At 39.5% G+C, this 71,739-nt stretch overlaps 1 protein-coding gene across 2 annotated transcripts; it reads right to left on the bottom strand.

Moving 5' to 3' along the window:
• Positions 1-29,379: 29,379 nt before the first annotated feature.
• ZC2HC1A (zinc finger C2HC-type containing 1A) lies at positions 29,380-64,084 on the bottom strand. Of its 2 annotated transcripts, XM_042869900.1 has the most exons (10): positions 64,022-64,084; positions 52,453-52,526; positions 51,633-51,749; positions 51,297-51,432; positions 47,932-48,080; positions 46,790-46,892; positions 45,798-45,906; positions 39,601-39,723; positions 35,611-35,718; positions 29,380-35,040 (listed from the first exon to the last, which is right to left on the bottom strand). In XM_042869900.1, exons 1-10 carry the CDS (start codon positions 64,035-64,037, stop codon positions 34,854-34,856), a joined length of 1,122 nt encoding a protein of 373 aa, XP_042725834.1. In that variant the 5' UTR covers positions 64,038-64,084; the 3' UTR covers positions 29,380-34,853. The 2 variants fall into 2 exon arrangements, with proteins under 2 accessions (XP_042725834.1, XP_042725835.1); XM_042869901.1 differs by lacking the exon at positions 39,601-39,723.
• Between the last annotated feature and the right edge of the window lie 7,655 nt (positions 64,085-71,739).

The raw sequence follows: 71,739 nt of genomic DNA, 5'->3' as shown, positions 1-71,739 counted from the left end.
TTTTTTTTTTTTTTTTTTTTTTTTTTTTTTTTTTAAGATACTGAAGTTCAGCTCTGTATTCAGACAATACGTTTTGCCTGTGGTCTAGTTCTTGAAGATGCTTCCCAGAGCTTCCTCCAATAACTACTACAATACTGCATGACCTAGTGCTACAAGAAAGCAAACCATTTTACAAATGTCTGAATAATGCTTGGCATATTAGGGAAGTCTGGTCCATTTGGAAGGACTTAGTAGATATCAAAGTACTACGAAAAGTCATCTAGTCCATTTAGGAAGCACACAATATTTCAGAATACAAGTTAAGAAGCTCCACGAAACAGGAAGCCACAGTGTTTTAATCTCAAATGAACATCATCTATAGAGATAATTAATAAAAATTCTGCAAGTACACAGTGCATGCTTTATAATGACCATATTAAGCTGAGCATCCATTAAAGATGGCTTCTGCCAATTACCTGCTATAGTGTGTAAATTTGAAGTGCAAACGTCAGCCATTTAAATTTTCAAATACAGTTGCTTTTATCAGAGCACATTACATTTGATGTAATCCCCTGAACCATGTTTTGTAGCTAACAAAAAGGTAAACATGTCCACACAGAATTTATCAACACTGCCTCCCCAGACTGCCAAGTTTCAGCTGGTATGTATTGATCAAAATCTGTTACACTAAGCAAGCATTATGTAACGTGGCTCTCTCAAACACTGAATGGACTCCTCCTACCTAAATTAGGAGATTGAAGATAAGGTCTGGCAGGCATTCAGAGTTTTAGAGATAGGAATGAGGATACAGCCTCATTTGTGCGAATTGCTCAATTTAGGTAGCTTTCTTGGTTAAAGACCTACTCAGAATTTTCATTAAATTGAAAGACATATTTAAGTCAGCCCATGCATGATTTTAGTTATGATCAAAACTGAATTCTGCAATGGAGTTGGTGGTCAAAAGCAAAAAGCTTAATATTGAGAAAATCTTTTTTCTTCTCAGTTCAGTTTTTTTCTATCAAAGCATCTGGAATAAGATGGGGTGTTGAGATGTACAATTATTCAATTCAAAAATAAGGATGCTCTACAACTCCCAGTATTAATCAATACCTATGATTCAGAGCCTGGAAATTTGTCTTACTGACCTATTTCACTTGAACATCCACCAGAAACAATGTACAAGTATCACAGATAATCCTTCTGGTTTCTAGTACGTCATATCCCATAATTACATCTTACTTTGTGAAACAGTGGAGTATTACTTCACAAAATTGTAAGCATTACTTTAGCATAAGAAGGAAATAATGTCATAGCAAAAAATAATTGTATCTGCAATGTTCTTTCTTTTGTGTCAGAGAGGGACTCTTAGTATAACTACATACATACCCACTACTGTATGGGTAGTCACCACGTGAATTGTAGTGACAGTACTGAGTGACCATGGCAAAGCTGCAGCATTTAACTGTTTAACTGCTGTGGTGCACGCCGTTTGATTCTATTAGCATCACACTTAGCAGTTTATCAGTCTGCAAAACAAATTAACAACCTTTCAACATCGGCCCTCCTAATGATCCTACCCTTTTTGCATACATTATTCAGAAGTACGTATCTCAAAAATAAATCTCTACTCATGCTCCTACAAGGACAAAAATTTGGCTGTATTCCAGATTGCGTAGAAAAACAAAATCCTCATCAACTATTGAAAAGGAGGAAAGGATCAGATTGCATGGACAAAATACCTATTACATGAGACAGTATGCAAGTATTTTCATCACATGCAACACCTTTCCTTAGGTTCTATCTCTGCAGAGTAATCAATTACCTGTCCATGATCTGTGACCATGTGCTTTTGATGCTGATTAAGAGCAGAGGTCTTTCTTTCCCATCCTAGAGCAAGCAGTTTCATACAGTGAGGGAAGGACACCCTTTGACATTCCACGCATAGGCAGGAAGTGTAAAAAATAGATAAATATCTACAAAAGTCAGCACTAACATATTCTACAGCTGACAGATCACATTAAGCTCTAACTGAAACACTAGAAACTCTTGGTGTGGAAAATGCCAGTTTTACTCCCACTCATGGGTAGATAGAGTGAACAAGTTGTATATGTCTTAACAAGTATTTGTCTTCAACACTCGTCTTCCTTTCAAAAGTCAACCAGCTTGTTTTTATTTTACTTTTCCTAAACTTTTCAACAATATTGTCATTCTAAGAACAGACATGCCTTTCATCAGTTTAACAGTTACTTGACAAAGAATGAAACAGAAGAAACACTTGGATCACCAGTTTTACATAACATTGAAACTAAGCATTACTGTTGCCCAGTCTAACATGCTCTAGCCCACTTCCTGCCCTCCAAATAACCTTGAACAGGAATCAAAGCCTCTTTATTTTTTTTAAGATTTTTTTTTTTTTTTACTAGAGAATGCTTTGCAAGATATACTGATGATAGAGCCTAGAGCCATCAGTCTTAATTAAACATGCTTTATTCACTATTCCAGTACGTGTAATATGCACAATCTGATTTATCTCCTCTAACTCTCCAGTGCTTATCACAGACATTTCCTTGAATAATAGAAGTTGCCTTGATTCCAAGTCCTCACTTCCAGGAGTATTTCCAAATTTTAAGAAATTGGCAATTTAGCACAAATGCTACTGGAAGAACCAGTAGCCAGTTTTCCCTTAGTGATCAAGGGATCCTATTAATTTGATTTTCTTTGAGCCAAAGTATCCTCCATTACTGACTGCACCTTTAGCTTTTCCAGACTGCCTAGCTATAGCCTTCTGGAAGACACTGTGTGATCCTTAAAAGAGTGCAAAAGAAGCACCTTCTCATGCTATACATGCCAGCAAACCATTCTCAGCCTGCCTCTTCTTCAGGTGCATCTCAAATTTGACTTACCATTTTGTTTACCTGTTATATAAGTACTGCCAGCAATAGGTGGCACTCACCTCACATAGCATGACCAAAGCTTCTCAAGAGCTATACACACAGAACTATCTGGTTGAGAGACAACAGTGACTGCCATCTTACTGCTCCTTTCCTCCTCCTCTGATTAGCAGACAAATATGGATTTACCAATTTACCAAGCAAAAACCTCTGCAGGAACTGGCTGGGGATGACATCCATGATGCCAAGCCAACGCTTCATATTTATATCATTTTATTCTTAAACAGCTGCTTTATGTGTTTTTTTTCCAAATGCAGCAATCCCAATGAGCAACAGAAGGACTAAGTGCTAAGCAGTGACTCCATCTGATCTTTCAGACACGCAGTCCCAGCTGTTACACCTGGGGCTGACCAGCCCAGGTCATGAACTGACCCCACCTCTCTCCCACCCAGCCAGCAGCCCGTCTCCAGCCTGGCTCTCATCTGTGTCTCATTCTTCCTCTGCAAAAGTATTTTAATCATGAGGCTACTTATGGAGAGCTGGATAGAGCAAAGGAAAAGTCCATTCAAAGATGATCTCCAACCTCTTCTTAATTGATGCTGTACAGGGATAGTAAGGCCTGCTTCACTCTTTTGCTATTTGTTGGTGTTTTTTGGTTTTTGGATTTTTGTTGTTGTTGTTGTTGGTTTTTTTGGGTTTTTTTTTTGTTTGTTTGTTTGTTTGTTGGTTTGGGTTTTGGGTTTTTTTGGTTGGTTGGTTTCCTGGAAATATAAATCAGACCTATTTATTATTTTCAGTGTTGTATCTCTGTGCCCAGAGATCCTGAAAGCTGGGATGGGAAGGCTGTCACACCCCAGTTTCCTGTGAACACCAGCCACCTGTGAGACTGCTTTATTCTCAGCACTCTCAGGCTGGCATATCAGGACATGCATCCCCAGTGCACGCCCTGGGTGCAGGGCTGAGGAGGGATGGAAGGAATCCCTGATTAACTAATAAGTTTGTTTTCCAATTGCTCCAGTCCTCTCCTGTCTTTGCATAAGCCATGGTTTTTCCTAAGGCATTCATCCAAGCCTTGCTCTAGCAACTCCAACCTTGAAAGCTTGAAGCTTTTTGAAGTGGCTCTAGAAAAGGCAGAACAGATTTCCTCAGCACCTGGAGAATCTGGGAGATAGGTATCCCACTGAAGGCATCTCATTTGCTTCTTTATTTGATGTCCCAAGGAAAACACTTTGATCGCTTTCTGAAGCTTGTATTGGAAATATCTCCTGGGCAGGGATCAGAAGAAGGTTGTTTCCCCTCTATTTCTGGACTGCCTGAGTATTAGACCTCCATCTTGGTTTTAGGTGAGCTTGAAAGTTCACTGGAGGATGTAGAGTTCACTGGCAATGGATGGAATCTTTGCAGATCAATGGCTAGTAAGACAACTTATGACAGAGTTAGAGAGGCAGGTTTCCAGCAATGTAAACTTGATTCCAGCATCTGCTTTCAAATCATTTCAGGACCTTTCTCAGGTGGCTTTTAGATGATTATAGGAAGCTTGTTACATGAGGAATGTGTACTTCAACCAGCGTGAATACAAAGGACAGAACAGGAAGAGACTAATAATCTTTCAACAAATGATGTGAAGCTGAAAATCTGTCAGCTGAAAAGCACTTCCTACATAGTAGACTGCTAGTACACTCACATGCCAAAGTCCACGAAGAATCTAATCCAAGAGAGACTAGTCCTTGAGAGACAGAGTCCAGCTGGTCATGATGACAGCAGCACTCATACACCATTATATCTTCATGTTGTTCTTTATGTAGTTCACTTTCAAGAGAAAAAACACTCCTGATATTTCAGACCAAACTTCATACACAGTGTTAGATGTGCAGTCATACAGGTACTGTTCTATCAGCTAAAATGCTGCTCTGTGCAACACACTTGGCTTTTAAACTATTTTCTAACTTGGTCATGTAGCACAGGGCTTGTTTCTGCTGTTTTACTCAGCTTTGAGGAAGCAGTGGGAGAGGCGTACTGCATACAAGATGTTTCAAGTCGCAGACTGCTGTGGATCAGTGGAGTTTTTCATACCACACTGAGATGCTGAGCGCTACTTTTATGGGTACGTTCTCTGTTTACCATTTCCAAGTGCTAAGAGACAAGGCAGCTGGTTTATTCAGCTTGAATCAGTAAAGAGTTCTCTTTTGCCAGAGTAGAACACATGGTACTTTCTTTGTATCATGTCTTCTGACTCACTTCCCCACAGCCTCTTTTCTTGAAAACACAAACCCAGGAAGGTCCCATATCTTCTGATTGCCAAACTAATAATAGTGGTGAGATCTGATTATAGCCTACAGGCTCTTCCTAGAGAGGAGGAGAGGTTTACATGCCAGGGAAATGGAAGAGACTGAAGTTCAAGCTTCTGCTCGACTGAATGCTCCACTCCAAATCCCTGAAAGCAGATGCTTGAGGTTTTGATCTGCCAACATATACCCATAAAGAACTGGGGAAAAGTTTTTGCCCAGGTTCACATGCTGTGTTATGAGCAACACTGTGTAATGTTTACATTCAGACAAGACCCTTTTAAGTAGATCAGGGGACAAGGAATCCTGAGTTGCAGCAGAATAATTACAAGAAGGTTGCAATATAGATTTGAGACTGGTGTTTTGTCAGAATACCTCAAGTATGGGAGCTCTAGAAGTAAAAGCAATGCCTTAATGGCTCTTATCAGAAATATGAAAACACTGGGAAACTGGGATTGCTTTTAGGGTGCTCCTCAGAAGCAACTGAAGATGTTGCATATGATGTCATGATATCTACAGGACTCTGCCTCCATGGAATAAGATGCATTAGCACTACAGCCTTCTAAAGCCACTCCTGATTTAGGAGCACAGGTTGCTAGCAAGGGAAAAAAACTCCCAGAGGCCCACATTCACCTCACTGCAACCCTCACTTATCCCTTTTAAGTGTCACAGTCACGTGGTCTTACCTAGACACATTTTTGCTGGCTTGCCCACTGTCATGCCCTAATCTTAGCCATACACAGGAAAAGGCACCGAATTGCATCATCTGCTTCAGACAAGATAAGAGACAACACTGGGTGTGACACACATTGAAAATGCCACAACTTCTCATGACCCATATAAAAATGCATCAAACAAAACCAGCAGCAAAATGGAACTTTTTTTTTCTTCTGAGAAATGGATGTGAATTAATAGCAAGATACTTTTCCTCCCAAAACTGTACAGCCCAAGAATCAAACAAATAAACCAAAGATTAGAGATAAGAAGTGCAGAGTATACATACTTCTTCAATATTTCCAGAAAAGATGAGTCTAAAAACTGCTGATTCAGGAGACCTGTTTTATAGGACTCTACCTTCAAAGTGACACAAATGTTCAAAGAAAAGTGGTGCATTCTAGAATGTTTTCAAAATCACAATATCTTATTAAAAGCGGAGTAATTGTGATGTGAGGAAAAGAGAGAGAGTTTGGGAGATTATGTTCAGCTTTGGTCATTCACCATTATTTCAATAAATGTAACTGTTGAATATTTTGAGAAAAATTTCTGAATGTCATATAAAAGAATTAAAAAGCTACTATTGATCAATATTTTCTTCCTTTTAGTTTTAGAGTTTAGATCAGAATTTGGTCCATTTTTGTAGGTTAGAACATAAAGCTCTTTACGTATTTTCATTTCAGGTCAACTGATATCTTTGAACCTGTGGTGTTGTCGCCTTTGCTGAAGAAAAGAAGATAAATCAGACACTGAAGGTCTCAAACACCAGGGAACAAGCACGCACTTACCAATTTGCTGTTTCAGAGTGAGCCCTTTAAAATGCTACAAATGAAGCAAAACCTGAAGTATCTGTATACTGTTCTTACTACAAGATACATTTGGTACATCTTCAGGTGATATTTAGATACACATTCTCTCATAAAAAAGATACTCAAGTCTCAGCATGACCCACTGGCTTTGACTTCCAAAGTGGTGTTTGTTGGATATATTCCATTAGCACACCATATTTTGACTGTAATTTTGTGTCCTCCTTTATACTCCTCTCCCATTCTAAGCACATATCTACCTATCGTTCACTTCAAATGATGAAGAAAGGCACATTTGTAAACAGGATCTTGAAAAAAGATACATGTTTGCAAGTATTTTAGGGTAATTGCAAACATATGTAAAAAAGTCAGAAATACCCTAAGCTTCAAAAAGCAGATGCTTCATTTTCATCTAAGTTTCAAACCTCCAAACAAAACTTTTGCTTAGGAGTAAGCACATAAGTTAGGCGTGCTGAAATGGGAGCTAATCAGGCACTTGTCTGTAGGGTTAGGCCCACAAAGTCCACAATTACAATAAGTAATCTCTCTTTGTAAAACTGTATTTTTATCAACTGATTTTTTTATATCAATGTGCTGAACAGACTTCCTCTTCAAGATCATTTGCTATCATGCAATAACTGAAAGTGCTTGGTAGAAAAGAAAGCATTTTGTAAGAATTTTTTAAAGTATATGGATTTAAGCAGGTTTAAGTAATGATGTTTGAATTTATTTTCACCTTCGGGGAAGCTGGTAAGAAGTTAGAAGTTAGCTTTTTGTTATGTGTTAAAGACACCAAATATTCTTTCATAAAATTAGCATTATTCTGAGAAGGGATTGTAGATAATAATGATAATAATAATAATAGTAGTAGTAATAGTAGTAGCAGTAGTAATAAACCTTTCCACTGGAAAAAGAATTTACCAGAATGCTTGTAATGGGACACATACATGCATTCATTAATTTACATCAAAAGCAAGAAAATAATCATGAGTGTCTTGCAATATATTCCCAACAGTTCATGTCTGAAATTATTTCCTAGGGAAGGGACTTGCTCTAGAAAATTGAAGATATATAATTTGACCCCCTTGCAGTGGCTCCACTAAAATTGCTGTCCTGTCCCAGGGTGAAGCTCTCGACTCCAGAAGAAAGAAATAATAAAAAATAATATAGAAAAAAAAAAAAAAAAAAAAAGAAAGAAAGAAAAAAAAGAAAAAAAAGAAAAGAAGAAGAGGAAAGAAAAAGAAAAAAAAATGAGGGGACAGGTTATTGTGGCTACTACTCACTGAAACGCATTTTCTAAAGAAGGGAAGGGAAGGGAAGGGAAGGGAAGGGAAGGGAAGGGAAGGGAAGGGAAGGGAAGGGAAGGGAAGGGAAATAAATGCCCTTTCGTATGCATATATGTAACACTGTAAAAAAAGAGAACTCACTAGAAGAAATGTGAGTTTTCAAAAACAGCAAAGTATAATTGATTATAATTTTAGGAAAACATTCCTAAAACCATGTACCCAAAACCACATGAACTCCCATGACTGTAAAATGCAATGAAATTTTTGTAATTACAGTATGGGTGTATGTCTGTAAAGACAGTGCTAGTATCAAAAAGAAACATAAAGGAAAAAAAAAAGTTAAAAAAAATAAATAAAAAGACAAAACATACTACAAAGCTGTATTTTTTAAGTAGGAAAAACAAAAGAAAATGCATTAAAACAGAACCCTTACCCCAATTCCTTCTTTCTTTTATGGCTTGTTGAAGCAGAAAGCAGGCTTTCCATCACTTATCTTGGCTGTGGTATTTTTTTCTCCCATTCACAGCACTCTTCTGTAAGGCACCAAGCAGCCATTAAGCAGCTCAGACACTTCCACACAATTATCAGGACAGCTACACCAAAGTCCTTCATAGCAGTAACGTGGAGAGTAAGCTGCTTCTCACCCACAGGCAAAGCCAGTGCAGATTGCTGTCATACCCAAGTGTCGACGTGCAGAAGCCCCAGTGGCTGGGAGTAGATCTGTATCTTGCCCTGGAGAACAGGTCTGTATCTTGCCATGGGGAGTAGGTCTGCATCCTGTCTAGGGATCAGGTCCACATCCTTTCCCAGGGAGCAGGCCCGCATCCTGCCCCAGTACCAGCCACCACTGCTGAGTGTGTTGCACAACTGGATGAACAGGGAATGGGAGCTAAGAACGGGGAACTAAGAGAAAGTCTTGATGGTCCATTTAAAGTTCTGTAGTGTATTTCTGAGCGCATTTCTGAGGATAATGCCCTCAATAGCATGCATTAGATTTCAGCAAGCCTTGAATTGGTCAGGAGCTGAACTTGATCACCTCCTGTAGGGATTCTGCTCTAGCAGGATGGAACTAGCTGATCACCAGAGATCCCTTCCGACGCCTATGATTCTGTGATTCTCTGGTCTTTGTAGCATCCTTCCAACCGAACTATCATAAAAAACATAAAAGCAGGATGTTAGGTCATCAGTTCCTTCTTCCTACTGTATCTCTTCCTACCTGCCTTCAAATAACATCTGCGGTAACTCAAGAGCAAAGGGAAGAGCATTAGCAGAGAGGCCAAGAGAGCCCAAAACCCAGCACCGACTTGAAGCCATTGACTCTAGCCCTGGCAGGCAAACGGGCCTGGGATTTCAGGGCATCTCTTGCGTGTGGGGTGAGGATACCAACAGCCTGGCTTGCAGTGTGCAGGGACACGAGTAACCCCTTCGCCTGCCTGATGCCCAGATGGGTTCAGCTGTGGTTCTGCAGCTGGGTGGCAGTACCTAGGCAGACAGCAGCTAGCAGCCTCTTCCCACTGGCACTGCCCTGAACATACAGTCTCTTGAGCCTTTGCAGTGACGTGCTCAGGAAACTTCCCCACCCCACTGAAGGTTTATCAACACCCCCTCAGTTATCACCTTGTCCTTGGTGCTATAAGTTTCTCTAGTCATCCACTTGTCCCACGCAATAAAAAAGATAAATAAATAAATTACTGCTTTCTATTGAAGAAATAAGGTTTTTCACAGTTTAACAAAAAATTCCCATAACTTTCCCAATCCCTATCTTAAGGTTTCCAGGAATATTTTCTTTTCTTTTCTAGCTTCCATTGATAAAATTACTTTAAATTCTCATCCCCTAAAAAAATGAACTAACAAAAAAAAAAAAACAACAACCAAAGAGGCAGACACCTTGCAGCTGAACAAATGTATGATACAACTCTGCATTAAAGCAGCATGTCAGCCATTTCAGTTGTTCTTCCAGCACAGACTCCTATGACAGTGATCTGTGCAGAAACAGCAGCAACTCTAATTCAACGAAATGCGTGTTCTAGTGCAACAAAGTTAGATTGCTTCTTCTTGCCTAAGTATAACAGAAGATAAGAGCTTCCCAAACCTGAAAACCAGGGAAAGCTTTGTGTGTACAACAAACTTAACCCCAAATGGCAGTTCGGCTGGGATCCTTTTGTGGTTTGGGGTTGTTTGGAGAGTGTGAGTAGGACGGAACATGTCTCTGCTTGTCCTCATCCTCCTCAATTAGATGAGGACAATTTAGGTACCAGGAAGATTCATTCTTAAAATAAACTTTCACAAAAGTGACCGTGCTTTCCTGAATTGCACCATGCGTGACAACTACAGCATTTACCTTTTGTTCTAAAATAAAATCTCTTTTTTTTTTTTTTTTAAATTTTTCAATTAACTTTATTCAGTAATAAAATAATTCACTAATGGTTATGAGGGTCTGCAAGCAACCTGATGTGAAATCTGAAGTCATGAGCAAAAGATCTCAAACCGACAAACAACGGCTGCAGCAAGACAGCAAGATTCCCAGAAATATGCCTATTTATTTTTCTGACAATTGTATCTTAACAAGAAATCATGTACTTCGCAATCATGGCAAAGGAATATTGGCATATTGGCATTCTGGTGGATATTAATGTGTGAAATAGCTGTTCTTCCAAGAAGCAGATTTTAACAAGTCAGGAGGCAATTAGATCATTAAATTAAACGCTTAGAGAAACTGCTGCACAGTTCTGCTTAGTACACAGAGTGTGTTCATTCTTGGACAGATAAAATCACCAATGCCTTTCAGGTCTCAGCTGTGCAATTTCGAGTGTTTTCTTTTATGGTTTTAAAAGTTATTCCTGAATACTGAGTAAAAGGAAAACCTGCATACATCTGTGCTAATGCCCTGCATAAGGCTGCTTCTTTCCAGAAGTCACTTGCTTGTAATCTTACTCAGTCAAATTATTTATGGAGCAAAGGCAGCAAATCTGTATCAAGACAGCTCCATGAATGGCTCTGTTAAAAAGAGGTGGGACATTTAACACCTGAGAAATCCAACAGGAGGCTTTCAGTGCCGCTGCCCTTCCCAAGCCTCAGCCACAGCCACAGCTCCGTTCTGCCGCACAGGGGCTGCTCACTACAGCCTGGCACAGTGCAGGATGGGCAGGCTGGTGTCAGTCATATAGACTGGGTTTCAGGGCAGGGAAACTTTTATAGCAGACCTTCAAGAATCTTTGCATGAGTTCTTGATTAAAACTGGCTAATAAGACAATATTAATATAGTCAATATCAAATGCTTTGCTTGAATTGCAACTGGGAGGTATCTGTTCATTCTTAAAAAGAAAAAGCAACTGTGGGACATATTCTTCTGAAGGTTTGCATTCGATCTTTTTAAAGATGATCTTTTTTTGAGAAAAATCTTTATCACAAATGGAAACAAAAGGTACGGAACAATTCAAAATATTTTTTTAAAAAGGCATAAAAGTTACAGTCCAACATAAAATATTTAAGCACTCCCTGCAGATGAATACATCAAATAACATCTATATCATAAGTGTATGCGCCAGTCCAAGTTTAGGTCAGAGAACAGGGATTCATTTGGAACTAAAGATGTGATTAGGACCAAAGAACAGATCACATTGCTCAAAATTTGTCACTTTGACTAAACGAAAAGTTCCACATCTGTTCAGTGCGCAGACTCTCAATCTCCTTACACAACAGCAAGGATTCTGTCCCTACCACAGAACAGAACCGATTCCACACTCCCGCATCAACTCTCAGAGCCTTGATCTTAGTGATCCCACTAAGATGCAGTGCTGCCACGCTGACTTGTTCCATGAATCACAACCAGGTTTTTTGAAAATTGACATGGGAACAATGATCAGACTGCCTGGCATTTCAGACAGCTGGAAAATCAATGTAACCAAACCAACTCAGTGTTCAACCTAAGCTAAGGATGTCTTTCCATGTGTTTTCCAACCTGACGATTTACTGTGCATCTGCACAAAAGACTTCATTTTGTGAGCACACGTGTATTGCCATAAGAAAACAGGACTATGTGCTTGGAAGGAAAGCTGATCTTGTGTTCTTGTGTGATTCGGGCTTTATACTCCACAGCAAGTTTTAAATGTGCACAGAGAGATATCTTCATACAGCATTTGGTAGAAGAGGGAAGACAATAAATAATAATAATAATAAAAAAGGTACAGCTGAAGAAACATTTAAGAATTCGATCAGGTACTTATTAGAGTGACAAAATCCTCTTTCAAATTGAAAATCCAAGCCACCTGCCAAATACAGTCTGGCATATATGAAGGGAACAAGCAATGACAGGATCTGGCAGTGTCTGTCTGGAGCTCTGTTGGTATTGATCACTGCACACAAACAGTGCCTTAGTAATGAGCCACTGTTACTAAAGTCAAATTGCTCAAAGCTGAACAGGAGGAAAAACATCCTCATTCTTTGTTCTTGTTATAATACAAGAATTAAAATGCTTTCCAAAGAAATCCCAGTGAGAAATGTACACCCAAACCAAAGCAGAGACAAGTCCCCTGCAGGTAAAGCGCCAAGTACCACCGAGGCACGGGTGCCTGAATAAAGTGGCACAGTTCCAGAGAGACTCGGTGGAAACCATTCTGAGCAGTGCACAACTTAGCCAAGTCCTCCTTGTTGTTCCTTGTGGTCACACCCTGGCAGCTCCTGCCTTACTCAGGTGAGCAGTCGTGTGAGAAGGGAGAGGGCTCTGGGAGTTGGAAAATGTATGCGGGGTGGGAGGAAGTGGGGAGAGGACTCGACAAAGACATTTCACGTCCTATTTTATTCCAAGCCTTTCCACTTGCAGTGAAGCATCAATTTTTGCATTCTGAATTTACCGAGGAAAAACCCAAGCTACAGCCGTGCCTGTTAGAACTCGAACTGCTTCTACTCTACGCTTTCCTCTGCCATTCAGAGCTTCCACTCAACCCTTCCGGATTTCTCACACGTCGTGTGGAACAACAGTTCGGGCAGTTCGGGTGAAGCCATCGCTTCGTTCCTCTCCTCCGACAGCGGCCGCCCTGCCTGCCCGGACCTGGGCCGGAGCGCCGGGGCAGCCCCGCCTCTTCGCCGCACCCGTGGACAGCGCTCTGCAGCCCCACCACGCATCAGCCACTCCGCGACATCGCTGTTTGCCTTTTTTTTTTTTTTTTTTTTTTTTTTTTTTTTTCACCCCCTCCAGGATTTCCTCCCCGCGAATGAGCGTCTCTTTCCACACGCACTGCCAAGGTCCATCCTTCCTTCCCTGGCCGCGCACCCGGCGCTGGGCGTGTAACCGAGGCCCTATGTAACCCCCGCTCCAGTGAGCCTCGACGGGCCGCTGTCCGCCCGCTCCGTCCTTCCGCGGCTCTCCGTTCTGCTCCCGGCCCCGTGGAGGACCGGGGATGCCTCCTCCCCTGGCGGCCCGCCAGCCGCCCGCCTCGCCGCGCTGAGGCCGCGGAGCCCAGCGGCTCTGCGGGGAACCCGGCGGCGGCCGCGGAGCAGAAAGCGAAAGTACCTGGCGGCCGGCGGAAGCCCCATGGGCACGGCGGAGCGGGGCCGCGCCGCAGCCGGCTCTGACAGCGCCGCGCCCAACCCCTGCAGGCGGGCGTCGGGGGCCCGCTGAGCCCGTCCGGCCGCCGCTCCGCTCGCCCCAGCTCCGCGGGCTCCGCGCACCATGGGCGAGACGGAGCCGCCACCATGACCGCCGGGCCGCCGCCGCTCCCTGCCACCCCCCCCCTCGGACAATGTCCCATGGTAAGGAGCGCGCCGCACAGCACCGCAACGCAACGCAACGCACCGCACAGCACCGCACCGCACCACCTGCGCCCGGCCGGGCTCCGCCGCTCCGCTTCACGCTGCCGTTCCCGTCGTTTCTCTTCCTGCGGTGCCGCCCGGTGCCCTTTTATCCCCGCGGTGGCGGGCGGGGGAATTCCCACTTTTGCTTTTTCTTTCTTTTCTATTTTCCCCTTAACCCGAAAATAAAAGCTCCCGCTTTCCCACAGCGGCCGCTACCGGGAAGCGGCGGGGCGGGCGGCGGGAGGGCAGAGCCGCGCGGAGCGGAGCGGGCACCTGCGATCCGCCCCGCCCGAGCAGCCACCGAGCAATGCAGCCGGGGTCGCGCCGCGGAGGGTGGCAGAGGGGCAGAGCGGAGCCGGGGGGCCCCGCGGGAGGGAGCCGCGGACGCGCCTGGTAGGACGCTGCCCTGCTGCGTGCACTGAGGGGGTTTTGGAAGAAAAGAAAAAGAGAGGGGCTTTTTGACATTTCGAAATGCTGGAATGCTGGCTTTTCCTGGCTTGCCTCGGAGAATTTCGTGGGGTTTTCCGACTAAGGAGCTTTTGGGAAGTTTACTGAAGGGATGGTTATTCCCAGCAATGCAAGCTTCCCCTCTTCTGAAATACTGTAATTGTAGGGCTACTGCCATTTCTGCTCCTTGGCAAGTCACCTAACAGTCCAAAGCCCCCGGGATATTTTAAGACACTTGTGTAGCAGCTTCCAGAGGACTCGTGTAGGAATGGCTGAACTGTTTGCATTGGGGTCCTGCTGTCCAGGGACCTTGCAGCTGTGCAGCATCCATTTCAGCATTACCTGCTGCGATTTCAGTACCCTTTCAGTATCTAAAGGGGTACTATAGGAAATAAGGGGACAGACTCTTAAGCAGGGTCCGTGGTGTCAGGAGAAGAGGAAATGGTTTCAAACAAAAAGAAGGGAGATTTAGGTTGGATATAAGGAAGGATATAAGGTTATATTTACAATCAGGGTCGTGAGGCACTAGAACAGTTTGCCCAGAGAGGTGGTGTGTGCCCCATCCCTGGTGATGTTCAGTGGTAGTCTGGACGGGGTTCTGAGCATCCTGTTCAAGCTGTAGATGTCCCTGTCCACTGTAGGGGAGTTGGACCAGATGACATTAAGGGTCCTTCCAATTTTGTGATTCTGTGAATCTCATTTAAGTGGTTCACCATCTGTCCAACACAGAAAAAATTAAAGCCAAAGGAATAAAGTGACTTTGCAGTTTTCACCTGAATCTCCACTTGCTGCTGGACAAACCAAGTTTTAGAAGTATTGGAATCAGTTACTTTGTTGGTTTTTTTTTAAAAAAAATATTATTATTATCGTTATTCAGAAGGTTTTTTGTGTCCTTTGAAAAGTATTTTTGAAGTAACATAACCAAGTTCTTTGCACCTGCTATTTGTAAGTATTACAGGTGCTTTTTTTTTTGGTGCTGGAATCATGAGGTATGCTGAAACAACACTGTCCTATAATTGACTTTTAGCATGTTTGTGCAAACATATTTTTAATATAAAAGTCCTAGAAATCCCAGACATAAACAATGATAGTTCTCTAAGATTAGTTAGCATATATACATATGCAAAGATTGAGCCCTGTGGAAGTCAGATGTCCGTCTGGAGACATATCTGCCTTGCACAATCAATTTTTTATATTTCCTGCTTGTAGGATCCATTAGGATCAGAACTCTTCAGCCTAGATCTTTCTTAAATACTCATTGACCATTGCAGATCATTATGAAAAGGTTAAATAATTTGGTTTTCCCTTGCAAAATTGGCAGGCAGATTTCCACTAGAGCAAAAATTTGAATTCACTTTGTAGAGGTGAAAATGTTTCTCTTTGGTTTCTAGAACAGAGGTGTACACATGCTGTGGCATGTTCACAAATAACAAATCAGAAGAAAAGACTTTGGTAGGCAGGAAGAGTGACATACATTTTGGTTTGAAGCAGCAGCGTGTTGTGGGGATGGAATGAACTGTGAGGGAGTTTGTATCTTTGAACAGCAGGCATGACTGGTGGAGCACTGGCACAGGCTGCCCAGAGAAGATGTGGATGCTTCATCCCTGGAGGGGTTCAAGGCCAGGTTGGATGGGGCCTTGGGTAGCCTGATCTGGTGGGTGACAATCCTGCCCACAGCACACGGTTGGAATTGGATGATCTTAAAGGTACCTTCTAACCCAAGCCATACCATGATTCCACAATTCTGTGATTCTATGACTCTGGTTCTTGCATGATAGAAGTTAGGTGTCTCTGTAAAGATTATGATCATATTTAATTGCTTTCTACTTTGAAGAGATACAACCAGAATCTGTATTTTAAAAAAATATTCGGTGTTTTACTTTCATCTCTAGTGTTCTACAGTTATTCAGTATTTCTCTCTGGGATTCACTGGCGATGCCCAAGTCTGGAGACTTTGAGTGTTGCACTTGGTGCTGCTGGTGTTCCCATCCTTGCCAGGGAGGAAGAAAGCAGAGAAGCAGTCAGGTCAGGGCATCCCTACTGCTGTGCTATCTGCCAGTTGCTCAGTGTTGGCTGTTGTTTTTACCAAGTAGGAGAGATGGATACAAGCAGCTCGTATTACTGTGAGGGTATGCTGTGATCTTTGATAATCCCCCAACCTAAATTTCTAGTTCTGTTTTATTCATTTATTCTTTCTTTTTTTACAACCTCCCTTGTAAGTACTATCCTATTCAGTCTAGCTGTAGGCAGTGCCCAGCTATTAGCTAGCTTCCTAATCCTGTGTTGTCCTGTATGCATTTTTCCTCCTTCCCAGGATCAAGCTGCTCCCCTGCAGCCTCCAGTTGCCCTGGAGCCTTTTTGGGTGGACCAAATGGGTTTTGGTCCATTGGAGCTGACCAGGTGTTTTGGTCCTTTCTCTCACTGCCTATTCTTGCAGAGTTCAAATTTCCTGGATATCACCCAAGGCCAGAGACCCAGTGGTATGTTGAGGGGAGAAAATGAGGAGCAGTGAGACTTAGTCCAAAAGACTGCAAAAAACTTGCAGAGAAGGATACACTGCTACCTTACCTCACACTGTGGCCACTAGGATGGATTTCTATCTGGGCAGCCTGAAAATGTGCTTAGACATACAATGACAGATGTTGAGTGCTTGTGGAATTCATCATATGAAAAAATCAGTAATTAAGCTATACTTGGACATGTACACCTATTTGACCAGCCTACATTTGTGCTGGATGGTTAAGGTCCATGTTGTGGTCAGTGATGTGACCTCATCAGAGCTTTCAGTGAAGACCGGAGAGAAGTTTAACCCAAGCAGATATGACGCGGTTGGCCAGCCACATAGCTGAAGGATCTCAAACCACACTGCCTAAATCACTTCAGTGGGAGGGAATTTAGACATCCAGGCAGAATCTGGAGCAGAATCTTTCCCTCAGGGTATAAGCCATTTGCTTGTATAAACGTCCCCTTTAAACTGTTATAAGAGATTACGGAATTTATTTGTTAACACAGCACTTAATTTACTAATGTTATTGTAATCCAGTCTTTTTTAGATCTATCCTTCGGGTTCTGCCACTACTCCTCGTTCTGTCACCAGTGAATTCATCTAGCTGTACAATGGGAAATAAAACAACTGAGATCCGTGTCAAGTATGAGAACATACTCAGCCATGACATCGAAGAGCTGGTAGGTAATAGCTTTCCCAAAATGTTAACTATTTTTAGATTATGGCAAATAATATTAAGGAAACAGATCTCATATTAACAAATTTAAAACAGTGTGTTGTATTGGGATCCTGGCTTTGTTTGGTACATGAGTTTGTGCCTGCACGCCAAGCAGTTGGTAGACACACATACCAGCTGGACTAAGTAGCATCATATATTTAAAAAGTATATTTTTCTGAAGCAATTTCATGAATACATGTGTTTATATCTTCTAGTCAAGAGAAGAAAGCATTCTACAGCCTGCAATTTGCTCTATTAATTTTAGGCTTCTTGACTTTATTTTTTTTGTTGTCCACTGAAGATGAATAACAGAGGCACAGAATTTGAGTAATTGATTTTCAGACTGGTTTCTATGTTCTGTTCCAGCCACTGAACCCATTCAGCCATTTTACAGTTGAAACCCTGCTATTAAACCTTTAGATTTGTTTGGATATTTCTGAATACTGAAACATTTCTTATGGAGAATGATTGAAATCTTTCACTCTCCAACTAAGATTTTTACTTAATTAACCAGCTAACAGATGCTATTATCATTTTAATAGTCCTAGGTGTCACTCATATCACTCTCATCATAATCATCTAGAATTACAAGGCACCTTCTTTAACACTAGCCAACAAACCAATGTTTCCATACAAATGATTTAAAACACATGTAACAATAAAAGTTAACTTGTATTTTACTGCTAATATATCTTATTTAACCAACGAAGAATCAAGTTTTCTAGATAGCAGCAGATAAAACCTTAAATTTCTCAGTTACAAACAGCAGCCTCTTCTCTATCATGGCTTTATCAGAGATATTTATTACAGCTTTGTAAACAAAGTACTGTAACAGTTTACTGATCCGTGTTCTATACCCACCTTGTGACTTTTCATCGAGAATTATTAACAGATTCATCTATCAAGAACATTTGCATAGGAGAAAGCACTTTCTACTGTTGGATTTTGTTTTTTATCAGAGAGTGGTGAGGCACCGGCACAGCTGCCCAGAGAAGCCCCATCCCTGGAGGCATTAAAGGCCAGATTGGATGGGGTCCTGCACAGCCTGAGCTGGTGGGAGGCATCCCTGCCCACAGCACAGGGTTGGAGCTAGATGATCTTACAAGACCCTCCCAACCCCAGCATTTTCATAATTCTATGGTTAGCAGAGGCATTTCTGTGAAAATCTGTCAGACCAAAGGAAAACTCATCATTCTGTTGCAGTCTTAAATTGAGCTCTGTTTGCATGAAATGCAGGTAATATATGATGCTTTTCCAAAGGTTAAATAAGGATTGTATTTCTATTTGTATCGGCTGTTGTATTTTTTCACACTTACCATCCACCACCATGTTTATCATTCAGAGCATTACATCAGTGGTTCCCAGCCTTTATCTACCAAAGCACATGGAGAGAGAAAGGCACTGCTTTTCTATGTTCTTCATAGAAAAATCTCATTATCCTCAGTATGGCACCAGAAAATGAGGGAAAAAAAATATAACCATATTGGAACAAATAAGTAGCTCCTTTAGTTTGTCATTTTATTTCTAACAAAGATGGATGTTTCCTGGATAACAAAAATGAAACCACTTGAGCAGTCATAGAGCAGCTGGCCTGTAGGAGTACAACAGGAAGAACGACGTCTGGGAGCCAGACCTCGCTGCCTTCCAGTGGGGGAGAGTCCTGGATGCATCCCAGCTCTGCAGGAATGCAGGGTTCAGGGGAGCCAGACGGTAGCATGGGCTGTGGGCAATGGTACATTGTCCACACCAGTTCTTCCTGGCTCATTTTGAAAGGTGATTTTTTTTTTTTTTTTTTTTTTTTTTTTTTTTTTCCCCCAAATAACAGTATTGCCATCCATAGAGATTTTTTTTAGGAGATTTGTGAGAACTGAAACTGTTTTCTATTTAAATAAAAATAAAAATATCTTCAAGAGTTAATAACTGTGAAAGGTGGTGGAAACGTATTGAACTCAAGTTCTTCTTAGAATGGGCATGCACAAGCAACTGCAGTGAAGCTGTTTCATTCTCCAGTCTATATTTTCCCTTATTCAAGAGAGATTTATTTATCCTTTCTGTAAAATCAGTGTATAGCCTTCTCACTGCAGCTTAGTAGCAAATCCTAAGGATATTGCCCTTTGGGTAACAGCAGCTGTCCACTAGAAACTGCATAGCCAAAATCAGTAACTTTCAGTCCCTCAACCTGACATTTGGAAGTAGTCATGGAGATGACTGGTGGGATCCATGCTAGACCTGGATGGGCATCTGAAATACAGATGTTATACAAAAATCTGCAGAAAAACACTGAGAATGAGGCTGACCAATATGTTCCTATGCACATTTCAGTGAAGAGAGCTAATAAAAAATTGACATAAACTGTCTTCTTTTTTAAAGCTTTTCTGGTTACATTAAGTTATCTGGATACAGGCTGAAGAAGAAACGGAAGTATTTTTGTTGAGCTAGACTCAATTGTCATATGGATGACAACTATGGAAACAAAAGAGGGGAAAAAACGTTGATGGAAGATACACAAAGGGAGCAAGTGGTCTGGCTTTGGATACGTTGAGATACATTTTCTCTTAATCCACATGCTAAGTGAATACATGATGGCTGGGGCTTATATTTATTGAGATAAACATGGACAAATGTGTTTGGTGTCTGTATTATTTCAAAAGTTAAAAGACCAGATATTCAATAGAATGTGAGCATGTATTTAAGGATATATATATGAGGATTCAAGAGAAATAGACTTATGTCCAGTTCTGGTTGCTGCATTACAAGAGAGAGATGGAGATCCTGGAGAGAGTCCAGTGAGGAGAGATGGACAAAGGACCAGAGCCCTCTCCTGTGAGGGCCTGTTCAGACTGGAGGGGGCTCAAGGGGATCTCATCAATGTCTACAAATACCTGAAGGGAGGGTGCAAGAGGATGAGCCAGGCTGTTTCCAGGGGTGCCTAGGAGCAACAGGCACAAACTGGAACACGGAAGGTTCCTCTGAAGGTAGATGTGCAATATGCAATAAAGGTAGCAATTCTTTACTGAGCATCCTCCTTGGAGATTTCAGAAGCCGCCTGGACTGGTTCTGAGCACCCTGTTCTGGGTGCCCCTGCTGGAGCAGGGGTCAGGTCAGAGGGCTCTGGAGGTCCCTTCTGACCTCAGCCATGCTGTGATTCTGTGCAATTCTGTGAACGCCCTTGCAAATGGTAGTTGGATTGAGGTTCTCTTTGTTTGTTCTCGAAGGAAAAGCTCAGAACTCTACACTGACACTGCTACACCCGAGCAGATCCTATGGAACAAATTAGTGTTGAGTGTAACCAGCTGTTAATGGGAAACTTGGCTCACTTGATTAAAAGTACTCTCACGATTCAATAAATATTATATTTTACAGGTAAATATGTCCACAGAGTATCGTGACAGATGCTGCAAGAATAAAAGGCATGAGCATAACAAAGTGTTCTTCTGCAATGATACTCAGGTAAAATTTAACTTCTCAGAATTTGCTTTGAAGAATATAAACTGCAGTAAATTCTACGTATAATCCACTACCTGAATAACATATTTTGATAGTGAGTAGTCTAGTCTTCTAATAGTCAAATCGTGGTGTTCAGGGATGTTCCTTCTTGGAATATGGAATAATAGAATCTGTCCAGCAGATAGATATTCTTTTCAATTAAAATATTAAGCAGTACCGTATCCAAAATTTTTTTCCTACTGCATGAGTTGCTTTAAATTTTAATACAAACCAGTACAGAAAACTGGTTATAATTTGTAAACAAAAAGTAAGCAAAAAAAATCCCAGTTCCTTGTTTTCATTTTTCTACAGAAATCGTATTACTGTGTTATAATCGTATCCTGCAGCATAGGAAGTTCCGCACAAATGTGCACAAGAACTTCTTTACAGTGAGGTGACGGAGCACTGGAACAGGCTGCCCAGGGAGGTGGTGGAGTCTCCTTCTCTGGAGATGTTCAAGACCTGCCTGGATGCCGACCTGTGCGACCTGGTGTAGGGAACCTGCTTTGGCAGGGGGGTTGGACTCGATGATCTCTGGAGGTCCCTTCCAACCCCTACAGTTCTGTGATTCTGTGATTAGCTAAGCTTTTCACTTCAGATCACAAAGCTCTAAAGTAATAGTTTGGGCAGATCTTAAATGCAGAAAGTAAAATCATTAGCTGTAGCTGCAGATTTTATCTTGACTTGATAAAAGGACTGACTCCAGAAACCAGGACATTTTTTTCTTGCTCTCTTTACAGGAAATAGGATCACTACAGAGTATGGCATGTAATATGCTCAAATTCTTTAATAAGCAAAAAATCAACAAAGAATTTAGGAGGAAAGCAGCATTAGTCTCATGTGGAACATTACAGGTTCTACACTGCAAATGTGGAAGACATAAAAAAGAAAAGGTAAGTGGCAGTGGTGGTCTTCAGCTTATTGGAAATACATGGCTTACTCTTCAGAGCTCTTCAACACAAACTATCGTATCTACCTCTCAAAGGTACATCTATCACACACATTTTACATGTGTGATGAATTTTGCTCTGTATAGCACATCTTATAACAAACATTAAGCCCAGTGCAAAGACTAGTTAAGTCAGGGACCTGGAAATCCGTAATCAAGATAGGTACCCTGGTTCAATAGTAAAAGGATTCAATTAATTCTCCAGTAAGTATAAAGGTCACGCTTATGCAAGGAACACCTTTGTGTATGTAAAAACATATTTGTAGTTAGCATTGAGGTTTTACCCTAAAATTAATGTTTAGGTTATTTCAATAAGTAATTTGTAGGAGTTTCTCTCTTTTCCATAATCCCTTTGATTACTGATTTTTATTTTTATCACAACATCTCAAACTTAACCAGAGTAATTAGCTCACAGTTATCTATGGAGCACAACAGCACAGGTCAACATTAAAAAGCTTCTATAATAGGCACCAAACTGTGTAATTCTTTATGGTTGTCTTACATAGCTAGATTGAAGGCTGCGTTTAACTCACTCTTTAACTCCCTTAAAAGGGAGAAACATAAAACCTTTACAACCCAAGATTAGTTCTACAAAGTAACATTTGTATCTGTATTTGGCTTAGACTTTGGCTCTGGTGAATCCCAGTTTAGTCGCAGAAGTTGGAGCATCACCTTGTCTCAGGGATGCCCAATTTTATTTAAGGACAAATTGCATTAAAGTCATTTTGTAAAACTCTGTGGTAGTCTATAAATGTCTATGGTGTCTTGTCAAAGATTATGCAGTGAAGATAAAGCCAGTATCTGTTCAGTGGTTTCCAGTGACAGAACAGGAAGCACACAGGCTGGAACACAGGAGGCACCCTACAGACATAAGGAGGCACTTCTGTGCTGTGCAGGAGATGGAGCACTGGCACAGGTTGCCCAGGGGCTCTGGTGTCTCTTCCTTGTAAAGTTTCAGAAGCTGCCTGGACCTGGTCTTGGGCCTTCTACTCTGAGTGTCCCTACTGGAGCAGGGAATGGGCCAGATGGACCCAGAGGTCCCTGCCAACCTATCTGTCCTGTGGTTCTGTTAAGTCACAGCCATCGAGTGTGGACAGGAGCAATCTCAGTATCTTTGTGAGAGACCCTAGACATTAGGCCATAGCATCAGCCCTGTGGAACAGGACTGTTTGGTTCTGTCTTCTCAGTGTAGCTTTGGATGTTTGGCTCAAAGTTTAATTGGCTTTGTTCTTCCAGTCCTTCAAACAATTGAGGGTAATTTTCAAACCAGACAGAGGGTGTAGATGCTCTCAGTTACACATGCTGGTTTCCGCTGTACTTGCAGAGCATTAATGCTCCCAGACCAGCGGAAAGGAGCAATAGGGCTGTGCCAACAGGAGAACTGAGGCAGGCTGTGTCCACAACGTCACCTTTTTTGAGGTGCCCAAAACAGTGGCTAAATTACTGTGTAGAGATATCCTGCAATACTTAGTGAGATGTAATGAAATTTGTTTCAAAAAATGCGTATATAAAAAGAATAAGAAATTTTTAATTAACAGTGTGTTATTTTTCAGGTTTGCATGCAGGTAAATGCACCTAATAATGAAGATACAGAAACAGCTGAACAACTGAAAAAGAAATGCAACCAAGAATTTTGTGAACTGAAAGAAAATATATCTAGCCTTCGATCCTGCTGGAATAAATTTGAAAAAATAATTTCAAGGTGATTACAAGTGAATCCTATTCTTTCAAAGTGACATTACTTGGTACCTTGGCATTTTGTATGCATTCTTCAAGTTACTCTGCTTATACGAACACCTTACGCCGGATTTGGATGGAAAGCTACTGTACTTTGTTACTAGGGATGGAATAAACAGAAATGGCTTAACCAAGCTACTGATGCCCATGAAAGGGAAATAAGAACCGGTGTTTGAAACAAAGAACTCCAGAGAAGGCTGTGTCCCACCTTCAGGTTCTGAAAAGTAGTCTGCATTTTTTTTGATCTTTTGAGTGACTTCATACAACAGAGATCTACTTAAATGTCTACTGCAATTTATAAAAAAAATAGAAGCTGCAGGCCCCAAACCAGCTGACTTCCATCAGAATGAACGATTTATCAAACAAGCAGCAGCTCTTGAGTCTGTTCTGCTGATGTCATAATGTTTTTAGTGTGAGCATCCAATCCAAACGATTTAAGTTTGAAAAATAGGAAAAGTTAACTTTTTCAAAAGCCTTTGAAGGGTGCTGATTTTTGAGAGATGTAGCATGCTTCTGCTAGGTGAGGCAGAGACAAGACAGTGAGGCATATGGTAGATGAGGAAACGGGCTGCCCAACTGTAGGTCTACTCAGCTGACTGCAAACAGCAATAACCTTGTGTTTGGTTATCCTAGAGATAGTTGACAGAGGACCTAGAATTTCTTACCTTTGGATCGTGATTTCTTATATTCAATTATTTTATATTATGTGTTTAACATGTTAGATGAACGTGACTTAAAACGTGTGAATATTTTCAGAGAATAATATATTGGCATTTAACTAATGAAGTGTTCATATTTAATTTTGGATAAATAGAGGTATTTTTATAGTTGTTTTTAACTCTTTTGCATTTTCTTACTTTGATATAATTCGTGGTAATAAAATATTTACCTTCTTTGGAATTGGGCTGCTAGTTTTTTAGCTGTTAGTCTTCTTTTTCACTTTTTTCCCCCACAATTAATCACTGAAGGAATAGTTACTTTTATAACTTCTAACTGCTTGGGAATTCCCATTATAAGATGTCATTTTTTTAAATTGCTTATAACTTGGCAAATTTAAGCAGACTTCCAGACCAGGTATTCACCATGGACTAAATATTCTGGGACATCTTCAAATAAGTTTGCTGTTTCCTGAAAGAGAGCGAATGTTTTCTGTGGAACTACACTCTATGCTGGGTAAAGAGCTGGCTGGATGACCACGCCCAGAAGGTGGTGGTAAATGGAGTTAAATCCAGCTGGCAACTGGTCATGAGTGGTGTTCCCAGGGATTGGTACTGGGGCCTGTCCAATATCTACCTGGTGTAGGGAACCTGCTTTGGCAGGGAGGTTGGACTCGATGATCTCTGGAGGTCCCTTCCAACCCCTACAATTCTGTGATTCTGTGATCTTTTTGGATGACCTGGATGATGGGTTTAAGCACACCTTTGCTAAGTTTGAAGATGAAAACAAGTTATGAGGAAGAATCTATCTACTTGGGGGTAGGAAGGCCCTACAGAGGTTGGATAGCTGGACTAAGGCCAACGGGATGAAGTTCAACAAGAACAAGCCCCAGGCAATGCTATAGGTTTGGGGCAGAGTGGTTGGAAAACTATGTGGAAGAAATGGATCTGGAGGTGTAGGTCATCACTCAGCTGAATGTGAACCACCAGTGTGCCCAGGTAGCCAAGAAGGCCAACAGCATCCTAACTTGTATCAGAAATAGTGCTGCCAGCTGGAGCAAGGAAATGATCTGTACTCTGTACTCCACCCTGGTGAGGCAGCATCTTGAGTAGTGTGTTCAGTTTTGGGCCTCTCTCTACAAGAAGGACATTAAGACCCTAGAGCACGTTCAGAGAAGGGTAATGAAGCTGGTGTGGGGTCTGAAGCATGAGTCTTAAGACCAGAAGCTGAAGGAACTGGGATCATTTATTCTGGAGAAAAGGAAGCTCAGGTGAGACCTCTGCCTGAAAAGACATTGTAGGAGGGTGGCAGTTTGTCTCTTCTAGGTAACTAGCGATAGGACAAGAGGGAATGGCTTCAGGTTGTGCCAGGAGAGACTCAGGTTGGATGTTAGGAATTTTTTTTTTGCTGAAAGCATAGTTAGATGCTGTAAAAGGCTGCCTAGGGAGGTGGTGGAGTCATTATCCCTCAGATGTGCAAGTAAAATTCAGATGTTGTACCAAGGAACATAGTTTAGTGGGGAAATTTTGGTGGTAGGTATACAGTTGGACAGGATGATCTTAGATGTATTTTTCAACCTTGATGATTTGAAGATTCTATGAAATCTTTGGTATCCCCCAAATGATGGGATATCTTTCAAACAACTGTAGGGATCTCTTCTGATTGGACTAAGGTCTGTTCTACTGAATCCATGGAACTGAGTGTGCTCTACTTCTAACAGTAATGGAAGAAGTTAAGGGCAAATTAAACACACTGTGGTGCTTCTCCTTCCTCAACCCCACATCTATTTATAGTTAGGGAACTTCTTGAGTTAGAAGCACCTTTGTAAAAACTGTGACTGAGGCTTTCAACTATTCTTCTCAGCTCTTGATCTAAGGGAGTCAAAGTGGGGGAGAGAAGTGCACCCATTAAACAAGAGCAAAACAAACAAACAAACAAATAAAGAAAAACAAATCAAATGAAAAAACAATTCAAAATCCATAACCCTTCCATTAAACAGAAAAGAGACTTTCTGGTGTTGTACTGCAAGTGAGAGTACCAAAACTACAATTAAACTTCTACTGAAAAAGTCCCACTTGGCACTGACTAAATTTCCCTGAAGAATAGCAGCTATTTTTTTGAAACTTAGGAACAGTTGGAAGCCAAGACTTATTTTCTAGTAACCATTATCACTTCGCAAGGTAAAGTCAGTGTGAAATACAAGAATACACAGATGAAATATTACTATTGAAATCATAACATTCAGTTATTTTAAATAATTTAAGCAGCATTCCAGAAGTCAGAGTTTGAGGCCAATCAAGCAGTTTTTGGCCTATTTTGGCCTTTCCTTTTGGGGAAAGATCATACTAAGGTCCAGAAAATAATTTTAGATTGTGTGGTTATGAAATTGTGGTTTTCCTGGTTGCTTCTCTTAATAAATATGCTGCTTGCATAATTCTTACTGCCACTTTGCTTACATGCACAGTCATACTGCCAAACAGCGATTTCTGCTTCTTGATTTCTTTCTTCTCAGAACCTTCTCCAGCCTTCTCTGAAATTATAAATGTGCTTAAACCAAACTGCTTTGCAGGAAATGGGCTAAGGGACCATGGTTGCAAGGAATCATGTGAATTGAACAGAAAGAGATTAACTCCTTTAAGTAAGATATTAAGTAATTTAAGTAATTTCTAACAGTAAAGAGCCAGTTATGCATTCTTCTGAGAGGAAAGAATTTCTGGTGTTTAGAAAATCAAATAAAGAAAAGTCCCTGGGTTTATATTTCACTTTACACCATTTAACTGCCAAAGTTGCTCAGCTAAATCTCACTCCTGATTTTTTCTTTAGTTTCCTTCCTCTTAGGAGTTACTACGCGATCTTAGTACTGACAAGATTTTGCAGCTTTTTAGCAAAAGTTTCATCCAGAATGAAGGAAAAATATGTCTGCTTTCCTCTGGAGATTGTGGTGAAATAAATGAAAGCCATCAGGAGGAACTTTCCCCTGAAAAGAAGAAAGAAAAAGAAGAACTGGTCTCCACTGAGCCCTTTTAAAAAAAAAAAATCATGAGCCCAATCCTTTTTATAATTTCTGGTCACATAATAGAACTTCTCTGGAAGAATATAACTTCTGTTTCATTTTGTCAGCAAAACATGCTTTGACTTTATACAAAGCAGAAAGAATCCAGATCAAGTTTAGTTACAGGTTATATTTTATAGATTAAAAGAAATAATACTGCAGGTATCACAGTGACACACTCTACATCTGTATATTAACTAAGTATCCCAAATGGCTGGGAAAGGCATACAGAATTAAGTTAACAGAATCACAGAATTGTAGGGGTTGGAAGTGACCTCTAGAGACAATCGAGTCCAACCCCCGCCAAAGGAGGCCCCCTACAGCAGGCTGCACAGGTAGGTGTCCAGGCAGGTCTTGAATGTCTCCAAAAAAGGACAGTCCACAGCCTCTCTCTGGGCAGCCTGTGCCATTGCTCTGTCACTTACTGTGAAGAAGTTCTTGAGCACAATTTTGTGGAACTTCCTATGCTTCAGTTTGTGGCCATTTCCCCTTGTCCGGTTGCCACACACCACCGAAGAGAGTCTGGCCTCATCCCTATGCCTCCCATACTTCAAATATTTATAGACATTGATCAGATTCCCTCTCAGTCTTCTTTTCTCAAGGCTGAACAGACCCAGGTCACTGTGTCTTTCCTTGTAAGAAAGCTGAACCAGGCCCTTTATTATCTTTGCAGCCCTCCACTGGACTCTCTTCAGGAGATCCTTGTCTTTCTAGTACCAGGGAGATCAGAACTGGAGACAATACTCCATATGAGGCCTCACCAAGGCAGAGTAGAGAGGGAGGATCACCTCTGTTGACCTGCTGGCCACACTCTTTAATGCATCCCAGGATGCCATTGGCTTTCTTGACCACCAGGACACACTGCTGGCTCATGGCCAACCTGTTGTCCACCAGGACCCCATGGTCCCTCTCTGCAGAGCTCCTCTCCAGCAGGTCATCCCCCAGCTTTTACTGGTACATGCAGTTATTCCTTTCTAGGTGCAAAACACTACAACTGCTTTTGTTAAATCTCATCTGATTTCTCCCTGCCCAAGTCTCCAGCCTGTCCAGTGACTTGCTGACTGGCAGCATAGCCTTCTGCTGGGGCAGCCATTCCTCCCAGCTTCATATCATCAGGAAACTTGCTGAGGGTGTACACTATCCCCTCCTCAGAGTTATTGATGAAGATGTTGAACAATATCAGACCCAGCACCAACCCCTGAGGAACACCACTAAATACAAGCCTCCAACTGGACTCTAAGCCAGATCACAACATTCTGAGCTTAGTCAGTCAGCCAGTTCTCACCATCCACTCACCTATTCCACACTTCCTCAGCTTTGTTATAAGGATGTTGTGGGAGACAGTATCAAACGCCTTGCTGAAATCAAGGAGACTATATCCACTGATCTCCCCCCATCCAGTGATGAGATCATAGAAGGCTACCAGGTTGGTCAAGCATGACTGCCTCCCGAGTGAACCCTCACTGACTATTCCTGCTAACCTCCTTCTCTTCCAATTGCTTGGAGATGGCATCCAGAACAAGCTGTTCCATCACCTTTCTAGGGATGGAGGCGAGGCTGACTGGCCTGTAGTTTCCTGGATCCTCCTTCTCGCCCTTTCTGAGCACCGGAATGACAGTGGCTATCTTCCAGTCTTCAGGCAAAGAGGAGTTTGATGAGGCCTTCTACAAGCAGCTGGAAGTAGCCTTGTGATGCCAGATGTTGGTTCTTATGGGGGATTTTAATTATCCAGATATTTGTTGGGTAAGCAACATGGCCAGGTACGCATACTGCAGATGATTCCTGCAACGTGTTAAATTCATATGAGCAAATACTACTAATTTAAGTATTTGGTATAGATTATTCTTCAAGGCAACAGATATATACAAATCTTATCCCGCAAGTCAATTGAAAAAAAAAAAATCTATCCTTCTAGGAAAAGACAGTGGGTGTGTCCTCCCAATAGGTATGGTTTCCCAGAGATGAAATACATTACAATATTTTAAATCTGAAATGATATTACCTATCCTTATGGTATTTTATTTAAGGTGATTTCACATACAATTACAAAAAATAAACATGCATTTCAAGAAGTTTTATTGGCATATTCACTTTATTGTTAACAAGTGGCAAATTAGCATCAGGGGGTGATTTACATTTATTGATGAAAACAGAATTGAAGGTCTAAAATAATAATAATATATCAAATAAAACACAAACCTAAGCATTCTGCAAAAACAAACAAAAAAACCCCACAAAACACTGGATGGTCACAAACACATATTAAGTATACTGAAGGGCAAGGCAAACATAATAAATGCAGTGCTGACAAAATTAAATACATGAATGAACACTTAAAAACATGGAACATCAATAAATAAACTTATGGAGATACATATTAAGTATCATATGAAGGACGAAGACCAAGAGAGTTAAAGCAGTCATATAAAGTAGGTTTTCTAACAGCCATGGAATACTTAGCATTTTACCAGAACAGATCCAAATCAATTTGCATTTCTGCCAGAAATTCAAATACAAGAACAATGAAAAACAACATTTAGACCTTATGCTCACTGTTCAACAATATTAAAACGAGTATTTGATTTGCTGTCTCACAAGTTGCTGCTTGTATTGGAAGAAAATGATTTATAAAACAAAAAACAACAATAATTATTTAAAAGAAAATATAAGTGGGCTGTTTTCTGCCAACACGAAATGGGACTAAGCAGAATAGGGTATTCTGGAACAACACACATTAAAAAAATAAAAAGATAATGAACAAAACAAAATCCACTAATATGCAAGACTAATCCTTTATATCATGAATGCTTGAAAGACAGCATCAACCAAGTAAATGCTGAATACAGCCAAGAATCTCTTACTGAACATTTTTTTCAGTGACACAACAAAGTAACTCAAAGTTTTACTCTGCAACACAACCATCACAAGTTGGAATGAGCTGTGCTTTTTCAAAGTCAATGAAAATATTTTCACCAGTCACCAAAAACAACTTCAAAGACGATATTTCCACTGTCTCATACAACCCAAACAATTACTGATAGCTTTGTCAAACTGAAAGAAATGCAGTTGCAACAAATGCTCTTACAAAACACACATTTTTTAGTCAAGCTTTCAGAAAACTTATAAAAAGTTTGTTCATTGCACAGATACAAAAGCTACGTGTTGAAAACCAGTACTTCTTGAGAACTTAGTAAGACACTGACAATGCCATTTCATTTTAGACTCTAATTACATAGCCTCCATCAGTGCGCACTGCTAAATGCTGTGTTTGTTAGCATTTCAATTACTGCAATCATACCTTCCCCCTCATAGACTTGATAAGCATGCATCACGGAACCATTCTCCTTATACACCACGTTTCAGACACTAACTCTTAACTGCAACTGTGAATTAGGACCTAGTCTCACTCAAATGACAGAAGTTCCACAATGGGTGAAGTTCACCTCAGGTCTTAAAGGACATTTTGGAGTTACCACCCTGTGCACCTTGCTACCTGCTGCATGGAAGAGCTCAGACACAGCCAGGCACACTGCAGGGAAAGGATTGGTGCCAGGAGCACCATGGAGAGCTCCCTGGTCATGCAATCCTTCAGGCTGAGCTTTTCAAATCCACCTGAGGGAGGCTGGTGGCTGTTCAAACCTCTTTGGCAAGTAAGGAAATTTCTGCCTAGATGTCCATAGTTACTATTTGAAAGGGTGCTAAAGCTTGCTCTGCCTCCTACTGCACAGTTTCCTGTAGAGGTGTACACTGAGGATATAACTATTTATAACTATCTAACCATACATTTAAGTTGCTGTGAGTAGATACAACCTAGACAATTTCTTTCAGAACTGGAATCAGTTAAATATAAACTTGTGATATCATATAAAGGTTAGGCCTTATGCTGTCCTGCTTTCACCTCTGAAGCCAGTATATTTCAAAATTCCATTGCACTTGCATCAGTACAGTTTCAGTTCTTACAGCTCCTTTCTGTTGCACAGACATCCTTTATAAATCAAATAAAATACTCACAAAACCAAAATGTGAATGTAAACATGCTTAGTTGTGCATGCTGTGCACCTCAGCAACAACATTCTTGTTTCTCTACATGGGATTTTACCATTAGCCTTTCTTTATTTCCTTCTTTTCTCATTAGTTGAATTTTATTCATGTCTTAGCAAGCACTTCAGGAACATACAGTGGCAGATGCTAAAAGAAAGTCTGTTATAGGCTCAGAAATAGACACAGGTAACATTAAAATCACATCAATAAATTCCTGAATACAGCAAGTGTATCAATTATCTGTATGGGGCTTCACAATCCCCCAGTAGTGTTCAGCATTGTTGTGTATCAACTCTGCTTCAGTGAAACAACTTTTTACACTTGCAAGACTAGAGTTCTTACGCAATATATATGTGCATTCACAAATACATAACTGAAAAGACAGATGAAGTAATCATATCATCCCAAATTTACACATTTAGTCTAAGGAATTTATGCTTCTAAGTTAAGTATCTGTCAACAAGTCATCCAGAGGATAACACTAGCTAAGTTATTCTTAGCAGTGCAGTGCATCTGGGTGCACAGATCATCTACATGTGTTATGTTTACAATTATAAAACTTTCGATTCTCGATGCATTCAGGAACTCTGCCCTTTTAGAATATGTACCGATGTTTTCTCCTCCCAGGAAGAACCAAGACACAAAAGCAGGGGAAGGAGTAGGGCAAAGGGGGTGTGAACCCAGGTCTTGTTAAACTGAATTCAGATCCTTCTTGGCAGATGCAATACACCTGAAGATCAGAGTCTTAACTTATCTCCCTTACAGTTTGTTTTTTTTCTTTAAATACTATAATAGATTCATTTCCATATTCAGTTCTGTAGAGCTAATCTATTTGCAAGCATTTAGATGGAGTTACAGTGATCTGTTCTGATCATGCATGTAATACTGTCTACTGTCAGCAACACCAAAGACTTCAGAAACATGTCACTCAGTGAAAAAAAACAAACAGCTCATAAAGTAGATACATACTAGGTTTCCGATAGTCTCACTGTAACATAATAAGCAGCACAGTCATTTACATTTTCATTGTTACTATTGATAGTCATTTATACTTCAGTAGACATTCTTTTAAGGCCAAATTAAAAGTTCAGGAAATCTCTAAAACTTTCCTTTTGGTTCAGGTTAATTCCATTTCTAATTTTTGCTATACATCACAGAATCGTAAATAAACCGTGTCTCTCTCACTTTACTGTACGCAGCTCTGGAAGCAGAGTTACACAACTCAAAAAGCAGAAATTATCATTATTTTATATGAATTGATTTTAAAATTAGGAAATGTACCACTTGCAATTCAAAGGAGAAAACATCAATATATTTCTCAACAGTGTCACTGGTCCTTGAAAACCTAGAATATATTTATTTCCTTACAAAATGTTCTCCTTGTAGAATGTATTTTCATTAAGTGGTAAAATGCATACTTCTGGCAGAAACAAGAAACGGGAATTCATCAAGTCAGATAAAGGAATTGATTATTTTATAGATTCACTAACCAATCAAACCTATTTTGGATTTGCACCTTTTCTGATGGATGCTCCTAACCTCCATCAAATGTAGACCTGCAAGGCCCAAGTCCTGGAGAAATTCTGTAAAGCAGACTTATCTGTGCAGGATTCCAATTTTTTCTAAGTACAGATAGGGACATGCCAAAATATCCTCTGACCTAAACTAACTAGAATACAATTCGGCTAAAACTTGTCAGGTCTCTCATTAATGGTTATCCAACCTATCATGCTCTGTAGCCAGCTTATATCAACTATTTACAAGACTACACTAGGTAAAAGAATAATTTCTAGAAATAACTTTTTATACAAAGTGTAAGACAATTTCATATCATTGAAGTAATTCTAAAATACCAATAGTTTCTGGCCTGGAAGATGACTACATCAAGCCTCTTAAATCTCTTATCCTCCAAGAATAGAACCTGATTTGGAGATTAATTTCTTCATTCATGTTTACTCACAATTGGCACCACTGATGTTAATTACATGTTTTGAAAATGCGTCCAACGATTAAGTTACACTATAGTGCAACACTGCAGTATATTTTACACAAGCTAAAAAAGAAACTATATAAATTGCTTCTGATAATGTTTGTGAGCTGAAAGTAACCATTTTTGACAAAAAAAAAAAAGTGTACTGTGGTAAAGGCACAATTAAGTCCTTCCAGATTGTTCTTCCAATAAGACAGTAGCAGTACTTCAAAATAAAACTTTACAAAACAAATCACTACGTTCAGACACAAGTGATACAGCTTGTGAATGGTTTTAGTAGATTGCATTGTTTAAAAAAATAAACAAAAACCAAAACAACCACCAAAAAAGGAACAGCTTACAGGTCCTGACACTTCATACCAATGAACTCACATGAAGACTGTCACAAACTTTATGAGGTTACTGTTCAGAGCCCATGAATACCAGGAACTGGGAAGGGGAGGAAAAAAAAACAGAAGAAAATCCACCACAAAAAACACATGTGGAGCTGTAAACATACAAACTCTGAACCTGCTATTTACACAAGATTAAGTATAAAAAACTTAATTTAAGTAACTACTTAATTTCTACTTTTCTAATAGTATACATTTTTATGGAACTCTTTTTGTATTGGATACAATAAGAAGGTTGTTTTTTAAAAATAAGTTCAACAGTTCTAGGTACAGTTACAATAGAGTCCCCTTCAGGAGACAAGGAAAGAGAAAAATAGGACCTTTGCAAGCCTTAAGGACAAAAGTAAAGAGCTTTTACATATGCTAGCCATGGTGGAGAGCACAGGGAGAGGAAGAAAAGTATTTATGAATAAAAGTAATTAAAATATCACATTTGTCCTTATAAATACATAAAATATTAACAAGTTCTTATTCAAAAACAAAATGGGCAGAGCAACAACCACAACTTTTGATTTTCTTAGATGCGAATGGAATTTTCAGACTTTTTCCTATTTGAATCATTAAAAAAAATCCTGCAAGTAACTGGAAAGTTCAGTTAGGGTATTACAGTGAAGAGGTTGATGCACTCCAGTTTTTGCACTTATAACAAGGAATTTATAGGGAGTTGCTCGTGTTGTTTTCACTTACAACACAGATAGCATCTAATTACTATCACTTAAGAAAGAAATGCCTCCACAGAGAAACTTTTGATGCAGAAATTCTTCATGGCTAGTTCCCTATGGGTGAGTGACTTAAATTCTATAGAATTATATAAGAAAAGTAACACTGAACCACTTCCACCACTTAAATTACTTAACACATTTTTACCCTAATTTAAAATATTTCCAACTGAGATTAAAGAGTATTTCCTTGAATGGCACAGTTTTAGGTACCTGTTACTTTTATATACAGTATACATATTTATATATAAATTACTATGTAACCAGCAGATTGCACTCAGAAAATTATAATGCTTCAACATGTTTGCAGCATGAAGCCTAACTTGGAGTGTTTTCGCTTTCCATGCAGCAGCACGTAGCAGATGCTTTCAGGATCTCCCTTTCTCTTTGATTTTAAGAATGCATTTACACAACCATTCTTCGAATTCCACACTCACAGCAGAACTTTGCCCATTCCACTGGATACCTTGTTCCACATTCATGGCAAAATTTAGGTAACTGTACAGATGAATTTCCTTCATTGCTTTTTGAACTTCCTCCGTTGACTGACGATAGGTAGCCAGCAGTGTCATTCCCAGTTTTACCATCAGACCTGAAAAAGCAGATATAAAGAACTCCAACTAACTCACTTCAATATATTTTGATCCAAAATTATTTAAATCCTTGCAGTGAATTACTGCCGTTATTTTCATGCTTACCTTCCTTGTAAATTTATTGAAATTCCCCTACTTATCTCCAGATACAAGGCAACAAAAAGTGCCAAAATTTTTAGAAGCTGGATCAAGTAAGTTCTTGAGTCTTTGTGTTAAACAGACCATTTGGAAACTTACAAAAATTAGCTTATCAAAATAAGAAAGTCTAAAAGGAAGTCTAAAAGAATATTTTTTTCCCCTTTAATAGGCACACACCAGACAAGTTCTGTACGTACTGTGCATGTAACTTTCATTTAACTTCTGTTGAGCCACATGTGATTCAAAAGAGCATTCACCCAAATGTACAACTATTCCTAAGAGATTTTTGACATTTCTAACACTATCTCCTGCACATCTTAGACACCAGATGACAATGCTGATGTATTAGAGTAAGGAAAATATATTCTGCAATGAGTACTCTTCTTAAGTGAAGATTCTATTGCTGATAAAATAACAAAACTAAAAGCTACCTTGAGTAACTGTCTGAATTACTAGTTTTTCTTTTGTTTGATAGAGCACCCGTGCTCATAGTCCTTGCCACACTAGGAGGGGTTGACATCCGTGTTTTTGTCGCACCTCTAAAACAGAAAAAAATATTGATCAATTATATACACACAAGAATATTTATGCTACATACAAAAATTACAAACATACAAAAATACAAAAATTCAATAATCCACCCATCTGTCGCTTTACTGCATTAATAGCTTATTTCCTATGAACACCAGATAGAAAATCTTTGCTTGCTTTGGACTGCACATAAATTTAATCTTGCACTGCAAGCTCAATGATGGCACAAGTCCTGTCCTGTTCACATATTTTGTTTGTTATCATAACAAAATACAAGCAGAACCCACACTACTGATTGTTTAGTATATTCTAAGGTCTTCTTTGACAGATTGTAAGTCACTTTATAGTATTGGCAGGGATTTCAGAGAAATAGAAAGCAGCAGACTGCAGGTCACAATGAACTGGTGGGTCTTGTCAGCACCAGTATATAATTTCTAAACTCCAGTGCACATCCTAAACACACTGAACATCTCTGTGCTTGCTTTAGTGAGTGATAAAAACTTCAGAATTCTTTGGAAAATCTCCGCAGCACAAAGGAAAAGAAAGATAAGAGTGGGCATCCTTTTTTCCATCTGTAATCAAGAACAGAATTTTTCTTCATTGCTCAAGAGACTTACTATTCATCAGGATTTCTTCCTTGCAAGGCTTCAGTGACTATGACATCTTGTGCATGACCAACCAAGTTTTTTGGTTCTCATTCTTGCACACTGATGAATACATTAAAGTTGGGACGGGCTCACGGGTAAGAAGAAATATTAAAACAGGATCTCACATAAAATTTAGTCACTAAGAGACCGGTCAGTAAGAAAAACCTCAACAATGATTTTTTCCAGATGAGCCTATCTGCTCTTTTAGAATCACAGACAACATACTCTTGGTTTGTTTTTTCAAGTGTAAATGAAGAAAAAACTTCAAATGCTTCACTGACACAAGTAAGTATCAGTGTACCAACTCCTGAATTTCAGGCAACTTTTTCTTCCATATCAGTAATATAGGCTAAGAAGGGCTTTTCAGTTCCTTCTGTTTAAAACCAGTGACTTAAAATAATTCAATGGAAAAGTGATCAAATGATTAAGCACGAAAATGGAATCCAGGAACAAAATTTAAGATTGAATCAAGTAAAGGTACATTTGAATAGAATATTCAGATTTAACAGGAATGGCTTCTGCATTCAACAGGCATATCGGAATTATCAGAGATTCTGGCTCACTGGGAAGAATACCAGCTTCTTCTCCTTTAGTTTTCCTATCTGCTCTCTTACTCAGCAAAGAGATTCTAAACATGATTCCATTAAAAAAAAAAACAACGTGGATTGAAAAGCACTACATAATTTTATATCAGAACTAACACCTAAGTTATATCAGTTTTTCAGGAGATACAGACCTTCAGGATAAAAAAGTTTTAACCAATTCAAATTATGCTGTCACAAGTATGCACAACTGTACAGATCATAAAAACTAGCATGTGTTATCTTCTCTATCTCTTTTTACATTGGAGACAGACCTTTCCTTAAATGCAAGTAAAATTCAGTAAAGCTCAGTAATGCAGGAACACGTACTGGACTTTCACTTGCTCTGAAAGCTAGAAGAGCATGTTAAGAATAATTCAGATGAAGAAATAGAAACAGTGGATCATGGTTCAGTGACGACAGGAAAGAATGAATAGAACTGAGTCCCAGTTCCTGTTTAGGCAATGCCAGATAATTTAAACCAAATTCTTCTGATCTATTAATAAGTCAGTTTGTTTTTTTTTCCCACATTTTCAGCATCTTAAAACCATCATTTAAATGATGTCCAGTATGACACACAAGTTATTGATGAAACCAGGAAAAAAAAACACCAAAAAAACAAAGTACTGAAAAACATGGCCAAAAATATTCTTAGACTGATATACTAGCCCTATAAGCAATTACATTGATTTCTATCTTTTTACAAGTAAATCAATAGCAGAAGTAGCAGGCTGCCACTGTCTGTAGCTTCATGCATCCCAGATCAGGACGCTAAAATTAGCATCAGATTTAACATACATATGATAACCAGTTTTGAAACTGAATCTGCAGGATGTAATCTGATCTATGGAGACAGATGTCTTCCAACATGGCCAAAGATTCTTCATCATCTCCACTTCAGTCATACAGCTTGGTCTCTTCCAACTTGTCTAACCTCTGCTATTACTGCCATTTGTCTAGTATAATTACAGACATATGCCTCCCTATATGTAATTATAAACAACATACATATAATACCTGTTCTAAGCTGTATAACATGAAGTACTGATGGAGCCTGACAGCAGATGAGATTGTCAGTGTCATCTTTAATTCTTAACATTTAGATGTGCCTTTACAAATGTTTATTATTATGCCTCTATTTCAAAAGAATTAGGACTGAAGGTGACCTCTGCTCCTAAGCAGTTCATGTTGTACATCTAGTCGAATTACCACTGCTTGCAAAATCAAAACCTGAAACAAATTTGCATGAGAAGCTTGCCTTTTTTTGTCTAGGCATTTGCAATTTGGTCATATTTTACTTTATATGACTGAAACACCAAGTTTACTTCCTAAACAGGGAGTATTCAGATGTTCTTGACAGGTATCACTGTCACCCACCACAGCTCATGCTTCAGGGCAAAATCATAAATAATTTTCAGCTGGAACACCGAAATCCAGGAGTCTTTGCCCTAAACTGTGATTACCCACATCACTATGTGGAATTTAACACTGGCTAATAGTTATTCACATTCTCCAGTGCCATATGAATGCAATGTATTCAATAACCTCCTGCAAGGAAGACAGGTTTAATCCACAATTCCAGTGAACATTTGAGTAAGTACAACTCAAACAGTAAGGTTATGAAGACCACAGTAAGTGCCTAAATTCTTTAGAGAATTTTTTTTAAAGAAGTCCCTTCTCTACAGACAAAGGCTACTGTAAGCATGCTTAGGAACTACTGAGATACTGAAAATAAGTCTTAGTGAATGCATATAAAATTTATATTGACCTAATTTTCAAAAGTTCACAGGATTCATGCCTCCAATTAGGTGTGCAAAGGAAGACACGTACAGACACACACACTCTGTACCTCTCTTGGAGGCATCCCCTCCCTTTTCTCCTTTTGCTTCTTAATAGGAACCAAAGTTGAAATATTTTTAGGATAAGGCCAGAATATTTCAGCTTTGGTTACAACACTAAAACAGCATTGCAAGATTTAAATACGTTTCTGCTATGTATATCAGTATATTCCAAATATGGGCTACATAATTCATTACTAATTACTCTTTTGCAATACGCTTTGAGGTATTTAGGAAGAAACAGTCAACTGTAATTTGAAAGATGTCAAATTCAATTATATTATGTTAACATTTTAATAATTTCCTTTTTAAAAGATAGAACACCATTTCTTCCAAAGCAGCCTTGATTTTAATCTTTCATAATCAAGCTTACCTTACCTACACTCTTGGACAATCACAGCTATCTTATAGAAGAAGAAGGAAATATTTGATTTCAAGAGCAAAATAAAATTCCTTTGCCATAAAGTATTAGCATGTAAAGCAATCATTTATAAAGCTATCAGCCGTTCTACAGGTTTAAATGCTTGCTTAAGTTTTGCATCATATCGCTTCAGTTTTATCTCAGCTTTACAGAGCACATTACTCTGAGTGCAGAATCAGTGACAAAAGAAATCAAACCTGAAGAACGTTTTCATCCCCTTTCCATTCCTACCATGAGGCAATTTGCCTGATGTGAAATAAATACACTAATTATATTCCCACAACATTTATAGCGAAAACGTACTAGGAAGCAGATATCTATCAAGGCCACACTTCTAATATTCCAATGCTTTTGAGGAACAGTTCTGTATAACTGATAAATCAAGCTCATTTGTGATACTTACTTCTTTATAGGCAACAATTCATTTGGTCTTTTGATGGTACTGTCTGTTTTTCTATCAGTGTCATAAAACCTTTGCACATCTCTTCCAGTTCGCAGTGGTGGGCCTAACTTGTCCATCTTACTACTAAAATATATAAAGGGGTACTCATAAGGAGATTGTCAAATTGCTGTTTAAGTTATTGCAAAAAAGTACTTACAATTACATCTATATTCCCAAAGAATTCTTATTTACCAAAAAGACATTTATCCAGCAAACGAGAGGGAAGTTCTTACTTTAAAAAGGGGATAATTTTGTAGGCTTATAATTGGATTAAGTTTCCAATGCATATGTTTATTAAAAAAAGGATAAAATTATTGCTAGTTATATTCATAGTTCACACAATACACTCACATTTAGGCTTTTTTTGTCTTAAGAATCTTTTTCATAACATTAAATTCATCCCCATCTAGAAAACGAGGTTCCTATTTACAACCCATGCCAACTGTATTAAGATGTTAGAAAGTAAAAGATGCAAGTACGAGCCTCTTTGACTTCAGGATTAGCAGGAAAGAAAAACTGTTTTCCCCCACGCAATTTTTTTTCTTAAATTAAAGCGTTGAAGGTTATCTGAGAAGAAATAAGGAAAAAAACCCAGAAGAAAGCCTGAAAGAAGAATAAGTTTGTTTTAATCATTAAAACACCCACTCACAGCATGTACGTAGCACTATGTACAGGCGGTACTTTTGTAATAATTTTTTTCCCCAACTATTAGGGATAACAATTCTGAACCAAAAAGATTATTAAAAAAAAAATCCACAAAACACTACCTCTCTCCCTTCAACATCATCAAAAGAGACACTAATTCTTGAGAAATCATAATTTGTATCAGAAAAATTATGTCTTCCTGTAAAATCCTGCTTTTTTATCATCTTAAAACAGTAAAACTTGCAAAATTCAATTATATCTCCATTCCCATGTCTGTAATGTAACAAAACATTTCTTCTTATTGCCAGCAAAAATAATAGCTCTAACTGAAAAACTAAGACAATCTCAGAGTATTCTTATTGATCCTTCTGAAATTAAAGAGCTATACACAAACAAGCCAACCAAAATTGATTAAAATGTGTAGGCTGCTGAAGCTAAGCTCTTCTGAAGCTCCCTACCCTCCTGGGAAGTCATAAGGAAAACAAATGAATGTAAGTAACAATGAAAAAAAATACACTCTCCAACTGAGAGAAATAATGCAATAAAATTAAAATAAATTTTTCGACTCTTGTCATCTAACATCAAAGAACTGCAATACTAGAAAAATCACTAAACATCTGTCAAGGAAGCTCACTGTCTTCATGTAGCTTTTAATACCTCACAAAAAAAAAAAAATTGCAACAGTAGAAAAAGAGCTTGTGAACTTCCAGCATTTGTATCACACAACTTCTCATGCTTCTTCTGTATTAGCATGTTAAAAAGTACAGGACCTATACATTTTACAAAGACAATTTGGATTTTGAGACTCTTTGCTTGAGAACCTTTCAATCCACGTTACATCTGTAAAGTATCAAAGGAAATCACCTCATAGGGAGCAAAAATTGAACAATGCTAAGTGATAGTCATTCATTATGAAATCAGAAGGGAGCACTGAGATATTAGTCTGACAATTTAACTCTCAATGCAGGCTATCAGATGAGTTTCCCTTGAGTTCTTCTTCCCACTTCTCCTCCCAACAGATGTTCTAGCTCAAGCTAATCAACTCAGGAAACATTCAATCAATTCCTGCTTGGCCAAAGACATATTTCCCAAAAATGAGAAGCAAGACTGAGGTTTTTGACACTGCATGACACATACTGCAACCTGTTGTGATTTCCTTAGCTCTCTTTTGAACTTTCAAAACATGATAGGTGAACTCTGGGCACCTGCAATATAAAATACTGAGGAGTATCCTAACAGCAGTCATGACTGCCAAACTGAAGCATTGCAATATCCTTCAACAGACAAAAAACAAAAACAAAAAAAAAAAACAACCCAAAACATGCTGAGCCCTTTCAGGTACTAATGAATACAAGTGCAATCAAAAGAATCTTTGACCACCAAGATGACTTATTAGCCTTGATTTCACTGAACTGTGCTGTCTTAGAGTCTTGTTTAAGGAGATTGCTTTTAAAGGTTACAGGTACAGTATGGTAAGCACCTATGTGAAATTTACAATATACCTCACAAATAAAATGAGAGAAATCTCTAAGGGCACGTTTGCCCTACTGAAAAACAATTTTCCAAGCTACAGTGAAAAAATATTAATGTTCATACATGAAATACGCAGAGATGAGAAATTAATCTGTATATGCAAAAGGTGATTGGCCACAAAGAGTTAAGTTCTGCCGTGCGAAACATAGTTTGTGTGGGTGGAATCTGGCTGCTTGCTTAGCAGTAGAATAGGAAGAACCTACCCAATTTTCCCTCCTGGAGTTATTATTTCTGGCAGCTTGAGAACTGCCCTACCCCTCAAGAAATGCAAGACAAGTGTTAAACTTTGTGTTCTTATGAAAGATGTATCAAAGTTTGGGTTTTAACATCTCACATCAAAATGTAAACCCAACTACAAATTTACGTAGAATTTTTCAAGTAAATGGAGGTCTTCCTAGTGAAGCAGTACATGGTCACACACTACTCTTGCACTCTCACTTGCTTCTCTAGTACTCAAAAACGATGCCCTTAAGCCACATTTCCATTCATATTTATAAATAGTTGTGCTTTTATTCTGTTAAGGTAGAAAAAGAAAACTCTCACAGCCAAGCTCTGCTGACACACTCAGACCCACATGCTCAAAATCAGTCTGAATAAAGCTAAATTGAGCTTATTTTGTTGATGCTTTAACTGTGGCCCTCTACATGGGGAGTAAAAGAATAGAAATATTATATCAAAATGTTAAAATAACATAATTCGTATATTTTGGTTGCATTTCTGTTCTGATAAAATAAAAATACATACTACAATACTGGAGTTGAGCTTTATATGAAATGAAGTTACATAACTTTTTCCTGTACATAACGAAACACCTGAGACACTGTTCTAGCCCTCACTTGTAACAGAAGTGCACCAACAGCTTCATTCGCCTCTCAGAACAGCTTCTGACAGCAGTTCAAGAGTGCCATCTAGAGAGCAACAGTGAAACTGCATTCCCGGGCATTTTAATCCCTTCTAGTCGTTTAATTAGCCAAAGATTCCAGTTTCTTGTCCCTTCACATAACCATCACAGTGAACAGGTACCTTGAAGAGGAAGAGTCAGTGTCGGATTAAATTGCCCCTCTCTAATATCCACTTAATTCATCCTTGACACGACACATTATAATTGTAATTCTATCCAGCCTTAAAACCTCTGTGAAATCTGGAATTAAAACAATCTAAGCAAAAAATGGAAGACCTCACTTTATGAATACAAAAAAAAAAAAAAAAAAAAAAAAAAAAATTACTGTTTGTCTTAGGGTGTGAATAACACTTCAGGAGGTCTTTTCCTACAGCAAGACAGGAATTCAACCAAAACAACAAAAAAATCTCAGCTCCTGAGCAACTACAAAAAACAAAAAAATAAAAAAAAAAACCAACAAACCAACCAATGTTAGAAAACTAACATTCTTAACATTTGAATGACTGCACTTAAAACAATATATGTGTACACTGTACTCAGTAAATCAGTTCAATAACAACTCAGAAGGAAGAGCAGCTTTTATAAGATATAAAATATTTTAAGCTGCAATTAGCTAAAGCTTTAATTATTTGACACTCCAATGCCTAAAATTGGTTTCAGTACAATGTTAATCATTTTTACTCTGACTTCATTGTGTTGACTGTTAATGACTTGCTCTTTACTCAGATAGAAGTCTGTAGGTATTTCAATAGAGCCCTACACATTTCAAATGTATACACTTCCTCCCAAATACTACAGCTGAGGGTAGATTAAGGCCAAAATTTTCCAGTAGTGACCAAAGTGAGGCATCTAATTTTTCCATGTTGTAACTACTCCTGTGTCTCTTTGCTTCAACATAATTCCTGACAAACTTGCTCTCAGAAGTACAACACACACAATAGAAAAGTTCTCAATTAGAATGCTTAGAAAAGATACTCAGTAAGTTGACTTCTTGAGAAGACCAGTTAGTATGACCACCAATGAAACACAAGGATTGCTTGGAAAAGGCAAGAATGGGATAGAAGTTATTTGTTTTTGTTGTTGCTGTTTTTTCACACAAAAGGGAAGTAAGAAGGACTGCAGGCAGAAGCATTCATCACATCATCACATTCACACTCTTTTTTTTAAAAAAAAGGTACAATTGTACAGGCAACTAAGTGACATTATGAGCCAAGCTAATATTCACCGCCTCCCTGCAGAGAACATTATCTGAGAGCGATGCCAAAAAGAAGTCATCTATTTGCAGGCAACAGCATGTGAAAACAGAGAACATGTGCTAACACCTCTCCATACATTACTGTTTGATCTGGTCACATCACAATTCTTCCTCCAATCTTGACAAAAATAAGTAGTAAGTTCAGTGAGCAACTGACTGCTAAAATTCAATAAAACTGTCTTGTTAAGAAGGGAAGATCAAAACCTGCATCTACTCACAAACTAATAGACTGCAATTGGAAACTGTCAGTAGGAAAGAATCTTTCCCAAATAGCTGTGATTGACCACTGGAGTCAGGAACATGCCTTCGACTTATCTCAGCTGACTTGTTTTGCAGGTCTTTGCAGACCTACTTCGAGTGTTAATTCAACTTCTGCAGTTCAGCCATCTGATTCTCTCTGTACATTGTTTTGAATTCCATTATTTCCCTCCCGCAGTTTAGCTACTCTCGATGCAACCAGAATTTCCACCTATTCTTTCTTCCTTATATCACCGTTCCCTACCATACACACAATGATCATGGTAAATGATCATTAACATGCTTGCCCACCTGTCCACCAGCAGTAACGTTCACTTCTCATCATGCCCAACCCTGTTTCCCCTTTCTTCCAATAAAAATAATTTCCTTCTATTCACATTCAACTTATTTCATTTGCCTGAAATACACAACATGAGCTTTTTCTTTCCTCTCATACTCTACTCATTTGTTGCCTCTGAAGAGTTACGTCTGACCAAATCATAGTTATCTACAATATCCATAGCCTGATGATTCTCTGTAGCCACTTGTTCTCACAATGACTTGTATCACTTTCACGAAATCTTACAGTTCTGAAGGAAAGACACAGGAAAAGAGAGCAGCAGGAACAGAAAAGCAGAAGTCTGATACAAGGCAAAGAAAAGCTAAGGTCTTCACAGTGCATGGCAAAATAACAATCCTTTTCCTTTCCCATTTCCAGTTACAACGAATTTCTTCATCTAATACTGAGATTCCTTCTGATTTCAAAGGCTTCCAACCTCTCTATTTCTTCTTCTTGGAGATCTTCAAAAACCACCTGTACACAGGCATGGGCAGGCTGCTCTGGGTGTCCCTGCATGAGCAGGGGTTGCACCAGACAGCTCCAGAGGTTCCGGCCAACCTCAACCATTCTGTGATGCTGTTCTAGCACTTATCTTCAGTTCCCCCTATACATTTCTTCTTTTATAGAGCTTGCACTGAATATCTCCTTACCAAACACTAGTAACAGACTTAAGCAAAATAGACACTTTCAGGAAACACTAATAATATCTATATCTACCATTTCTTGTTACTGTTGTAGAGCACAGGATTCTACTGCCTTCATGTGTTGTCTCACCTATTTTACAAGGAAGAGAGGAGGAGAGGTGCCATTCTGTTGTGAGAGAAAGATTTTGTCACAATTGCCTTGTGAGCCATGGCAGAAGTGTCTTTATTTTATTTTCACAAAATTCTAGAAGTTATGCTTGGTATTTTCTCTTATTAAAATCTTTTCAATTTTACAAAGAAAACCAGTACAGTTCCAACTGCTTCTGCATATTCTGAAACTATGAAATCTTTTTTATGCAGTTTTATCACTTCACATCCTTTGCTATTATTTTAACATTAGAAAATGCATCTTCACCTCCTCCAATGTCCCTTAAACATTAATTTTGTCTATAAATAAAAGATGAATTCCAAGCACCGCATTTTGAAGCTTGCAGAAAAAAGGACAACAAAAAGAACAACAAAGAACAGCCCAAAGCCTCTTCTAGAACTAGTAGAAATAAATATGAAAAAAGCCATTAATGACAACATTAAATGAGAACTTACCCTGCTTGTGGGTTCACCATTCCCAATGAGTTTTTATGAGCTGGTGATAACGACTGAATTTTGCTGCCACTGGATCCAGCTGAAGACAATGCTTTACTTGAAGAGGAGCCTTACAGTTGAAAGCAAGCAGGGAAATACAAGAAAGCATAAGATTTTGCTATTTGAAAAACATTCTTCACTATAGATTTATTGTAAAATTCAAAACAATAGTTATAGAAGTATAAAAGTATTAACAAATATCAAGATACTAGGAAAAAAAATAACCCGGTGACCTTCCAAAAGTTTATAGCATATATCCAATTGAGAACATTTTCTACTCTGATAAAAAATCGGATCTCAATTTCTTCAGAAATAAAGTCTAGAATATCAAAGTATGTACAAACAGAATCCTATCAATAACTGAAATCATAGTAAGAGTAGTCTGTATAATTATAACATACATGGCTTGACCGTGTATTTTCACCAATTCACGATCACATTCAGCATACAAGTTAGTTGCAGAATGAGGCAAAAGAAATAGCTAATATGAAAGATCAGTATTAAGCAAAATTATGCATTTATTTCATGAACTGCTTTTACAAGTTTAATTTTCAGAGAATCTCCAGTTTGACCTGATATACAAAACACAAGATTTCTACATGCTTCAGGGTCTTGTTGAAGAAGGAACAACCTGTCATTTCCAATCTATGTTCTCCCCATCTCCCCAGCATCTCTAAGGAACGGTGTAGATTTGAACAATGAAGTACAAAGCTATCATTTATGCAATCAGAAAAAATATCAGGCAACTAAAATATTAATTCTATCATGAAAGACAGAAACCATCTTATCCACTCTTGTAACACTGATCTCCTCCCATGACGTTTTTACTCCTTCAGTTTAAATCACTTGGCAATGCTTTAGAAATCCTTCCAGCTATTTTACTACTTCTACTACATAGCCTGAAAAATAGTATTCAGAAAAGAAATGCAAAATTGCTAACATTCATTTCATACCTACAACTGCTTTGCTAACACCACTTGGCTGCGGTAGACGTGATGATAATGACGGTGGTGTTGACACTGCAGAAGGCATCTTCTTAACTGCAGCAGGCTTGTACTGTAACAAAATACAGCCTAGAAATTTAAGCAATGAAGTCTAACTATCTATGCAATATGACAGCTAGTTATTTCAGGCACTACGGGAAAACAAACTGAGTACTAGCAAATAGCTTGTTGGTACCTGGCTTAGACAAAAGGTTCCCACTAGCCTGCAGCCTTGTACATGTTGAGATATACTAGTGGGAAACACTGTCCAACCTAGTGGCTTTTGCTTGTTTGTTTCTCATTTAACCACATGCTACGTTCTTTCCACTTTTCTACTGCTTTTCTCATATATTCTTTTTTCGTAGATTTCTCAAGAGCTTAACATTACCAATTCTTTACCCGGTATTTTAAAAAAGATATTCCAGGGCAACATGTTAAAATAGGATTTGAAAGGCAAAAGTGATGTGTGTTCTCATTCAGTCCAATACTGATTTAGAATATAGTACAAGAATCACTAGACTAACTGCTTGTGTCTGTTTACTCTTCACAGCCTCCAAAAAAAACCAACCAACCAAACAAAAAAAAACCACCAAAAAAACTTCTTCATTTGGTTCCCCACGAAATGAAGAATCACACTTAAATCCTTCACTTGTTAATCCGCAAGTTAACAACTGCAGTCCTTGGCCTGATTTGCCTGAATTTTCTAAGCCTCTATTTAGCCAAATATAACAATGCTGTACCTTTATTTGCCTACTTAAGGAACAGTGTTGAAGTGGATTCAGAAGGCACAAAAGAAACGAAGCTTTGTTTGCAAACACTGCATTTATACTTCCTTCTGCTATCTTTATTGGTCATTTTCACAAGTCTTAATAATATTTGATAGCTTTCAGTTTTGCAGCTGCTACTATTTCATTTACCAATCTCCGACTGCAACTTTCATAAACAAAAACCTCTCCCATGCTTAGTGTCTAATTTAATAATATTATAGTGCATAAAATAATAAAATTACAGAAGAAAACAATTAATTCAAGTTAAGCGCAACATAAAATATTTAACAAGCTTGATTTGATACCAAAAGCAAAGTACAATTTAAGAAAAATATTGTAGTTCACCTGTGTTCGAGTAGGAACCTTCCCTTTGGTATCAGCTGCCAGTTTCCCCTTATTTGTAATTCGTGCTGCTTGTTCCTTACAGAAATTGATGTGCCTGTCAGCTGCATTTTCGTTAAATCTCCTCTGACAATATGGACATTGAATGTAATCTTAAAAAAAACAAAAGCATAACGTTAGTAATGTATTTTAAACAAGCGTTATAAAAAGTGTTTTCAAGTCTTTTAAAGACCAGCTCAAATCCCAGAGAAAATTAAGGTCTTTTGGTTTTGAAAATGGAATACACATTACTGGGGAAAAGATTACTGTGCAATGATGTTTCTTGCTTGATGATAAGAATGAGAAGAGCAGTTGAAGATCAGAGATAATTCATGTGAAAACAAGAATAATCTGAGAGATGCTATTCAGCATGGAAGGTAGCAAAACAGGTAGATGGAAATGGTTTGGAACTTATCTGGCAGAGAGTGCAGGAGAGGCTAAACAACGAATGACAAGTACGGTTCTGTTTGTTCAAGATAAGAAAGAACATCAATAACTTTCCCATACAAATAGCTAAAGACAATAAATTCTCTTTCCTCCTGTCATTTTGAAAGAATTGAGATGTATCAACTGCAATTCTTAAAAAAGGATCATTTAAAATAAATAATAACATATACATAATATATAGTCAACATTTCATGTTGTGTAAGTATTTAAAGTACTACAAAATCCTTCACCTGAGTGTTAATAATATAGCCCTTAAAATGTACTGCCCCTGGACAGTAAATTGTTATAGTTCAGTTTCCAGTAGATATCTTAGCATCTAGAGATACGGATGTTTAATTCCTCAGAGTACATTATTCTAAGCCATGTAAATATCAAATTCAGAAGATGTGGGCACCATCACAGCAGTTTAAATTAGCATGTTCCCATGTGTTTTTATAAGTGCATTAAGGAAAACAAAGAAATGCAACAGTCACTGCCCTTCAAGATCACAGACACATACAATCCAAAGTAAGACTGAGATTACATGTTACTACTCCAAACACAGCAGATCTGGATTACAGTTATCTCTTTTTATCCCTTTAAAAGAAGAAAATCTTGAATAGTTCAAACGCTTAATGGTTGGAAAACTATGAATAGTGACCTGAAAAAGAGAGAGAAAGACTACAAGAAAAACATAGAAATCCGTCGCAGAAGTGATGGCATGGGAATCTCACGTGGCAACACCGATTGTTTATTTTTACATAAACTCCACTACTGACAGAATTCTCAAGCATAAACTACACCTTAAGAGATGGAAACTCAGAAATTTTAAAAAATTTAAAAAACATCTGTGGTCAAACCATGTTAGGCCAAGCAGAAAGTATAAACATAAAATTAAAAAAAAAATAATCAATTAATCAAGCAATTATGGAAGCCCTGATAGCCTAGAAAAGACTTTCAAAGCTGACTAAAGTAAGTGAATCAGACAACAGAGGATTAACAAGTATTTTCTTAAGTATAAGGGATTGTATCTTTATCCTTTCATAAAATGCTTAGCACCAGGCAGCCACCTAGCTACCATAGAACAGTACAGCTGAGGTTGAAACAGATCTGTGGAGGCCATCTGGTGGAGGCCACCTGTGGAGGCCCTACTCAAGCAGGAACACCTGCAGCAGATTGCCCAGGACCAGACAGTACCATCCAGAACAACTGTTAAGATTCAATGTAAACTCAATACAGTCCAAACAAATCAAAATAAATAGGCAATAAACATACGTAGCCAAGTTCAGTGAAAATAGGAATGACTTAAAATCCTTTTCAACATCATCAGGTTTTTCTACACTGTTTCTAAAGAAACATAGGAGCAGGCAATCAAAGAAGGAACAATACTGCCTATTTTTTTTTTCCCAAACTCAAAGCAAGCAGTTAAAAGAAAAATATTCTGTATTGATATTTCCTACTTAAAGGAAAAACAGTCTAACAGCTACCTAGAAGTAGGTGTACCAAAAACAGAGCTGAGTAGAAGAGGATGGATATACTGCATGATACACTGTGTAATTCCTCTTTCTTCCCATACATAAAGTGAAAAAGGCAGAACTGTAGCTACCTCTGCTCTGTTTTGTTGTTTGCAGGTTTTTGTTTTGTTTTGTGGGAAGAGTCCATAATTAACTGACACATCTTTGTTCCTGGTTCACTCCTTACCCACTGCAACAGGATGAAGCAAGGAGACTATAAATAATAAAGCACAGCTTGGGAAAGTGAAAAGGAAGGAAGATAAACAAAGGCATAATATTGTGCTCTTCCCTGTACCTCTTCACACTCAAGCAAAGTGAAGAGAGCAACTTTCTTCGCATCGCTTTTACTTGCATTCTTTTGCAGACTGGTGCCAAGGGAATCCTGCTTCAATTGCTTCTGCGTGGCAAATTTCGTTCTGGTCTTCTCTTCTTGTAATTCAGAACCTACACAACTGACTTATTGATCTTTTCCATGATTAGGCCTGATGTTTCCTAGCATCCTGAATAATATGACTCTTCACTTCTCAGTATGAATGCACAGCTACAGTCCTTACACTAGGACTAATGCATTTCCTGAGGAGAATGAAGGTATAAACTACTGACATCCTCACAAGATCACAGACAGCCAGAAGCAAATAGATGATTTTTTATGTTTTTTCCCAGTCTTTCTGAAAATGCCCACTGAGTTAATCAAATGGCTTACCACTTAAGACCTGAACAAAGATATTCTCCAACCTACAATCACATGACAGAAGTTCACTTAAAAGTGTTTTTCCCTTATCACCCCAGACTGCTTGCATGCTCATCCTAACTCAAGGTCTGAGGGCACTGAAGAAATGTTACTCGCATATTAATATAAGTTCCACTGATCTCACACACTCTAAAACACAAGTCTTCCCCAGTGCACGAGGAAGGATCATAAGCATGCCTAGAACAGTTAAGTACATACAGTGCAATTATGAAACTACATCTGAAATCAGAAAGAAATGGTAAACTACACTGGACAAACACACAGCTTCACAATATATAAAGGATGTAGATGTCCAGAATTGGCAGCCAATTAAAAAGAAACTTTGCTCTGAGTTGTTCCTCTGCAGAAGATAGAAATAAGGTGCTGAAACAATTTGTACAACCTACAGTATGTAACATACTAGCAAGTTAGCTATAACCACCTTTTGGTGCATTAAAAACAAAGTAACAGGCATGGAAAACCACTCAGGACACTAGCCAGTCAGATCCAACAGTCATGAAAGAACATTTGCATAGGGATAACCAGATAGGAATCTTCAAGAACTCATGAATATCGTATTCAAAAAAAGTCCCCAATATACAAAATTTTATATATTAAGTTACAAAAAAGTCTTTAAGGAACTCAATAGTTTTACATACCAGGGTCATATGATGGCGGAGGTGGTGGAGGAAGTTTTCCACCATCTTTAAGATTAAGTCCTTTGGCTGCTCGTATAGTGGCTATGAATTCCTCATGCTTTCGTCTCCAATTGGATGGCTTTTTGGGGGGTTCTGGCTAAGAAGTCAAAAAAAAACAAACCCCACAACTTTTTATGTTTGAAGCTCTTATTTCACGTTAAATACATTTATTATAAATTCATTCCAGATCCTTGTTGATCGATCTAATTATCACAAATTGCCAGCAGAAGTAAACCTTATTATAACATATACATATTTTACCTAAAATGTTCAAATAGGGAGTAAATTATAACATACCCGTGGCTTAAGAGGTTTTACTGTGGGAATGTCAGTTCCTTCTGCTCTCTGGCGGCTGGAATCAAATGTCTTCCTTTTCTTGGCAGAAGTTTTTTGGCAAATGGGTCCATGCTTTTTCTACAAATAGAAGAAGAAATTAAAGAGAAAGCAGAATTTATTTTTAGAAATGTGTTATTAACATGTTATTTTCCTCTTTCTAGATGTGCCAATAAGCAAATGAGGCTCAGGTCCTGATGAGTAAGATTAGAGTGCTTTCACTCAAATTCCTATGCCAGCATTACTTTTTTTTAACAGACATACAGGAACTGGGGTATGGGGTCTGAGCAAGGAAGAGAAAGGGAGGCATCTGTATTTGCTCTTTACAAATAAAGAAACTGATAGGTTGTAGGCAGCATTGGTATTAAGAGGAAAGATGGATCAGAAACTGTCTGAAATTCATATTTATATTTAAGGACAATTCAACTTATATTAAGACTGAAGAGGCAGGAATTTTGAAAACTGCTAACAGAACACTTCATCTGCTAGGTAAGATGGAATGGTGTTAGGCCTTACATTTGCAGAGGCAAGGAATGATTCTGTGGCCCCAGAGAAAACGTCTTTGGAAGCATCTGAATTTCCAGAATGTGACAGGATGCCAAAATACAATTAATCTTTAAATAGCTTCAAGACTGAGACAATGGGAATTGTTAACTTGAGAAAATAGAAATAAAAACAGAAAAAAGCAATAATCTAGATCTTCTTTATTTAACTATTCTGATCACTGCTTAACTTTCATATTGACTTATCAAACGTAAAAGCCAACAGTGCTCATAGCACTTACCAGTGCTGCTGGAAAGAAAGTCCTTCCACAAATCCTACATGGCAACAGATCTCCAGTTTGCACTGCAATCTCACCTTAAAAAAAAAAAAAAAAAAAAAAAAAACATAGTTCTATAAGAAAATTTGTTTAAATTTGTACTAAAAAGAATTCTTTCTGGCTTGCTAACCTCATATACTTGGCAATAACAACAGCTGTCACTGTTAAAATATGTGTTCTTTGAACTGTGCAAAGACCGCATTGATCAGAAAGGAAAGAGTGATACACAACTCCTTACGTAACTTTTCAAAGCAGCCTGGCCCAGTAAAAAGTCAGCATGAATTCTAATGATCTAGAACATGAGACTTTGCACCTTTAAAGGAATGCCTGCACAACAGCACGAAAAGGACTCATTCACACCAAGTCTCACTGACAGCCCAAACAGAAATGTGGAGAACAACAATTCTTAGTGAGGATGATGTCTTTGAAAGAGAACCACCTGTCAAAACATCACAGAGAAGCCACATCTCATCACTTATTTCTCTCTGTTAAGTTAAACTATTTCACTCTGCCTTAGAAAAATTCTTGAAGGCTATTTTTATGAGACATTTGATATAGGTTATAAGCTGACAGTTTACACAAACATTTCAGATCTTTCTATTAAAGCTCTGACTGATTCATAGAACCAGATTAAAAAAAACAAAAACCATAACAAGTCACAGTATCCAAGTTCCTTCAAGCCAGTATATTCATGTAGTATGTATTATATGATGGAGTTGAGGCAGAGATGAAAAGCTACATAAGGCTTATAAATGACATGTATCTATTATATAAAGCACTGTAACACAGCTATAGGAACATGCGCATACACATCAGTAGAGGGAGTAAATTTGGATCAAGCTTAAGACCTACTAGTTTCTTCCTCTGTACTCAATCTGAAAGTGCAGCTCTTTGCCCTTTAGGCAAACTAGTGGCTGAAACTACAGAAGTTATAAACATAAGAAAGTTCAAAGTTCCTATCATTTTTTTTTCCTCAGTTCCTCAGTAGTAAACAGTTTTCCAACTAAACATACATACACATCAATTAGGACCAGAGAATCGGTCCTATAGAAAATAGAAAGCTGAACAAAATGTTACAAGGCAAGTAAATGCAGATTCAAGTGGCCATGACTCCCAATAAATGCATTTTTCAAGTTTAAAGGTTGAAATTAAATGAGATTTCCAGTAGCAACCATTAAATCTGCTACTTTTACGTACATGTTAATTGTATGTAGCATATTAATTCATTGTATATTTTTACAACACAGTTTTTAAGAATTAAAAATCATACAGAAAGTGTTTTCCAGATGAACACGCTTCTGTATATATTGTGTCTTCATTAATTTACACACCTTTTCCATGTAGACACGAGTAGGCCCTTATCACAGCATAGCAGGACTGCACAGACAGTAACTGAGATGTGTAGTTTAATAATTAAGTGTTCATTCCTGTAATCTAAACGCATTTGCATTTACACAAGTAGAGGGAAAGCAGGAAAGAAAGCATTCCAGGTAGATCTTGCTTTTCATCTATTCTTGCATCTGAGTTACACTTGCATGTTAACAACACAAAACAGGAAAGGTTATTATTTTTTTATTATTATTATTGTTGATGGTATCTTTCCAACCTTTGCTTTAAACAATCATACCTGAAATTTTTACCACAGGTCTGTTCCTTTAAACATTAATCACAAGTAGCAAGATGCAAACTTCTCATGCATAGCTCTGACAGCTGGAACCTCCCTCATTGCTTTTCTCAAGGGTAAGCAAAGAGGCAATGGTTGGAGACACCCCTCAATTCTCCCAGTCAAAAATACTAGATATGCACAGACTTTCTTGTTCCATTACTTCATTCTTCTGGATTCTTGGCACTCTTAATAGTGCTGACAGATAACAGTGCAAAGTCACTTCCGTTTTAAAAAAACAAAGAACTTTATATTATGACATTTTCCTAATACAATTCTCAGATCTGCCAACAAGTGAGAGAGGCATTTCACAGAAATACAAAGTGACACCCTTTGTGTCTTCAAGAAATTGGCTGAAATAAATAACTATTAGCGATCTCATAATCAGGTGTATAGCATAATATAATAAGATCTGACTGAGAGATGAATTCTTTCAAATATCTGCCTTGGTGAATGAAGAATAGAATCATAGAAGTACTCAGGTTGGAAAGACCTTGAAGTCCAACCACAACCCAACCCTACTATCCTAACAACCCACAACTAAATCATGTCCCTGAGCACCACATCCAAATGGTTTTTAAACACATCCAGGGATGGTGACTCAACCTCCAGCCTATTCCAGTGCTTAGCAACCTCTTCTATAAAAAAGTGCTTCCTGATATCCAAGCTAAACTTACCCTGGCACAACTTAAGTCCATTTCCCCTCATCCTGTCACCAGTGAGAAGAGATCAACCCCACTCTCACCGTAAGCACCTTTCAGGTATTGGAAGAGAGCAATAAGGTCTCCCATCAGTCTCCTTCTTCCCAGACTAAACAGCCCCAGTTCCTTCAGTCTCTCCTCGTAGGGCATGTTCTCCAAGCCCTTCACAAGCCTTACTGCCCTTCTTTGGATCTGCTCCAGCACCTCAATGTCCTTTCTGTATTGAGGTGCCCCAAACTGAACACAGTACTATAGATACAACCTAATATAGCACAATAGCTACATCTTCCACCATATTCTTCTTTTTACTGCACTTAGGAATTTATGTTTATATTTGAATTCACCATGAAAAAAAGCAGACTTGACAGATGCTCAGCTAATCCAGCAGTATTTACATAAGGCATTTCAACACATAACAAGTGCTAATTAGCACTCACCAGCTACAGTTACTGAACTCTATTTCCTTCCAGCATTCCTAACTCTCCTGTGCTGCTGGCAGGTACTCAGCCACATTTGTCAAGAGCTACTGCCAAAACTTCCCCTGTAACACAGATCACTGACCCCAAACCCACCGTGTTTATCCCTTCACTTCTTCCTCATTGCTTTTTTATTCTTCAGTAAAAACAGAGAATTAAAAAATAAATCCATAACATGTTAACATTTCCTTTTTAAGCGCTCAGGAGCTTTACAGAAAGGTGAGTAACATCAACATGAAACCTGCTGATTTTAAAACAAACGATGGCAATAAAATTGTGAAATTGTGAAAAAAGTTGGTGAGTTTGCTTTTCTTTTTTTCCTCCTAAAGGCAATAACATACAATACCTAGCACTTGTTACACATAAGGTATGCAATTAACAAGAGACAAAATTATTTTTTTCTCGCTCGTCCAAAGTTGTATTTACATCACAACTAACTTCAGCAAGGTTTTCCCTAAAGTAGCAATTCGAAATGTAGCAGCAAATGGCAGTCCCTAGGGATCTCTTTTCCTGATTAAGGCACTCCTCAATGCATTTAAGGCTTAAAAGCAATAACAAGTAAGAATAAATCAAACAGCAGAATCCATTTATTAAGGAGCACAAGCTGACGGTTCTGGTACGGTATGAGTTCTGTGCTGTATGAGCACCCAGGACAGCTCTGCAGAGGAACCTCCACAGCTGTGCACTGGAACTCTCTCCTATCACGATTACTATCCATCCTGGGCTGTAAAACACTGTGAGGAAAAGATCCTCCACCATGGCCTTCAGGCAAGGCCGATGAGAAGCACGCCACCATCCCAACACCATCAAAACCACTGACAAGATAAGAAGGGAAGGGAAAAGGAGTACAGCAACACACGGAATAACAAAGATGCAAGTAAGAAAGGTAATAGATTCAACTTGGTTGTATGGGAAAGAAGATAAAATAGAAAGGTAACGCCTGAATCAAGAAACACAAGAAAGGGTTTACTTGGCACATGAGTAGGAGAATAGAAATTGGCTCTAAGATGCATCACAGCAGTTTGTAAATTTTTGTTCAGTCTTCTGGCAACAGTGCAGGGATATCACCAGTAATGTATGTGCCAATTTTAAACATGAATAACATCAGTTTATTTAAACAGTAATAATTACATCATTTTGTAAGAAAATTATGTTCAAGATGGTCATGTATATACCAATAAAAGAAGTATTTTCATTGAATATTGCCAGAACTATGACACGCAGGTTTACACCCAATTCTACTGTCTGCCTGAGACCAGGTCTCAAAAACAGAGATCAACCTACTAAGATGTTGGTTGTCAATCATTAAGTCATCAGATTGTTGCAGCTTTGCTCATAAATCTCCCGATCTCATGACCAAATTCATCCAAATTCACCACTTGCATTTCTGAACAATCTTTCATTTCTTTTTCTACCTGCACATGAATAAGTTACCCCACACATTCTTTTCAGATGTGGTCACAGTCTAGTTTCCTGTACTTTCTCTTCTCAAGGCTGGAGTTTTGCTGAGAAGTCTGGGTGGACCTCAAAGTCCGACAACAGAGCCTCACAGAGCCTCTCAGGCAGCACGGGGCTTTTAGTTCAACTACAGATGAATTTAAACTTCTTTGAAAGCTAGATTTCTAGGGAACAGCTTCTCTTCTTCCCACCACATTCAAACACAGCAACTGATTTAGAGTGGAAACTACAAGCTGTCAGTTCCCAGATTTATCTTCTGTTGTACAGTAATGTGTGGGCCCACAGAAACATACAAGTTTGATTTGATGCAGTCCCCGCCATAATGTTAGCTCCTACTGTCATGCTGAAGAAACAAGCAGTTGTGTAAAATAGACTGCATACTGAGGAGCAGAAGCCTTCAGTACTGCTGAGCAGTTAATAATTGAAGTTTCACTACAGCTTACACTTTTGGAAAGCTGTGCGTTTCCATGTATGTCTGCACATACTTAGATATAAGGTGCAGGACGCTCCAAAGAAATAAGACTACAAAGATTAAAGCAATACTCGGTCTCAATAACAGTATTTTGTAATGTTATGAGACCTGTTTGATTGCCCTTCTAAGCCTTTAATTTATCTGCAGCAATGACAGTACTAAATGACTTTGGCCAGACAACTGTAATAACAAGAACCACCAAGTGCCACTGCATTCAAACATGCAGAAACACTCTGGTATGAATTCCAGCTTTGGCATTACCTACTTGACAAGTGGTCTGCAAATACTGAAAGTTATTTGTGTAAGAGTGCATGCCAAATTTCCCTGGAAAATTGAATGTATTGTTTTTGGCACAACTCCCATCCCCAAAAGCCAGTTATTTTGTGCTTAAATCCATATGGTTCAGCCACCAAAAAAAACCCCAGTCTCATTGACTGAGGAATTGTATCATCAATCCACAACATCATTTCCTGGGGACAGACTCCAACATATGTCAGCTAAGCAGCACTGACCTGGTGCTGAAATGACTGAAAAAACAGAATATTAATTCTACAAGTTTTTGTCTGAAGCAAAAATGAAAAAAACAAAATCAAACATCATCCTGCTTAACAATGGGCAGTACTTTGCTGAACACTGATGATGGAAATGATTTACATCCCAACCTAGCCCTTAGTAGCTCATGCCACTCACAAGTACACAGGAAGAAAAAGCAAGAGGAAATCATAGTAAGGTCATTCTTTACTATTCAGCCTTCTTGCAAAATTCAAAGTTTTTATGCCATCAGGTTATTCACAGTAAGTAGTAAACCAATCTACTTCTACCAACTTTTTACATGGTCTAATAGTAATAAGACAAGGGGGAATTGCTTCAAATCAAAAGAGAGGAAATTCAGGGGAGATGATAGGAAGACATTTTTTACTGAGGGTGGTGAGGCACTGGCTGCCAAGATAAGCTGTGGATGCTTCCATCTCTGGAAGGCTGGACGGGGCTCTAGGCAGCCTCATCAGCTGGGTGGTGACCCTGCCCACAGCAGGAGTTTGGAACTAGGTGTTCTTTAAGGTCCCTTCCCAAGCCATTCTATGATTTTGTCTACTTCCATCTCTGCCTAACTTCAGAGGAGAGATTAATTCTTTTTTACTACTGTATTGACAATGGAATCTAATCTTGTGTAAACTTGTCACTTCTGCTTACTAAAGATATCAGAAAGCAGCAAAACTTCAACTCCTTCAAGCTGAAAAGCTTCAGTGAGGTTTTCATAGTACCTCCTGCGTACTCCTCTATCAGCTCTCCAGCCTGACAATGCAAGCGTACTATATTTGTCAAAATTACTGCTATTGTAACGAACATGAGTCTGATTATGGCGAGTTCTGTATTACTTCCTTGAAAATAACATGTTGAGGACAACCCCTCTGCCTCAGAGTGACAACCTGGAGGAGGATTCTCTGAATAAGTTCTTTTTGTGACTGAGAAGTGAATTGCACACGGTTCAGAACAGTAACACAGGCACTTGCAAAATGTGTATCATGATGTCTTACACTTCTCTGTAACTCTCTACGCTTTCTTCTTCCCTTTCTCATCTGATGCATAACTTCCAATGTGAAAACATGCTGATGTCACACTAAATATCTTCCTGAAACTACTTTTCCCCACTCCTATGTGACACTTCCAAGCAGATCCCTAATCAGGACAAAGTCTTCTCTCCTCAAGGCCAGGGTCCTGATTCTCCTTCTTGCCCTCTCTTCTCAGGACCCTGAATGCATTCACCTGATGGCCAACACACGTATGGCTGCCCTGACCTTCACCCCTGCAGGCAATGCTTCCTTATTCATGCTGTGAGGTCCAGCAGACTTTTCCACATCTATCTTCACCTGGGTCAGGAAGTTGTCACTGATATACATCAAAAGCCTTCTGGACTGCTCATACTCTGCTGACTTTTTCCTCCAGCAGATAATGGTGGGTAAAATCTCCTGTGAGGGCCAAGGCTCCTTCCACCTATCTGAAGAGGACTTCTTCTGCCTCATCAAGTGGCTTGTAGCAGACATACAAATACGACAGTTCCCATATTGCTCTGCTTGCTATGCTTGATCCTCTCCAGTCCCACAGTGAGGCTCCACTGCTCTCCCACACAAAGGCAACCTCTGCTTGCCATCTGGCTGGTTCTTCCTGCACAGCCTGTACCCAACCACAGTGCAGCAGCCACTGCCACGTTCCTGTGACCCCAGTGACACTGCAGTCCTGCAGCTGTGCACAGATCTCCAATTCCTTCAATTTGTTCCACACACTTGAGCATGGGTGTGCAGGCACTTTGGAGAGGCATTCAGTTCTGACACACGAAAACCTATGAGAGCTTCCCCTTCAACGCATACCACATCAAAACCCAAGGCAATTAAATAGTTCTGCATGATCGATCTGACTTCCAAACACGCTATTTGGTCTTCTGTTAATGAGCTTTAACATCAGCTAGTCACCACTAGAAATCACATGACTTGCAAAATCTATGTGTGGTTGAAGAATTGTGCTGACAGTAAGCAGGTAGCCAGATGCAGCCTGGCCTCCTCACGCTGACCTTCACTCTGCCAGCCTTGCATTGGCAGCCCCCAAAACATTTCATTTCAGTTTCTTTCCTGAAACATAAGCACTAATCAAAAATAAAAATAAAAAGGTGTCAAAAAACTAAACTTGTCCATGATTATTCAGTGTATTAAATGTAAAAATTATATCGCTTACCAGAGGGGCAAACACATGTAAAACACAGCAGTACAACGCAAAGTTACTTATTATGCTTTAATAACTACTAGAGTAGCATGTTCTTAAAAATATATACATTTATGTTAGTCTTGGATTTCAGATGACAGCAGTTTCCAGCTTGCTGATTTAAGAATCATAACATTTATTTTTCCTTCTCTCAGACAAATTAGATACTTTCAGGAGAAAAAAAAGAAAAAGCCAGAATGTTACAGAAATGCAGCTTAAGAAAATGGCTGCCAAAGTAAGGAAGCTGCAGTACACATCCAGAGGTAAGGCAAAGATGTACACCAAAGGGAAAGGAAGCTCACATATTTCTGTTTTGAAAACAAAGTAATAATTTCCTACAGCATGAGGAAAATAATAATAAGGCAAAGGAAGCGGGCATTGGCTCACTCCCAAACTGAAAGCAAGCACATGCACTTGCATCCAGTGGTCATGTTACTAATACTAAGCCCCAAAGTATTATGCCTCAACTGTTTGCGGTGGGGTCTCAGACATTATCAGGGTAAGTGAAAGGTCCAGAAAAAAAAACGCTCCTTCAGCACAGTCCTCAGCTCCCAGGAGATGCTATACAGCAAGCTTTATTAGTAACAGCCCACAGGGGCACACCCAGACTGCTCAGAGCCTGAAAGCTTAATGGCAGTAACAGATCCTGCTTAGTGTGTGCAGGGGAAGCTTCAGGCTACAGCCCGCAGCCACCCATCCCCTTTGAGCCCTCCCTGGCTGCTGGGGCTTTGTGGGTGCTGCCTTCATCCACAGCTGCCCCGTGCCCTTCATCCTCCAGGCAGCAGCCATTCTGACCTGCTGGGATGGCTGTGAACAAGTGTGGGAATAAGGATTTCTTCAGCTTCGGCAGCTGCTGCCAGCACCCTCCCAGAAAAAAAACAAGAGCCTAAGAGTGCAGCTGATTTAATGCCACCATTGGGATTCTGTAACAGATTCCTGCTCAAGTGAGGAATTCAGTGCTTGGGCGCCTCCTCCATCATCCTCAGCAAAGCACAGGGATAACTGCACTCATGTGACAGCCCTTCTGCCATCCAGCAGTGAGAGCCACTAGCACACACCAAACCATGGCAAGTGGCCTTCAGACTCAGCACACACCAGGTTACCCAGGGCAGGGCTTTTAACTCACCTTAAAGATCATTGCTTCCTGCGGTCATTGCTCTCAGTACATTCTCCAGGAAATTAAACAAATTAAACAAACGAACTGAAGAACAGTCCAACTCACACAGGCTACAAAGTAATAAATGTCAAGTCAGGAATCCCAGAGACAACTTTCAAAGCATGTAACAAATTTGTCACTTGAAATGTGCGCACTGATTCCTTTGTACAAAGCTTTGTAGTTCTAAATGTGACTTTCAACACCAGTCTAGTAATACAACAGTACTGGTAGACAACCGAAAAAATAAAGCAGACATCAAAAAACCAGCACAAGTGAACTTTGAAAGCAACATTTAAGTTGTACAGAAAGCTACTTTGCCATTTTACTGAACATTTAAACTTGTGCATAGTGAGAAAAACGCAGTCACAACATAAAAAGTACTATTCCACTTCTTAAATGTCACTAATGCAGCTCAACAAGCCAACTAATACACATTCAACTCTTCACATAATGGAAAGAATCATTACAAACTGTGTAAACTTACTTCTTATTAAAAGCATGCTTGAATTGTCAGAAATAAAACAGATCTCACCTCAACGTTGCTGAGCTTCAGAAAATAAAGCATCAGCTTCTGAAGGCAAGAAGTCCTGGCCAGGCAATTCATGCCTGAGGGCCCTTCCACCACCACAAAAACACACCAGGAGAATGCAGCCAAAAGCCAAAGTCCTGTCCTGCACCCTAATTATATCCCTCACCTCACAACTCCCCAGACCAGCTGCACAAATCAGCCCTGGGAATTGGTTTTGCTGAGCCCTAACCCCAGACAAGGAGCAGGCTGAGCCGGATTTCAGGAGCAGCCCTTGCTTCCATGCTGGATGAATGACTGGGCAACTGTGCTCCTTAACACAAATTTAATCCAAAATGGCAACCAACAACTTTCTTCTGAGTCACTGGTGAAGCAGAGACAGAGAGAAAAGCACAACATCTAGCAAAATAATCCATCTTTACTGTTGGTTTTGCCTGTTTTCCTCTCTTGGGGCCATCTTCCCATATGAACGTCATTAGAGCCTACCTTAATGTTCAAAAGAGATGTCTTAAACTGAAAAACCTGTATACAAAAGCTCTGTGTACTTATGTACACTGCAGCTCTAGGAGCACTAATAGTTTGTGCTTTGATAAAAGAAAAAAAAAAAGCAGTATTTTGTGTTTTGGCAATGTTCAAAGACAGGAAAGTAGTACAAACTAACCCCAAAAGATGCAGAAAATTGTGTTACTTAATTTCAAAGAAGCTAGATAACAGTGTGGGATATGAGTCTTCAGAACAAAGGTCATCTTGAATTTTAGAAACGTCTCAATACCCATGCTATGCTCAAATTGATCTTGAGTGCTCAGAAGGAACATTCCCTGCCACGGAAAACAAAATAACTCTGATAAGCTCTAGCTTTTGAAAGGGATTTCAAACAAGGGCTGAGTAAGCATGAGAGCCTACAATTTAGAAGTTCTTTTTCCCACCACTGCCTATATCTACTGAAACAATAGAAATGTAACTCTTCTCCAGAAGGCACACCAACCAGCAGACAGAACAGGGAGAAATCCAACCCAATAATGTCAAACTTTCTTAGCCTTCTGTAATCTGTAGATGACCATTCTCCCTACCCTCTGTTATGAAGCTACTGGAGCTTATACAACACAGCTGGCATAGCTGGCTTCATTAAATTAGCTCACAACCAAATCAATTGATGGATGGGCTGCAGATAATACGCAGTCCCAACTGCAGGCAAACATGCAGCTGACTCAAAACCAAAGCAAGCTTCCCCCTTCTGGGCAGGCAGCATAGGATTGTCATCAGTCAGAGGCAAAACAAAAAACAAAAAAAACAACAAAACCAAACCCAAAATATTATTTGATAAACCACTGGACATCACCTTTCAATTCTCACTAACAGGGAAAGCATAAGAGCAAATTAAATAACAGAAAACCTCTTGGGATTTTAATACCAAATAATGCTGCCCTGATCTATAGTCTTGCTGAAGTCACTGCTCGTAGGAGAAGAGCCTGATGACCATAACATCCATGGTTAGGACATAGAGAAAGGACAGACGCTCGCTGTGAGTGACACCAGTGCTCGGAGGGACAAAGGACAAAGGCTAGCTAATGCTCACCCCTGTTTAAACACGCAGTTATTGCCTGCGAAGCTCAGCATGGGCGCCTCAACGACTGTTTTGTGGCAATTACTCAGAACAAGGCTGCATTTTTTCTTAATATGGTTACAGCAGCTCATCAAACGCAGTAATGGCAGATTTACTAAGCGTTCTAAGGCAAGCCGCAACTTCTTAAGTTCCAGGCTGGCATTTCACTGCGACGGATAGTCGGAAGGGTGATGATATCTTCACCGAAGCAACTGGCACGGGATAAAGTTGCAAATACTCTGTCAGCAAACACACACCTCGTTTTCGCGGCACCGAGCACTCCTCAGGAATTACGGCTGTACCATCACTTCATCCTCCGTGAGCAAAAGCAGAGAATTGGGCACAGCCTCCCCGCAGCAGCGTCCTCCGAGCGCCAAGCGGGCGGCGGAACCGCCCAGCCCGCCCGCCGGGCTGCGGCAGCGGAGCGGAGCCGGGGACAAAGCGCGGCCCCGCCCGCCGGCACCCCCAGCCCGCCCGGACCCACAGCCTCGCCTCCCCGCTCGCCGACCACCGAAGCGTGCCCGGCTGCGCTCCCCAGCACTACGGCGCGGCGAGGCCGGGCTCCGAACGAGAGGAAAGCGGCGCCCGGCCCGCAGCTCCCGCCGCCACCGCCCAGACGCGCCCGCAGCACCACGAAACCGGAGCGTGGCCCACCCCGAGCGGTTCCCGCTGCCCCGCCGGACGTCTGGGGCCTTTCTAGCCGCCCCCCACCGCTGCCCCTCACCTTCCAGCCCTTCCATGGCTCGCCCCGACCGCCAGCGCCCAACCCAGTCCCGCTCCGCCGCCGCTGCTGTGGCAACGCCGCCACCTCCCGGCCCGCTAACATCCGCCGCTCCCATTGGGCGGCCGGAGCGGGCGGGACGGCCCTCACCGCCCCTTGGGGCCGCAACGCCGGGCTGGGAGTAGAGCGGCTTGCCGCCTTCCTCTGAGCGGCTCCCGGCTGGCAGAGAGGGGAAGGGGTTGGGCTGAGGGCACGGCTGCCGGTGTGTGGTGCGCTGCCCTTGCTGGTATGAAAACACGGGGCAGCCGAGTGAAAAGCACGAAAAATGTGTTTTTGTGTTTGTAGGCAGTGGGTTCCTCGTCCTTTCCTCCTCATTAAACAGGCACATATATGAAGGAAATGAATATAGAATCATAGAATAGCTTGGGTTGGAAGGGACTTTAAAGATCATCTAGTTCCAACCCTCCTGCTGTGAGCAGGGTTGACAGCCACTACATCAGGCATCAGACCAGGCTGCCCGGTACCCCATCCAACCTGGCCTTGAACACCTCCAGGGATGGGGCCCACAGACTCTCTGGGCAACCTGTTCAAAGCACCTCAGCACACAGCAAAAAAGCTTCCCCTTACATCTAATCTTACCACCATTAGTTTAAAACCTCATTCTCCTGTTGTCCTAACACTGTCTACCAATGTAAAAAAAAAAAAAAATAAAATTTTCCCTTTATAATATCCCTTTAAATATTGGAAGGCTTTAATGAGGTCACCCTAGAGCCTTCTTCAGACTGGACAAGCCCAGGACCTTCAACCTGTTTTTGTAGGAGAGATCCTTCAGCCTCTGATCATCCTTGTGGCCCTTCTCTGGAAGCTCTTCACATCTTTCACGTGTTGAGAGCCTGGAAAAGGATGCAGTACTGCAGAAGGGTCCTGCAGACGTCAGAGTAGAGTGGAACAATCACCTCCCCACCATTGCTGACCATCTGTCTTTGATGCAGCCCAGAATACAGTTGGCCTTCCAGGCTGCAAACACACATTGCTGACTCATGTTATGTCTTTCATCTGCCATGACCCCCAAGTCCTTCACAGCAGGGCTGCTCTTAAGTTCTTCTCCCAGTCTGTATATATATCTAGAATTGCCCGGACCAAAGTTCAACATCTTGCACTTGGCTCTGTTGAACCTCACTAGGTTAACCAGGACCTTTTGTGTTTATCGGGGTCTCTTAGGGTGGCATCCCTTCCTTCTCCCTTATCAACTGTACTACTCAGTTTGGTGTCACCTGCAAGCTTACTGAGGGTGCACTCAATCCCATCATCTATGTCACTCATAAAGATGTTAAAGAGCACTGGTCCCATGCTGGACCCCTGGGGGACACTGCTCATCACTGCTCATCTGGAGAACAATCCTCTGGCTGTGGCATTCCAACCAGTTCCTTATCCACTGAGATTCTCTCATGCTACAAGATCAACAGGCTACAAGGCCCGCTTTTGGAAAACAATACCACTGAACTGTCAGTGACTATGCTTTTGTGGTGCTTTTTACCAGAGCTCCTTTTGATCTGTTAAAACTTCACATCTATAGCAATAAAAGCATTTCAATAATTTTTTAGGATTACGTTTTCAGCTCCTTTACTTGTCTTCATGACGACAAACAACTAATACAATTTCTCAGTGTAAACAATAATAAATCTTACCAAAATTATTTCTGTCTTTTCTGTGCACTTTGAAATCATATTTCCTTGTCCATAGGATCACTGTTACGATCACATGAGCTCCACAGATCTAAGTGCTGCATGTCCAACACTCAGCATGTAAACTATGACAAGTATATGTTTAAATCATCCACTGTGTCAAAATTTTGAAGATGTGCAGTAACTCTAGCTGCAGTTTCTCTGGGTGGTTCAGAACCATGCTGAAAATGCATTTCAAATTTGCCTTTGATCTGTGGAGCTCATGTTTGTAAAATTACAGGCCCAGGCAGAAGAAAGCTGTTTGCCACTATGCTGCAGAGACCTAACGCTTGCAAATTGTCCATTAAATCTTTGTCATAAAACTTGAAAGAGCCAAGGTTTGTCATAGTTGCCAAATGCTGGCTGCTTACCTAGCTATGAGAGTAGCAAACAGAAGTTCACTTTCTTTTGTGATATTTCCATACTTCGGGGCTGAAAACTCAAAAGCAGAGGCTTAGGGTAATCTCATCTTTCAGCAGACAAATCCTTTATAATGAAACCATAAGCACAACTTTTATCCTGTGTTTGCAATGTAGTGAATAGTTTGTATTAGAAGATCATTTGGCTTGGTTTGGTTTCTTGTTTCTCTTTGAAAAGTGTGGTTATTTTTATTAGCAACCAGAGCAGATTACTTCATCTCATCCAGTTTTAAGGGTCTACAACATGGTGAGCTGAGCTAATTGTCAGATTTCCTATTATAGTCAATAGGAATTTGTTTTTGTAGATTATGTATTCTGTGGGATGAGAGTGAGATCCATCTGGCCAAACATACTGCCTGTTTCAGGGTGACATGAATCAGAGCCCAACCTCTAGCCAGAGGAAGAATTAGACTTACTAACTCTGCACTAACTACAAAGTGAAGAGGTATTAGTGCCAGGTGACAAGCTCAGATGTAGACAACACCCACATTAGAGTAGTCAAATTCTACCTTAGATGTCTTCAGACTGGATCCTGTACTGGAAATAGATGTACTGCTTAGTTTTGCTCTGCCAAGGTGCGATTGACTGACTGTGTCATTTCATTACTCATCTGGGAAGTGAAGGACGTAAGAAATGACTTACAAAGCTAGTAGGCAAGTGGCTGTTCTGCAGCAAAGCTGAACAATTCTCCTGTTTTCTGTGGCTGGTGTATGAACTTCTGTTGTGCAAATATGCACATGGACAGAATATCTTAAAGGATGCCCAATGCTGGGTCTTTCAATTGTTGTAAATATACAGTATTTTACGTATTGGAACAAAACAAATAAACAAACAAACAAACAAAACAACAACAAGGGAAAAAAAAAAACAACAAAAAAAACCATGCCTATACTACTTTGCTCTAGACTTACTACTCCAAAAGCAAGTCTGACACTTCTATAATATTTAGGATTTCCTTTCCAAATTATATGCTAAATCTATTAATTACTGGTTTGCAGTTTGTCTTCTTTTGCCATCGTTGGTTTCTAGTTTAAATATTTTCCTCATTGTTTATCTCTTTGATGTATTTATAGGCAATTAGCCTATGTTCTGTTCCAGTATTTGCCTTGTTAGCCTAAACAAAGTAGAGCTCTTCTGAACTGTCTTGATAAACTTCCTTTCCCATTTCAATAGTCATCACGATATCTTTTTTTTTCCACCAACCTATACCACATTAGTTCATATTTGGCAGAATTACAGAATCAGAGAATCATAGGTGTTGGAAGGGACCTGTGGAGATCATTGAGTCCAATGCTCCTGCTAACGCAGGTTCCATACAGAAGGTTACATAGGAAAACATCCAGGTAGGTTTTGAGTATCTCCAGAAAAGGACACTCCACACCTTCTGTGGGCAGACTGTTCCAGTGCTCTGTCACCCTCAGAGTAAAGAAGCTTTTCCTCATTTTGCATGTGATCAGTGTCTTACTGTAAACATCTGCTAGAGTTCTTCACCTCTGATGGGAGTATTTCTACTAATGCATCTTAGGTTACATTTGCTATGCTATTGTAAACTTGTAGGCACCTAGTCTATATTTAGCTCCTTTTCCATATCAGCTGTTTTGCAGGGGCAGCAATGACAGGAATTTTTGCCTCTACTCTACTCTACTCTCAGACTCTACAGTCTGAACACTTTCAGTTCAGTTTCTTCGATATCTCTGGGAAGGAACAAGAAAACACGGCCATAAGTGCAGTGGTCACATTTTCCCCACTCACATCATTAGAAGAGTGGAAATATAAACACTGGCATAGACACAACTACACCTGACCAAATTCCAGGAGGAATTCCAAAGGAGGTGAGAGCTGCACTGCAGTCAGCTCAAACATCAGGCAGGAATATACAGGTACCCTCTTAGCTTAACAGTCAGTTTGCAGAAAGGCTTATGTGTCTCTCAGAAGGCTATTTTTTCAGAAGAGTTTCTCAGTTTTAGTTGGTACAAAAGAGGGGCAGATTATGAAGGCCCAATTTCCCTGCCAGGTATGGGCATAGAAGCAAGTTACAGTTTAGTCTTTGGTTGCATAAGGCAACATTTTCAAAATATTTGTTCACTGTGCTCTTGACTGGTTGCACAAGGAACTCCAGCTCTTTCTTGTGTGCAAGCTCTACTTCCCTACTTCTCATGCAGCTCTTTGTATGATAGAGATAATTGGATTATGATAGTCTGAAAGATGCATATTGATAACAGGATATATTTAGTAAAATGCAATGGGAATTGAATTCTTGCCCTTACTCATGTGGCCAGCACTTACTCCAGGTAAAGACGGCTCCGTGAAATAGATTGTAAAACTTTTAAATTGTTTAGGCTGGCCAGTGGGACTTGAGGAATAAATATGTATGTATATTTTAATATAGCAGATTATCTAAACTGAAGCATTCAAAAATCATTAGTCCCTTTAGAAAGTGACTAAAGAGTTCTGGGATCCAGACTTTGGCAATGTATTGTCCTAGACCTTTGCAAACCTGTGCAAATCCCTCCTTTGGGTCAGAAGAGTCGTAAAAGGTCTAAGTCTTGTAAAATGATCAGAATTCCATTAACGTTCCAAATGCTTTCCTCCACCATTTAAATCCTTGCCACAATGACTAAGATCTTTATAGAAAATCAAAACCTGTTCTCTATCTTTCATCTTAATAATGAACATGGGATAGAGAAGGATTTCCTAAAGTGGAATTTTAATTAATACACTTTGCCTCACACTAGCTACTGGGAATTCAGATATGCTTGCACGGGGGAGTTTAAAATTTAAATATTCCTAATAAGCTTTTTCTTACAATTAACACTAATTGAGGACTACAGACAAGAATGATTACTTTCCTACCGAAATAATTCCTCAATTGAACTACTATAAGAGTGCCTTTTGTTCTTTTGTGGCTTATAGACCTGATTTATATTCAGAACTGCTGTATTGTGATTTTCCTATTAATCTTTTTAGCAGCCTAGCTTTTTGCTTTTTCTTTTTCTCAGTACACATTATAGTTTTGTTTGCTGTGAGACTCCCATATTAGATGGAACAAGACCAGAGGCCACAAAGAACACTGTTGAGCAGTGCCTGAGTGAACAGATTTTGCCTGTGAATTGCTCAAACATGAATTGCTCAGTGTATAAAGCTGAATGTAAACGTAAACTGTCAGTGTTAGAGCAAGTAAGATATAATAATGCCCCAAACACTGATAAAACAATAAACATGCTAGTTTAAATTCTAGCATGCCATGTTGTTAGATGTGTTTTGTCAAGCCAGAGGAGGAGTCCAGGGATTGTGACTTTGTATCTGAGTCTGTGATTCTTCAATTGGACAATAAACAACAAAAGAAAAGCTGTTGTTTTTTATTTCATCAGACACTCTATTGCTTTACCTTCTTGATCTGTAAACCATTGCTGCCACTGAGCCCAGCTGTCCTCTTATAACCATTGTTTCTCAGTTCATCATTCTGACCTCTTCCTTGTGCTGGCCCAAGTGCTGCTGTACTCAAGTAGATTGGAAATTTATCCAATCAGCATAAATTCCCAGGGCTGGGAAAGTGATCCTCAGCCCTCATCTGATCTGCTTGTCTTTATGGTTCCCTATACAACTACATGAACTGTGCCATCACACACTGGGTGTCCGCATTAAAATCAGAATGGGTAGCCAGCATCTTTCAGGAAAACAGAGCTGACGCTTCCACTGGTGGTTTGTATTAGTTTAAAGAGAAGATAAAATCAGGAATTTCTCCAGCTTAGTTTGTTGGACGTGTGACAAAATACAGAGGATCTTCTCTGTTGATAAGTCTGAGGACTTGCAAAAAGCCTGCAGGTTTCTCATCTCTTAACTCTGATGTTACATATCTTTTCTGATCTCTTATTTTGTTTCTAAGTGAATAGTCCTGCCTTGCTAAAAAGCTTCATCTTTTTTTTTTTAATCCAGAAGCATGAGAAACAAAGAACTTAAAATACAGCCCTGTGTGTAGGATTGGGCTGTGCTGTCTCTAAAACATATATGAATCTTTACCAGGTCTATTATATAAATCCGATAGGACCAGTTTACTTATTTATTTTTTAATGAGCTCAAATCCTTTCATGGTTTTGTAGCAGCCATTTTAAAAATAGAAGGACCAAAACAAGGAAAGTAGACATTCCTGTTTCTTGCTTCTCAGTCTGGCTAAAATATGAAATGTTGGGAGTTCTTCCTTGTGCTTTCAAGAAATCCTGACATTTTACTCTGCCAGATTGATTAATATTTAGAGACTGTGCCAAAATAGCAGCAGCGGAAAGTGCTGTACTGTTAGAACAGCAGGAGGTTTTGAAGAAATAGGTTTCCCAAGCTGTGCTTCTGCTGGACATGTTCTCCTATCAACCTTTGCCCACTCCTGAGAGCACCATTGCTCAGAGCAGAAGGCAGAATCCAGAGCTCCAGAAGAGAGCGAGACCAAACCCCTGGTGTTCTGGGTTGCGGTTCAGGGTGTGAAGTCAGTGTCCTCTTGCTATCTGATAACAGCTTTCTTCTAACCAAGTATGCTTGTGGTGTCAGTGAAGCTGGGATTGTGAAGTCCAAGCTTTAGAGCTGAAGAAACACAAGGTTCTTTGAGTTCTTTACTTTCACAAGTAATTTCACATATTTGCTTATATTTTCTCCTGTGAAACCTGGAGGAGCCTTTTTTAATTTGCAAGGGTCAGGGCTCAAAATTCAGTAATTCCAGACTTAGGCGTTGAGCATAACCTTCTAGTCTCTACATTTCTATGCTGAACTTTAAAATGACATTATATACCCCCTTTTTCTATATCACCTTTTCTTCAAAAGCCTCATTAGAGAGGCACTTGAAATTTTACAGACTGCAGTAGTTCCACTGTTTACTTATTGCTATATATTGGCATTTGCAACCTATATAACAGTTTTCAAACGTCGGGCTGTTTGTTAGTTTTCACAGCTCTACTAGCAGGGTAGTTCTCTAAAAAAAATGAGTAGGAAAATCAGAGCACGGTCTACATAAGGCAGACATCGACCTTTGGTAAATCTCATGTACCATTTGTGTTTTATTTCCAACACACTGCCACACTTGAGCTTGTTGTTTTAGGACCTGGTCTTGTTTTCTGAGGCATGGCACAAGCCAAAACTGAGAGATTACTGAGAAGCAAAACAATACTATAAAGGTGATTTAACAAAGCCATTTGATATGAGTTTGTGTGCAAAGTGGTTTATGCATTTCTGTACCCTAAGTGCTTGCTTAGAAAACTGACTTTTCTGGGTAGACATGCAAAAATTGGTTGCATTTATGTATTGTACAAACCAGTAGACCATGAAGCAGGTAAAATATTCTAGTTTTCTAGAATTATCCAAATGTCTTACATGGCAGTTAAAATGAAAATTATACATATATATTCTTAGTCTTGTGGATAGAACAAAGGTGGCAAATTCTGTCATAAGAATTTTTTTTTGTCACTGAGATTACATTTCAATTTATATTTTTGTGTGATTTTCATAATGTTCTTTTTTAATATTCAGAGGAAAATGTGTTAAATCATAGTAACTAATGGTGTAAAGTCATTTGGAAATGAACTTTCAGAATGCT

The sequence above is a fragment of the Lagopus leucura genome, unplaced genomic scaffold (assembly GCF_019238085.1).
Source record: "Lagopus leucura isolate 7727_CA_CO unplaced genomic scaffold, USGS_WTPT01 Super-Scaffold_100002, whole genome shotgun sequence".
Classification (NCBI taxonomy): Eukaryota; Metazoa; Chordata; class Aves; order Galliformes; family Phasianidae; genus Lagopus; species Lagopus leucura.
The sequence above is the reverse complement of the archived record's forward strand: the minus strand, read 5'-3'. Positions and strand labels throughout refer to the sequence as shown.

Excerpts from the sequence above, each read along its gene's own strand:
- ZC2HC1A (XM_042869900.1), bottom strand. Across the intron at positions 48,081-51,296 it reads TCCGCCATCATATGACCCTG|ATTACATTCAATGTCCATAT; the intron begins GTATGTAAAACT and ends GTTTTTTTTAAG. Across the intron at positions 46,893-47,931 it reads AGGTTCCTACTCGAACACAG|TACAAGCCTGCTGCAGTTAA; the intron begins GTGAACTACAAT and ends ATTTTGTTACAG.